A 72,089-nucleotide genomic window follows, 5' to 3' on the forward strand; every position below is an offset into this window, starting at 1 on the left:
TGACCTGCATCTCTGCATTCCTATGCATCACTTGATCTTGCCCAACACAACTCTAGTTTCACTTTCGATTTGGACAGAATGGTGTTAATTCGGTTTTACTTTCACTCCCCCACCCTTTAGCCTCCCCCAGTCACCCATTTCTTTGCCCCCATCACAGTTGATCCCTACCCACCCCCACCAATCCTGCAGCATCACATTCCACCTCCCCTCCGTTACCTACCAGCCCCAACCCTTTTCCTTTGGGGATGTCCAGGTGAATGTGCATGTTCACCTCCTTCCCAAAAATCCCACCCACATCCACATTTACACCCCCCAGCATCTTCTTTCCCACCCCAGAGCCCGTATCTGCTTCCAGGTTCCCACCAACCGCCTTGCTACCGATACGGTCACATCCTCACCCTCCCACCCTACAGACTCACACTGCCCTCGGTCATTCTCACCTTTCCTCCATACCACGCCCACCCTCAATTCGGTCCCCAGGAGGCAGATATGGACCCATCTGACGCTTCCCATGCACATTCACCTGGACATTCCCCCTCTTCGCACTCCTTGCCCCACCTCACACCCCTTCCCCTACTTCGTACCCATTCCCCTCCTTCACAAACCTTCCCTCCTCCCACTGAAAACCCTTTCCCCCGTAAGTCCTCCCACCCGACTCCCCACTGGATTCCCCCCTCTTAGTCCCTCCCCACTCCTGACTTCTTCCTCTACCCTTACCTCTCCATCACCCTTAGTCCCTCCCCACTCCCAACTCCTTCCTTCAGCCTTATCTCTTCCTCCAGACTCACTTCTTCCTCCAGCCTTACTCCCTCTCCTCTCCACACCCCTTCCTCCCCCCGGACACACTCCCCGCTCCACAGCCCTTCCTCTCCCTGGACCTTCCCCTCTCCGCACCCCTTCCTCTCCCTGGACAACCTCCCCTCTCAGCACTCCTTCCTCACCCAGGTCACCCTCCCATCTCTGCAATCCTTCCCTTGCACCTTCCACCATTCCCCCTTACACCTATCTCCCCAGTTGCTGTCTTTCCTCCATTATCCCATTCTCCCCCATTCTCCCTCTCCCCCGACACCTTCATTCCCAACGTCCCTGCCAACACCTTCATTCCCCTCCCAACCTCACCCCTATTCTGACATCTTCATTCCCAACTTCCCTCCCTGCCACCTTCATTCCACCCAGCTCCCAACCTTAGCCTTCCTGACACTTTCATTCCCCAGCTCCCAACCTCACAAGCCTCCTGACAGCTCTTCCTCTCCCAACCCCTCAATCGTCATCTGTTGTGAGCATCAACGGTGACTATCCAACTTCCGTGAGCTGCTTCGTAGCAGACCCATGTCCATGAAAATCCACCCAGCATGCCATGGACATGCCTCCAGTGTGTTGTAGGTGTTGGGCTCCAGCACCTTCTGTTCCTCAGATGTCCTTGATGTGAGTAAAGCTCTAGCGGGTAAGTCCCAACTCCTGCATGTCACTGTTGTCCAGGCGTGTTCTATACTGGCGTGTTTTCCTGCCGCTGTGGGCGAATGATCTAGTGGGGAGGGGACGATTCCAGCAGGCAGGCCTAATAATGATATGCTGATGTATTGCAATGAGGTTCCCAACATCTGATGGTGGAGAAGGCGACTTGCCATCAGTGGGCTGAGCAGATGATTGCAAACTGATTACACACCATGTGAAATCGATCACGCTATATTGTCCGCTCATGTCACCGAACTTGCCCAACACCAGCGGGCACAGAAAATCCCGGCCTTAATCTTAGTAAATGAAGCTGGGCAAGTGGATGAAGTTACATTTTGGTGATAGTGACCATGGCCAGACTTTTTACCTCGTTGGGCGGGCTCAGTGAGGGCGGCTGGGAGCAGTTGGGAAACTGACCGCCACCCGTAATCAGGGCTGGACCGTGATTTCGCGTTGGCGAACCAATTAAGGCCTGCCCAGCATGATACGTGTGCTGCAGCGCTGCCTGTGTGGAGGGGCAGGAGGGCGAGCGGGGGATTCATGCATGCACACAAGTGCGCGCTAGGAAAGCTCCCTGAATCACAGAGCTGCTTCAGCAAGATGAAGATATGAAAAATTACAAATAAAGAATTTTAAGATGTTAAAAAACATATCTCCTCATATGACTCTGTCACATAAGTAAGGATATATTACAAATTAGTATGAAAATTTTTTTTAATGATGGATCGAAACCTCATCCCGCCCATGGGTGAGGTTTCGCAAAAAATGCAAAGCCCGCTCAGCCTTTTCACCTGCCCGCCAACCGTAAGGTTGAACAGGCAGCAAAAAATTTAATTCAATTAGATTGCTAATGGCCTTAATAGGCCTTTTAATTGTCGGCGGGTGTGCTGCCAACTCTCACGCGCGCCTGTCGACCAAAGTATCATGCTAGTGCGCGATGACTTCGGGATTCTCACCCAATGTCATCATGCGTCATTTTACGCTCATTTGGGTTGGGCGCTTGCCCGCCTGACAAGGTAAAAATTCTGGCCCGTAATACAGTTAGATTTAGCATCATTATGGAAAAGGACAAAGATAGAACAGGAGTAAAAGTTCTAAATTGGGGGAAGACAAATTTTACAAAGCTGTGAGGTGAACTGGCGAAAGTGGACTGGATACAGCTAATAGAAGGGAAAACAGTGTCAAATCAGTGGGAGGTATTCAAAAACGAGATCCAATGGCACACTATAGACATGTCCCCAAAAAGTAAAATGTGGTACTGCCACATCTAGAGCCCCCTGGTTATCCAGAAGCATACAAGGTAAGATAAAGCAGAAAAAGAGCGCTTATGACAGTCAGAAAGAGCATAAAACTGTGGAAATGCTAGAGGAGGAGGGAATACACAAAAGTGAAGTAAAATAGGAAATTAAGAAAGCCAAGAGAGGATGTGAAAATTATTGGCAGGTAAAATCAAAGAAAACCCAAAGATGCTTTACTAGTATATAAGAAGCAAGAGGAAATAAAGGTAATTGTTGATGGATGTTTGTGACTGGAAGGCTGTTTCTAGTAGGGTTCTGCAGGGCTCAGTACTAGGTCCCCTGCTTTTTGTCGTATATATTAATGAATTGGATGTAAATTTAGGGGGAATGATCAAGAAGTTTTAAGATGACACAAAAATTGGCCATGTGGTAGACAGCGAGAAGGAATGCTATAGTCTGCAGGAAGCTATCAATGGGCTGGTTCATTGGGCAGAAAAGTGGAAAATGGAATTCAACACAGAGGAGTGTGAGATGATGCATTTGGGGTGGTCAAATAAAACAAAGGATTATACAAAAAATGGGAGGATACTGAAAGGAGTAGAGGAAGTGGAGGACCTTGGATTGAATATCCACAGATACCTGAAGGTAACAGAAGAGGTTGATTAAGATGGCACATAGAATCTTTCAATGGCACACTATAGACATATAGAATCTTTCATTTATTAGTCAAGGCATAGAATATAAGAGCATGACAATATGCTGGAACTATATATATCATTAGTTAGGTCGCAATTTGAATCCTGTGTGCAGTTCTGGTCAGCTCATTACAGAAAGGATATAATTGCATTTGGCAGGGTACGGAGGAGAAATACGAGGGTGTTACCTGGACTGGAAGTTTGAATTTATGAGGAAAGATTGGATAGGCTGGGGTTGTTCTCCTTGGAACAGAGGATGCTGAGGACAGATTTGATTGAGATGTACAAAATTGTGAGCAGCTTGGATAAAGTGGATGCAAAGGGCCTATTTCTTTAGCAGAGAGGTCAGTGACTAGTGGGCATTGATTTAAAGTGATTGGTAGAAAGATTAGAGGGGGGATGAGGAAAAGGCTTTCATCCAGAGGGGTTGTAGGGGTCTGGAACTGATTTCCTGAAAGGGTAGTAAAGGCAGAAACCCTCAATTCATTTAAAAGGTGGCATAAATGTACGGTAACCTGCAGGGCTACGGAACAAATGCTGGAAAGAGGGATTAGGCTAAATGCCTCGTTTTTCAGCCAGCACAGACATGATGGGCGAAGTGGCCTCTTTCTACGCTGTAAACTTTTCCTGATTCCATGATCTTTTCCGATCCTAAAAAAAACTGTCTTAAGCTGCAGTTCCAAATAAAGTCACAGAGAGGCAGCAAGCATTCATGAAGCATTGACCAATAAGATGTTCATCAAGTAACACTGCCTTTACACAATTCTGCTTTTGTTTCTAAGGAATGGGGCAAAAGAAAGATTTTGTTTCTGATTTAGTAAAATTAAATATATTAATCCATAAAATTCCTAAGCATATTTCAGCTGATTATAAATACTTTTCAGATGGTTAATTTGTTTTAAGTTTTTTTAAAAATTGTGTTGTATAACATACAACAATAATCACTGTCATAAAATAACTCAATATTTTAAAATTGTGTGATCATGTACTGAATGGAAGATGCTGCATGAGTGTAATTATATTGACAACCATAGCACGTTATTCACACAAGCAAAAACCAGCTGTAATATGTCTGTCCTTGAAAGGATCAAATGTTCTTTCAGGCATCAGTTGAAGTGAAAGACAAAGCTGGTCTTTTATCATTGTAGAAGTTTAAGAATTAAACTAATACCATGCTGAAAAATGTTGCTTAATTAATTTATAAGTGCCTGTTTATACTTGCACTGATAACACCAACTCTACCTCTTCACCAACTTTTTCAAGTTTTTCACTACATCTAGACTGTCGCACATCTAGTTTTGCATGAACAGCACTGTCCTCCAGCTAAACATTTAGAAGACCAGAGCCATCTTGGGTGGCTTCCCTTCAAATGCCACCCAACCCCCCAAAACCCCACACACCATCCCTCACCGCCCCCCGCCCACCCCACCCCCTACACGGCCATTGTCTCAGAATGAAGCAGACCGTTTGCAACCTCAGCATCCTAGCATCCTAGCTGACTCTGAGTGTACCTCCTGACCTGATATCATTTCCATCACAAAGACTCCTCATTTCTACCTTTAACATTTCCCTCCCCACCCTTGATCGCATCTCACCTGCTGCAGAAGCTCTGACCCAGACCTCTGTCACATCCAGATTCAACTATTCCAATGCTTTCCTGGCCGGCCTCCCATTCTCTATCCACTATCTGCTTCTGATCATTCAAAGCTCTGCTGCCTATATCCTACTCACATCATATCCTGCTTACCCATTATCCTGTTCACAATTAACTACATTAGCACCAAGTCCACGCATGCCTTAAATCTGAATCTCTCATCCTTGGTTTCAAATCTTCATATGACTTTTCCCCTCCTGGGCTATAAACAATTCCCCAGTGCAACAGTCCCTCCTCTAAACTCTCCAATAACTAACTCTGGCCTTTTTAGCATACCCCTCCCTTCACCTCACTCCAGTAGCCACCTAGGACCAATGCTCTAGAATTTCCCCCTTAATTCTGCTGTCTTTCCACTTCTAAGATCCTCCTTATAAAGCCACCACTTTGATCACACCTTTTGACATCTTTTTCTTTGACTAGATATCCATCTCTTTGACTTTGCATCTGTGAAGAATGGTGGGATATTTCTCTTTCTTCATTGTTTCTCATACTTTAAAGGGACAAAAGCTGCAGAAAGCAGATTTAAAGTGAGAACAGCTTGCAAGAGGCCAGAAGGTCCAAAGATATGACTGATGGTCTGTAACTCTTTGCTATGGGCATGTGAAGCAATGGTAATGTTGAGGGCTGAGTTGGTGAGAGAGAGTGCGTGGAAGACAGCTTGAATGCATGCCAGGGTAGAGGAACATTGGAAGAAGAGTTCGAAAACCTGGACGTGAACCCTTGCAGATGTTGTCTGAGAGAAAGCATTGGTTTGGGAAAAAATTTCAAAGTGGGTTCCTGGGGATTGGAAACCCTTGTGTGAAAGATGGAGTTCGATGAGACTGGTTGGCTCACAGTATGACAAGCGTCTGGGGGGGTAGAGGAGTTGAGGAAAGATCCATAGCATCTGGTTGGGGTGGCATCTGCCACTTGGGGTAAAATCTTTAGCTTGGTGGGTGCATGCCGCACACGCTCGAGCTTGAAATGACGCGCATTGACGTCGGCATGCTCAGCCGATGTCAACGCGCAGTCGCGTGATAGATCGGTCGGCAGCATGCCCACTGACAATTAAAAGGCCTGTTAAGGCCATTAAAGAATTAACTTAAATTTTTCGCTGCCCGTTCAACCTTATGGTTGACGAGCAGGCGAAAAGGTCAAGTGGCTTTTGCATTTTTTTTGGCAACCTCATCCACAGGCGGGATGAGGATTCCAAAAGCAAATAAAAATAAAAAAGAAGTTTTAAAATTTAATTAATAACATGTCTCTGTTCATGTGACAGAGTCACATGAGTAGACATGTTTCGTTACATTATTGTTTTCTTTATTTTTTTTAACATCTCATCATCTCCCTGAGGTAGCTCTGTGGCCTCATGGAGATTATGAAGTGCTCATTCACGTGCATGCCCGAAGTTTGCACTCATCCCGATTGTACTCCCCCCCACCAAATAGGCAGCGCTGCATGCTGTCGCTTATGTTTCACACCGGACGGTGGCTCACCAGCATGAAATCACGGTCTGGCCCCAGTTGCAGGATCCAGTCAGCTTCCCGACTGGCCCCGCCCACCCCTGCCGAGCCTGCCCGACATGGGCTAAATTCTGTCCTTGGTTTCAGAGTGTGGTGTTTCTGATCACAGGATGCCTCATGTTTCACATAGACCGTGTACTTACTGTGAACATTAGAGTATAAGATAGTTTTTGTAACTAGCGTTATTCTTACAAATCTGTATATATTTGTAAAGGTATAGTTGTGGGTCAAGGAGCATTGTAATGTAGGTAATCTTTTCTTGTTAAATAAATGTTTTACTCTTTTGTTAAACGTTCATTAGCTGACTCCAGTGATGCTGTTCAGTAGCCACTCTCCAGGTATCTAAACAGTTAAAAATGAAAAGTTAGGATCTATCCATCTGGGTTCCACTCTGGGATCATTCTTGTCCAGGGGTAACCTCAGCTGGGATCATAACAAATGAAACGTAGAGAAAAACATTCTTGAGATATAATAAAGGAACAGTCAACACAGTTGTCAGCAGCATATTTTCCATCCAGTTGGCCAGCTTCTCTTGTCCCTGTTGACACAAGGGCTGGGAAACCAGCCAAGTGGGTTTCATCTGTAATTACCCCATAATAAATCCAACGCACTGCTTCTGCACATGCACTTAAACATTGTAAATGTGCATTATGAGGTGAATTGAAAAGGTGGACATGTGCTCCAGTGCAGGTTGAAATTGGGCAACTGTCCTTAGTGCTTGATACACTGCAATCATATCACATTGCTACAATTGAATCTTTACCTTATTTTTTCCTTGTCGTTCATAGTTTTCAATAGTGGTTTCCAGGTAGCAAACTCCTAACCTGTTGAAGCACACAATTATTTCTCACATCATCAATTTACAGCACCTCAGCAACATATTCCTGTGGGAATGACAGTTCAATATAATGCACGTAACTCAATGTCCTGGGCTGTCTGTGGGAGCTGCACATAATGTGCTGAATTCTCATTGCAGGGTAGGGACCATTTCTGGGTCCCGATCCTGTTCCATGGGCAGAATTATCCCAGATTTGCACAAAGTGCAGTAGCGGGTGGGTATCCCATCATTTTACCTGCCAGCCCCGATGGCGGGTTTTCACACCATATCGTTCCAAACCTGCCACTTTATTTATGCATTCCTGGGAAACATGCCGTTTCCATGGCAGGAGGGCTCTGATTCACCTGCCATGCTGTCACCTCGCTGCTTCGTCATGCCAGGCACCACATTTAAAGTGCAGCTGCACTCAGTGCTTCCAGCCCAGGACTGCAGCAAACATGATATGGCCTTGAAAGGCAAGAGGACTGCAACCCTTGAGCGTCCTTTGGACAGCGTGGAGGCTCACTGTGATGTCCTCTATCCGCACTCTGGCCGCAAGAGAAGCAGCAACATTACCACTACGGCTTGGTAGACAATGGCAGTGGTAATCAATGCCAATGCTGCACAACAGGTTGGACATCCAACGCAGATAGAGGATGAATGATCTCATCCCATGCAGCCAGGGTATGGAAACCACCTCAGCACTCTAAATTCACACACAAGCCATCACACATTCGCTGGCTTCTCACTCACTGCCAGCTTAAGGGACATCACCATCCATTCTCACACACACACCCTTACATGTCCATCTGGCCTCATCTCCTCTGGAGACTGCCTTCTCAATCCTCACCACCTTGAGGCCACTTGCACAGATCAACATGTGCTCCCACATACACCATAAAACTATAAGACGTAGGAGCAGAAGTAGGCCATTTGGCCCATCGAGTCTGCTCCGCCATTCAATGAGATCATGGCTGATCTGATAATCCTCAACTCCACTTTCCTGCCTTTTCCCCATAATTCTTGATTCTTTTACTGCTTAAAAATGTGTCTATCTCCATCTTGAATATACTTAACAACTCACACTCTACAGCCCTCTGCAGTAAAGTTTTCCACAGATTGACTACCCTCTGAGAGAAGAAATTCCTCCTCATCTCTGTTTTAAATGGGCACCCACTTACTCTGATATCTGATATGGTCCTAAACACTCTCACAAGGGGAAACAACCTCTCAGCATCTAGCCCCCGAAGCATCTTATATGTTTCAGCAAGGCCACCTCTTGTTCTTCTAAACTCCAATGAGTACAGACCCAATTTACTCAACCTCTCCACATAAGAAAATCCATCCATACACAGGATCAACCAAGTGAACCTTCTCAGTACTGCCTCCAATGCCAGCATATCTTTCCTTAGATAAAGGACCAAAATTGTTCACAGTATTCTAAATGTGGTCTAACTAGAGTCTTGTATAGTTTTAGAAAGACTTCCCTATTTTTATACTCATTCCCTGTGAAATAAAGGGCAACATTATATTTGCCTTCCCTATTACCTGTTGAACTTGTATGTTAGCTTTTTGGGATTCATGCACAAGAACTCCCAGCCTTCTGCAGTCTTTCTCCATTTAAATAATATTCAGCTCCTCTATTCCCTGCCAAAGTGCATAACCTCACATTTTCCCACATTATATTCCATTTTGCCCACTCACTTAACCTGTCTATATCCCTCTGTAGACTCCTTGGGTCATCCTCACCACTTGCCTTCCCACCTAATTTTGTGTCATCTGCAAATTTGGCGATAGTACATTCACTTTCCTCATCTAAATCATCAATATATATTGTAAGTAACTGAGACCCCAGCACTGATTCCTGTGGCACTCCACTAGTTACAGGTTGCCATCTCAAAAATGCCCCCCTTATCCCAACTCTCTGTCTTCTATTAGTTTGCCAATCTTCTATCTATGCTATACACTATCTCCAACATCATGATCTCTTACCTTATTAAGTAGTCTTATGTGCAGTACCTTACTGCATGCCTTTTGGAAATCCAAATACATTACATCTACTGATTCCCCTTTATCTATCCTGCTTGTTATCTCCTCAAAGAATTCTAATAAATTTGTTAGGCATGATTTCTCCTTCATGAAGGCATGCTGACTCTGCTTGATTAGATTATGTATTTCTAAATGTTCTGCTATTATATCCTTTATAATAAACTCCAGCATTTTCCCAATGACAGATGTTAAGCTAACTGGCCTACCTGGTTTTTGTCTCCCTCTCTTTTTGAATAAGGATGTTACATTGGCTGTTCTCCAATCCTCTGGGACTTTTCCAGAATCTAAGGATTATTGGAAGATTACTACCAGTGTATCCACTATCTCTATAGATACTTCCTTTAATATCTTATGATGCAACCCATCATCTCCAGGGGACTTATTGGCCTTTAGCCCCATTAGTTTCCCTGGTACTTTTTCTGTTGTGATAGTTATTCTATTTATTTCCTCCCCCGAACTTTTTGCCCCTTGATTATTTAGTATTTTTGGAATGTTATTAGTATTTTCTCCCATGACGACTGAAGAAAAGTATTTATTCAACTCTTCTGCTGTTTCTCCTATTTCCTGTTTCCCCATTATTATCGCCCCAGCCTCATTCTCGAAGGGGCCTATATTCACTTTGGCCTCTCTCTTCCTTTCTGTATATTTAAAAGAGCTCTTACTGTCCATTTTCTGTTACTTGCTGTTTTACCCTCACCCTGAGTTACCCTTCTTCACCAATATAGCCCTCATCCTGCAGCCTCTTCACTTGCCAGAGGTCACTTTTCCCTGTTTGGCAAGCATGCCCTAGCCCTGCAGCCATTGAAAAGCCACCCACATATGGCAAATCTGGTAGGTAGAGACCTGCCGTGAGCCCCCCCTAAAAGTGAAGGGTGCTGTCTGCGAAGCCTGGCACTGATGACTGCGAGTGCTGACTGAAACAAGGTGGGCAAACAAACCTTGAATCCACGGTGAAGTGCAGCCTGCCAGGCGCACTTATGTGCTGTTGTGAAATACATCGGTGTGTTTTCCCACTGACGTGGGCAGACGATCTAGTGGGGGGGATCGATTCAGGCAAACAGCCCTAATAATAATATGCTTATGTATTACAATGTGGTTCCTGACGTCCGATGGTGGAGAACATGGCCCACCATTGGTGGGCTGGGTGGACGATCGTGAACTGGTTTCATGCCGCCGTGAGACTGATCAAGCCATATCGTCCATTCACACCACTAAACACGTCCGACACCGGGGGCCGCATGGAAAATCCCGGCCCATGTCACTGCCAAATATCTAATACTATTTTGAAATAGCTGGTAGCCCAGAGGAGTGTCCTGTTTCCAGAAAGTGGCCCAAGGAAGCCAGGCAATCAGAGAAAATTGGCATGGCTAGAAGTAGCTCAGGGGGTGAGCAGCTGCACTTTTTAGCAGGACACATGTGCAGTGCAGGAAGTGGTGTCAATGACCTTCTGAGGTCTAACAGGCTGAATGCAATGCTACACCTAGATGACAGGCCTCCGGGCTGGAGTCACCATGAGGTGAGCAGTTTGAGAGCACATACTGCTCAGAAATAGTTAGCTTATATGTGCCCAAGTACACTCCTGAGCCGTGAGCAGCACTCACACCACAAGCGCTTTTTGAGGAGGTGACCTTATAGCCATGGACATCACATGTAAGTGAGCTGCTGAATGTGAGGGAGAGAACCATGGTCTTAACTCTTTCTTACTTGATTTTGCAGGAAAAAAAGCACACAACATATTGCTGTACTGACATCCATGGAGGAGGCCTTTGACATTGGCAGGGTGGCATGAAGTCAGTGAGGCCAAGATAGGTGCCCATCAATGCAGGATGAAAAGATAAGACTATTTCCATGCGACAGAGAGGGATCTCCATCCTTGTTTGTTTACTCCATGCCAATGTACAAGCTCTAATGGATTGCTGACAGAAGTGAGCTTTCCTAAACAAAATCCTATGTCTATTGCAGGGCCAGTTATGGAGGGGCAACCTTAGCATTGCATTGTGCTGTCAGCAGCAACTTAAGAGCATGGATCCAAGGCACTACTGTCAAAGCAGTCAAATACACTTTCCATCAGTGCAGAAACACTCACCTCAGTAGGATCTCATGCAAATTTAGAATGGGTGGCAAATAGTGATGGATGCAGAGGAAGCTATGGGCAGCCCCCTTGGAGGATGGAAGACAGGCACAGCCAAGCTTAGCTGGGTGGAGATACAGGGTTTCAGGGATCACACACATGGCGGGTCTGTCTGGAACAGTAACAGGAGATGTTGGCATTCCTTGAGGCACTGTGGAGACTTGGACAGGAAATACAATCAGGGACACTGTGGCCAGTGCAAACATGTCTTCTAGACATTGTGGGGAAACAAGCTGACTTCACATCGCAGGCATTTTGAACGCTGAAACTAATGCTCTGAGTTCAATTCCCACCATGGCTAGTGGAATTTAAATCTAAATTTAATTAGGTTTAAATTTAATTAATAAATCTGGAATATAAAGCTAGTCTCAGTAATGGAGACCATGACAGCTAACATTCACCCACTGGTTCACAAATGAAGAAAATCTGCTACCCTTACCCAGTCTGGCCTACATGTGACTCCAGACCCACAGCAATTTGCCCACTGATATGGCCTAGCAAACCACTCAGTTCAAGGACAATTAGGGAGAGACATAAATGCTGGCCTTGCCAGTGGCGCCAACATCCCACAAAAGAATAAAGAAACACCTGGAAATTCTCATTGTTGTCACATATCAGCTGTTTTCATTGGAGCAGGGAAGACTGAGGGGTGACCTGATCGAGGTGCACAAGATTATGAGGGGCATGGACAGGGTGGATAGGGAGCAGCTGTCCCCCTTAGTTGAAGGGTCAGTCACAAGGGGGCATAAGTTCATGGTGAGGGGCAGGAGGTTCGGGGGATGTGAGGAAAAACCTTTTTACCCAGAGGGTGGTGACGGTCTGGAATGCACTGCCTGGGAGGGTGGTGGAGGCGGGTTGCCTCACATCCTTTAAAAAGTACCTGGATGAGCACTTGGCACGTCATAACATTCAAGGTTCTGGGCCAAGTGCTGGTAAATGGGATTAGGTAGGTAGGTCAGGTGTTTCTCACATGTCAGTACAGATTCGATGGGTTGAAGGGCCTCTTCTGCACTGTGATTCTGTGATTCTGTATGTTGAGGCAGTGGAATCCACACCTAATGATAAGTAATGCTGGATGCTCTGCTAGGACCTGATGCCCGCAGGATGCAGACAATCACACCCTGCACCTGAGGAAATACTGCCATGGTGAAAAAGTCCACAGCCCTCAGTGCCTGAGTAACCATAAGACCATAAGACCATAAGAAATAGGAGCAGAAATTAGGCCATTCGGCCCATCAAGTCTGCCCCACTATTCAATCATAGCTGATAAGATTCTCACCTCCATTCTCCCGCCTTCTCCCCGTAACCCTATTGATGTACTCCGATGCCCTCTCATAGAGGGCATTTGCCACCTGCATGATACTAATGATGGCTGCTTGTAAAATGCCACACCGGGTTCACTGTCACTCCTTGGAATGATCCAGAGGCAAAGGGTTCAAGGCCACTGTCACTTTCATGGCTAATGGCAGTACCTGCCCACATGACCAATGACGTCTGAGATCCTTCTCCATGAGGATACAAATCAGTAGCCACCTGGCTCAGCTGTCACAGCCTGCGATGGCACTGCTGCTTAGGTATGTCCAGGAAGCTGAGTCTTTGGCAGTATGCCCTCTGGTGACCATAACAACTCTGTATCACCTCCTGCCCACCCCCACCCACCCACCACCCCCCCCCACCCCCACGGCGCTCTTTGGACATCACTGCTCCATCAAGGGGTTGGGTTTGTTGTTGGCACTACTCATTGCCAACTCACAGTAGTTGAGCTCCATGTCCAGGGATGACCTCACTTGGCACCAGCTGCACAGGAACAGCTGCCTCCCCTGCTGTGCTCCACTGACCCTAGCAGGTGCAGTCCCATGCAATTGCCTCCACCCGAAACACTCATGCAATGGCCGCGGCTTGTCAATGGATGACCTCTTCTCAGCTCATTTCACCATTTATATAGTGTCAGGAATGGCTTCCACTCCTCTGAATGGCTCCCCACTCTGCAGCCACCTCATCACCTTGGACGTGTCTCTGAACCTGCATGTCTCCTGTGCCTCGCTTAGAAAATCTCACAGAGCACTGCAACAAGCTCTCAAGTGGCTCCTTAACTGCCTCAGTTGAGGACCCACCATTTCTGGGCAGATTGCCACGACTCCTGATATGACATGCTCACCAAAGTTGCTGTCTTGCGAAACCATGTCAGGAAACTGGCATACTGCATGGCAACACAGAACTGCCATCGCATCCACCTCTGAAACTGCCTCTGCCACAGGATTAAAATCCAGCCAGATGAGTTAAAACAGTTTCTGCTGAGCATTGTGTAGATAGTCTTAATGCAAGAATATCTTCTCAGATGAAGAGGTGATGGAATGTGTGAATTTCACTCACCCATGTCTGTACTGGTCTAGATAAATTAGTTTGGTAATCTGTGTTTATAGTAATAAAATGATAAGAAACCTTGGAGATTGATGGAGTAACATAATCATGGTAACAATATGATTAAAAGTGATTAAGAAGAGTTAAGTGCACTTTTATGGCTTCATGTTGTTATTTTGCTACTTGTATGTATTTTTGATGTACTACGATTAATTAGTATTATGCATAGAATGGAGTGATCACAGGTACAGCTAGTATTAGTGTGAAGGAGACTTTGTATGTAGTACTCATACTAAAATCATGAAGTGTAACGTACCTAAGCACATATAATGGATTGTGAAGTACGATGGGCTGAATTTTTACCACAGGGACTGGAAACAGGAACTGGGTCTATTTTTGGGTGAGAATCCTAACTCCAGTGGGAAACTGGTTAAAGTTCAGATTTTCAAGAGGGTGAGCCCTTAGCTGATATAGAAATTGGCTTCCTGTTCACTTAGATCTAATGGGGACAGGAAAGGACATGGGTCAATTGAACTGTCAGGCTGACTTAGACCCTCAAGGCAGCCATTGCTGAGGTTGTCCTGAGGGAGAAATACACTGATTTTGCCAAAGCCTCCACTGCATTAGAGGGAAGTGAGTTCTCTAAGGGGAGCCAGAGGACTGGCACCTGGAGCTTCATCAATGCCAACTTGGATCTAATGCTAGAAGCCTTGTGGGTGTGGAGGGAGGTCCACTTCCTGGAGAGTGGCTGAAGGAGGCCACCTCATTGTACAACAGGGGCATCCCTGCCCAGCATCATCACCTTCTGCCTCCGATTCTTCCTCTCTTACCTCCTGCTCCTACTCTGATGAACTGTTTCCTTCCAGGTCCAACCTTTCTGGAGAGCCAATTTACGGAAATACAGCAGACCACCACAAAGACTGAGGGTATTGGAGGGTGCCACCTGACCAGTCCAGGCACCAGTATCACATCAGAAGCCCAATGGCCTGCTCAGTGGTTGCCTTGCTGAGCAGGTTGCATTGATTATATCACTTCTGTGACTCTGTTTGCGGCTCCTGGAGAGGGGTCAGTAGCCATCCTTTGACCACCCTAGGATTCATCCATGTGTGTGTGTGTGTGTGTGTGTGTGTGTGCGTGTGTGTGTGTGGGTGGGTGTGGGTGGGTGTGGGGGTGTGTGTGTGTATGTGTGTGGATGTGGGTGTGTGTGGATGTGGGTGTGGGTGTATGGATGTGTGTGTGTTGGTGGATGTGCGTGTATGTGTGTGTGGATACATGTGGTTATGTGTGGATGCGGGTGTGTGTGTGGGTGTGGGTGTGGGTGTGTGTGGGTGTGGATGTGGATGTGTATGGGTGTGTGTGGATGTGGGTGTGTGTGTGGAAGTGGGTGTGGGTGTGGGTGTGGGTGTGTGTGGATGTGGATGTGTATGTGTGTGGATGTGGGTGTGTGTGTGGAAATGGGTGTGGCTGTGTGTGTGTGTGTGGTTGTGTGTGTGTATTCTGCAATGTTCAGTAAAATGAGTAAGAAAAGAGAGCAGTCCAGCAATTCTTATTGTGCCTAAGTTGCCCTTGGTTGAGTTTGATATTCATTAGTTTACTCTATTTTGTGCTATCAAAACTAATAGAGACTAATATTGGCTCCCAAGGGACACTAACTAGTATCTTTAATGACATGACAAATACCCATTATTCTTCTTTATTGTGAAAGAATTACAAAGCCCAGATCTCTGCTGGATACCCTCTTAGGTTCAGCATCACCAGTCTCTCCCACAAACAGATCAAGGTCAGGTGTTGAACTTTAATTGACCATTATCTAGTCCTACAATAGTGTGACTTGGGATTGTAACAATATTACGTAAATTGGATACTAAGTGATCTCACAAATGTTCCAATATCCATATCCTTATTTTCTTAAAGGCGTACTGCTGAACAATTTAGTGAAATGAGGTTGGCAATAAACTAAATGGGCTCATTTATTTAATAGGTAATACGAGAAAGAACGGAGTAATGTTCACAATGAATCCTAATCTATTTTGTAATTGTCCTCCTAACAGAAATAACGAAGCACTATTGTTCCTAACAGTGGGCTAAATACACTCTTCTGAACAGTAATTTTTCAGAAATTGGTTCACACAAAGCTTATAGAGAGAGATATCTCATTCTCACAGATGTTCTGGGGTAGAGTTTCCATTTTGGACGCAATTGGCAGATTGCACAAAAAAAAGCACTCAAATTGCACTGTTTGTGCACTGCAAAGCTACAGATCAACTTGCTGTCTAAAAGCACTTGCATAATCACAACGTAAAATCTTCCATAACCCAGCAAATATCAGGCAATGTAAGAAAATAGAATTTGTTTTTCCTCTTCTTGTCTTAAAAATATTTATTAATATATTTAGGAAGGATAACTTGGTGCAGTTTAATTAATAAGTAAAAATGGGCTTATCATAAAAATAAGCTTTTTTAAAAGATTATCTATTTCACCACTTGTGACCAACTCCATTATAAATCACCAAGAATGATTTAAAAAGAAAACAAAACCATTTACCAGTTTGATTGGTGTACACCGGCCAGTTTCTTAGTAAATATGTAGGGCAGAACTTTCCGTGCCCGTTGACATCGGGCGTGTTGGGAGGCGTCAACGGACAATTTGGCGAAAAGGCCAAATATCGGTTTCACGATGTTGTGAAGCCAGGTTTCCATCATCCACTCTGCTTGTCAATGGCAGGCCGCATTTCACACTGCCAGATGTTGGGAACCTCATTGTAATACATCTGCATATTATTATAAGGCCAGCCCGCTAGAAACATCGCCCCATGCTGGCTCGTCCGCGGGAAAACATGCTGTGCAGAACACGTATCATCAAGTATGACATGCAGAAATTGGGACCTACCGCCAGGGCCTTGCTCACATCGCGGACATCCGAGGAGCAGAAGATGCTGGAGCCTAACGGCAACAGCACACTGGAGGAACGTCCATGGCATGCTGGGTGGATTCTCATGGACATGGCTCCACTGCGAAGCACATCACAGAAGATGGAAAGTCACTGCTGAGGGTCTGCTCCCAATGAATGATGGTCAAGGAGATGGAGAGGAAAGTCCAGCTGTGTTTGGGAGAGGAAGATATACCAGAGAGTGGGAGAGGAAGGTCTAGGATCACCTAAGAGAGAAAGAGATAATGGGGTGGCGGTGAGGGGAGGTTGGGCGGAGGGGAACAAAGGTGTTGGGGTCATGAGGTTGGGAAGGGGGAAATGGAGGCGTCGGGGGGTGAGGTTGGGAAGGGGGGAACAAAGGTGTCAGGGTGTGGTGAGGTTGGGAGAGGGTAATGAAGTTGGTGAGGGGGTAAGGTTGGTAGGGGGAGAGACTACAGGGGGAGGAGGCGGTAACGGGGGAGGAAGGTGTAAGAGAAGGAGTTCGGAGGGGGGGAAGGAGTCCAGAGAGGGGAAGGAGTCTGGTGGAGGAAGGAGTCAGGGCAGAAGGAAGGAGTGCAGAGAGGGCAAGGAGTCTACGGTGGGGGGAGTGGGGAGAAGGAGTCTGGGAGGGTGGAAGGGCTGTGATCAGAAATTCTTCACTTTTGAACACGGGGGGAAGAAGGACATTTCACCTGCCGGCTGCATTGGCTGGTATCGCCCCAATTCTGCCTCATTAATCATGTGCTCCCAGGAAAAAGCTGGCGGGCAGCCTCCGATTTGGCCGCCATGCCATCACCTTGTTGCTTCCCCACATCGGGTGCTATATTTAAAGTGCAGCTGCGCACACACCTCTCAGTGCTTCCAGCCCAGGACTGTTGCACAGAAGACATGACCGTGAAAGGCAAGTAGACTGCGGCCCACCCCCACCACAATGCCCCCCCCGCCCCCACCCCCCACAGCCCCCCGTCCACCAATTCAGTAATGTATCCCTGGAATGCCTTCTGGACACCAGTGGAGCCCACTGCAACGTTCTCTACCCCAACTATGGCCCCAGGTGTCCTATCAGTGTCACCACTCTGGCTTGGGAGAAGGTGGCAGCAGTCATTAGTGCCAATGCTGCACAGAAGAAGTTTGGCATCCAGTACAGAAAGAGGATGAATTATCTCACCCGTGCCACCAGGCTAAGGCAACCATCTCATCACTCTAAACTCACACACTCACAAGGCCATCACACATTCGCTGGCATCTCACTCACTGTCAGCTCAAGGCACATCACCACCCATTCTCACACACACACCCTCACATCTCCATCTGGCCTCATCTCTTCTGTATACTGCCTCCTCAGCCCTCACCCTTTTGAGGCCACTTGCACAGATCAACACGTGCCCCCACACACACCCTGGGATACCCCCCTTCCCCAGTAATGCCCTTGCCCTGCAGCCTTTTCCCTTGCCTGAGGCTACTTTTCCCCCTGCCTTGAACAAGTCCTAGCTCTTCAGCTGTTAAAAAGCCACCCTCACCTTCTGGCTGGTCTGGTAAGTAGAGACGTGCCTGTGAGCCCCCCTAAAAGTGATGTCGTGCTGGCTGCAAAGTCTGGCGCTAATGAATGCTCGTGCTGCCTGAAGCAAGGTAGACAAACAAACCTCAAATTCCAGGGTCAGATGCAGCTCACCAAGTGCATGCTGTTCATGCACAGTTGTGAAACACGTCAGCATGCAATCATGCCGACGTGTCAGGATGATCCAGCTTGCGGGTTGATAAGACCATGAGACATAGGAGCAGAAGTAGGCCATTCAGCCCAGAGAGTCTGCTCCGCCATTCAATGAGATCATGGCTGATCTGACAATCCTCAACTCCACTTTCCTGCCTTTCCCTAAAACCCTTGATTCCCTTACTGATTAAAAATCTGCCCGTCTCAGTCTTGAATATAATTAATGACCTAATCTCTACAGCCCTCTGATGGAAAGAATTCCACAGGTTGACTAAGCTCTGAGAGAAGAAATTCCTCCTCATCTCTGTTTTAAATGGGCAACTCCTTACTCTGAGATTATGCCTTCTGGCCCTAGACTGTCCCACAAGGGGAAACAAACTCTCAGCATTTCCCTGTCAAGCTCCCTAAGAATCTTATGTTTCGACAAGGTCGCCTCTCATTCTTCTAAACTCCAATGAGTACCAAGGCCCAACCTACTCAACCTCTCCTCATAAAAAAAAATTGCTTCATATCCAGAATCAACCCAGTGACTGCCTCCAATGTCAATATATCTTTCCTTAGATAAGGAAACTAAAATTGTTCACAGTATTATAGGTGTGATCTAACTAGTGCCTTGTATAGTTTTAGCAAGACTTCCCTATTTTTATACTCCATTCCCTTTGAGATAAAGGCCAACATCCCATTTGCCTCCCCTATTACCTGTTGAACTTGTGTGTTAGCTCTTTGGGATTCATGCACAAAGAACTACAAATCCATCTGTGCTGCAGCATTTCTCCATTTAAATAATATTCAGCTCTTCTATTCTTCCTGCCAAAGTGCACAACCTCACATTTTTCCACTTTATATTCCATCTGCCACTTTTTTGCCCACTCACTTAACCTATCTAAATCCCTCTGTAGACTCCTTGTGTCATCCTCACCACTTTCCTTCCCAGCTATTTTAGTATCATCTGCAAATTTGGCGATAGTTCATCCACTTCCTTCATCTAAGTAATTCTAAATATTGTAAATAATTGACACCCTAGCACTGATCCCTCTGCCACTGCACTAGTTACAGCTTGCCATCCTGAAGTTACCACCCTTATACCAACTCTCTGTCTTCTATTAGTTAGTCAATCCTCTATCCATGCTAATATACTACTCAAACCCCATAAGCTGTTAGCTTATTAAGTAGCCTTACATGCAGTACCTTATTGAATGCCTTTTGGAAATCCAAATATATTACATCTACTGGTCCCCCTTTACCTATCCTGCTAGTTACCTCCTCAAAGAATTCTGATAAATTTGTGAGGCATGATTTCCCCTTCATGAAGCCATGCTGGCTCTGTAGAATCCATATGGGTGGAGGTAAGAAATAACAAGGAGAAGAAGTAGTAGTGGGAGTAGTCTATAGGCCCCTAAACCATAGCTGTACTGTAGGACAGAGAATAAATAAAAGGACAGGAGATAAGTAGGACATATAAAAAGGGCATGTGTGATTTTACTCTTCATGGAGATTGGGAAAATCAAATTGGCAGAGGTAGCCATGAGCAAGAATTCATAGAGTGTATTTGGGACAGTTTCCTAGAATAATGTTTTGTGGATCCAACCAGGGATCAGGCTATTTTGGATCTGGTAATGTGTAATGAGGCAAGTTTAATACATGATCTCAGAGTAAAAGATACCCTAGGGAATAGTGACCATAACATGGTAGAATTTAGCATTCAGTTTAAGAGTGAGAAACTTGTGTCAAAAACAACTGTGCTAAACATAAATAATGGTAATTACAAAGGAATGAGGTCAGGGTTAGCTGGAGTGGACTGGGATAGGATAGTGAAGCCCGTCCCACCGAAACAACTCCCTTCTACCCCAAAAGATTCCAGCAAGCTGGGCTTATAATGATATGCAGATGTATTAATATGACATTCTCAACACCCGGCAGCAGGAAACATGGCCCGCCATTGATGGGTGGAGCAGATGATAGCAAGTTGGTTTCATGATGACCTGAAACTGATATTTGGCCTTCCCACCATATTGTCTGCTCACGTCTGCCATAACACCCGATGTCAATGGGGCTGGAAATTTCTGCCCTATGATTCTAAAAGATGCTGAGGCTTTAGGGATTAACTAATGATTTATCTAATTTTTTCATGGTGTGCAGCCTATTCATTTTTATGTGTGACCATGCGCACTACCTTAGAGGAGTGACTTATGTGAGGTCGGTACTAAACCTCTAGGGGTGGTTGCACAATGCAAAGGGAATATTAGAATTACCTTTGAAATACTAAATCTGAATTCATATTAACGACAAATTAAATGACCTGAATTTTCCTCTGCTCTACAGGTTAGCAGTAGGGTGGAATTACTGACTCTCCATTTGACTCCATTGTTATTGGTTTCTCTACCCAGGTCATCATTAGTTATGCAGTGTGGATTTGGAGCATTAATACTACTCTTCAAAATTTTACTACTGCTTTACATGAGATAAATTTAGTGTTACCTCTTTTTAAAACGTTGGTCATGTAAAAGCACACCTGATTTTTGCACAGCATTGACAGAAGCAACTAACAATATCTGACAGAGCAGCAGCCTTGTGGTTTGTAGAAGCCTGAAGGGATAGTATATTTTCAGATGCATCTATGGAGGTCCTTTTGGCAGAAATAAACCTTTTCTCATCTTATCACCTATCATAAAAACAAAAAACTGTGGATGCTGGAAATCCAAAACAAAAACAGAATTACCTGGAAAAACTCAGCAGGTCTGGCAGCATCGGCGGAGAAGAAAAGAGTTGACGTTTCGAGTCCTTATGACCCTTCAACAGACTGAATGAATATTAAGAGAGGGGTGAAATATAAGCTGGTTTCACCTATCATGCTGTTTATCAGTCCCTGCATCTCAGGGAGATTCTTATAAGCAAATGGAAACCTCTACAAACACTCAATCACCATATTCACTCAAACCATATCCTGCCGATTCACTTGCTCATCCTGCTTTCTACCCTTAATGTTACCATTAGTACATCCTTTAGCTAATATCACTACCATCAACACCCCTTTGTCCGTTTGTTTATGACATATTTGGCAATCTCTCCTTTGCCTCCACCTATCACTAGCCCTCCATCTAGCTCCACCTGCCCACCCCCCCTTAAACAGCTTATATTTCACCACATTTCTTATTCCTCTTTAGTTCTGATGAAGAGGCATACGGACTGGAAATGTTAACTCTGTCTTCCTCTCCACAGATGCTGCCAGATCTGTTGAGTTTTTCCAGCAATTTTTGTCTTTGTTCCTGCCGATTCACGTTGGCGATCACAACTTGCTCTTCTAGATTTTAAGGGCACTCATGTAGAGACATTGCATCTGTACCTTTACATCAAGAAATGTGTCTGGATAAATGGGGAATCACCATGCTGCCAACATATCTTTTTTTTTCTCCCTCCAAATAAAAAATCCAACCTTAACCATTGCTAGAGAAATGTAACTGGGGCAAAACGTTTGCACTAAACATTCTGGGCTAGATATTGATTCACTGTTTTTTGGGCAGAGCAGAGGGATCATGAACCTGCCTGTACCCATAGACATGGAGGTAGGAATATGCAAATTTGGTGATTTCTCTTCTTGTTCCTGCACTGTTACTTCTGGTGTTCTCCAAGAATCTATTTTTGGTTCCCATCTATTTCTCATCTGCATGCTGTCCCTCCACAATATCATCCAAAAACATTTTTCACATGTACACTGATGACATACAGCTCCACATCACACCACCCCTCTTAACCCCTCCATTGTGTCTAAACCATCAAACTGCTTCTCTGACATGCTGTATTGGATGAGCAGAAATTTCCTCCAATTAACAATTGTGAGGTCAAAAGTCATTGTGTTTGAGCCTCCATTCCCTCGACACTGCCCACATCCCTCTCCTCGGCAACAGTCTGAGGATGCACCAGACTGTTTGCAACCTTGGTTTTTTGACCTCAAGACGAGCTTCCAATCATATAGCCACATCATCACTAAGATTTTCAAATTGCAGCTCTGAATCATCACCTGACCACTCCTGTCTCAGTTTATCTGCTGCTGAAACCCTGATGCATGCATTTGTTACCTTTGGACTTGACTATTCTAATGGGCTCTTGATGGTTTCCAACATTCTACCCTCCATGAACTTGAGATCATCAGAAACTCTGCTGCCCATGCTATTACTCGCACCAAGTTCTGTTCACCCATCACTCCCATCTTTGATGATCTGCGTTGGCTCATGGTTAAGCAACACCTCAATTTTAAAATTCTCATCCTTATTTTCAAATCCCTTCATGGCTTTGCCCCTCCTTCTATCTGTAATATTCTCCAATACTCAACCCTCTGACTTCTTTGTGCCTCTCTAATTCTGGCCTCTTAGGTCTCCTCAATTTTAATTGTTTCAACATTGGTGGCTGTGCCGACAGCTGCCTAGGCCCTAGGCTCTGGAACATCTCTGCCCCTCTACTTCTCTTTCCTCCTTTAAGACACTCTTTAAAACTTAGGTCTTTGACCAAGCTTTTGGCCATCTGCCCTAATATCACCTTATGTGGTTTGGTGTCAAATTTTTGCTTTATAATGCTTCTGTGAAGTGTCTTGGGACATTTTGTTATTTTAAAGGTGCAATATAGATACAAATTGTTGTTGTTGAATCTGCATGCAGAGGAAGTAATAGATAAAATAGGCAGACAGGAAGAGGAAGCTCTGAGGGACAACAAGGTTAAGAAATAGATGAAATAGGTACAGGAGTTTACCATATGCCCCCTTGAGCCTCTGCCATTCAATACAATAACTACTGATCTTCTGCCTCAACTCAACTTTGGCGGGAAGGTGGCAAAATAAAGTTGGTAAAGGCTGAGAAATGCTTATCATAGATAGTATGAGCTAAGTGCACTTTCCCTAACTACGGCAAGGCCTTCAATTCTGCCACTATTCCTTCAAAATAGGGGTGAGGTACAAGCTTTTCAGTTTTCACAACATAGAGGGTTGCCTTGGAGAAAGGGATTTGTCCACTCAGATCTGAATTTATTAGCATGCCCAAAGACACATCGTTATTCCATATTCACCAAATCCTCCATTGTTGCCCAGCTATCTAGTGCAGGCCAGGGACACCCACTTGAGAGGAAACAGTTAAAGAATTGGAAAGGTTTTCACTGGATAAAGCACAGAGCACGAGCATGAAGACCTATAGGATTATAAGAGAGAGAAAGGGGGAAGGGAGAGGGAGCCAGTCCTAAAGAGAGGTTTGTGAAATGACAGCACTTGACTGCAAAGCCTATCTCGGGGATTCAGATTTTAAAAGATCTGTGATTGCAGTGCATTGATCTCATGGAGAGGCATTGGAGATAGTTTCCATGCATATAATTAAGATGATGGACAAGTGGGAGGAGTCCACCACCCACATCTGCAACACACCACAAGGTATTTCTCACTACCTGCAGAATACCCTGGAGAGAATGACAGTCTGGAAGATTTCTGTGACATTAAGAGGCCAGGGAAAACTTAGTGACTTCCAGAGTGACTTTGAGTCCGCAAGGATAGTTCAGCTGATGGTTGCATGACGAAAGCTTAACGGCAGTTTCCTGTGTATCAGGCATTCACATGCAGAAAAAGGTGATTAGTATTGCACACTATTTCCACATTATCAGAATGAAAATTTATGAAACTGAGGGGATTGTCATTTTTGGCTTTGCCACATGCATTGTCACTTGCCATTTGCAGTTGTAGGAACCCTGCCCGTCTGCAGGAGGCAGTTTTGCTCCTGGTGTTAGAAACTTCAAGAATACTATTATTTAAAGGCAAGATCTGAAACTATTTCTGCTTCTTTGTAGTAGTGAGGGTTCTCTGAAAGGAAGCTTCTTTCTCAGGACCTTTTGATGAATCCTTTCTCAGGTTTTCTATTTAGGCTTTCTCTACTTTTCTACAATTGCTCCTCTGTTCTCATAACAATGATGACTCATATTATGCAATTTCATGCCAGAAGCTGTCCAGTATGTTGCCTGAATGGCTAACCTTTATGTGTGAATCTGGACAACGAATGTTGGGGGCAATTCCAATTCTATCTTTACATAAATCAACTTGTGTTCATATTCCAGTAAGTACCATTGAATAGTCAGCAAGCAAAGGACCTTTGGGTAATTTGTTTCCACTGAGCCGGGTAATGATACTGCTAATTGTAACACCACCACTAATGCTTCAATTGAATCTGTTACATATGCCATGTGTTGTATAGGTTTAGCTTTTTAGCTTTAGAAATTGAACTTTAAATCTAAGTTCGGTGAGAAAAAAAAAACATTGGTAAACAGCTAGAGGGTGGCAAAGCCACAGATTTAAGATAATTGCAATTCAAAAAGTAATTTGCGTTTACTGGATAAAGTCTGTAATAGATAATTGCTCAGTATGGTTCTTCAGGTCTGCCCATTGTGGATACTGGATAAATTGGCATAGGGCTGTAAGGGGCCATGGGGATGGGTGGTGGGCATAAGCTGGCACTAAGTTTGCATAGGGGCTGTAAGGGGCCATTGGAGTAAGTGGGGGGCATGAGTTGGCATAAGTTGGCATGAGGTGGGTAGGGAGACATGGGTTGGAATGAATTGACATTTATGGGCATGGGGCGTAGGGGTGTGAGTGGTGATTCTTAGAAGGCGTAATTTTTAAGAAAACAACTGGGACAAAATTCCAGAGAACTGAGACAGGTCTTTTAAACAGCCCACCTTGGCACTCAGCAGTGCTTGTGCCCGCCTCTGATCTACGTTTGGGGGTGGTGAGCCTGACTCCAACATGCAGCTGCCATCCCACCCCCAACCAGGAACAAAGCCCCCACCATTAAAGGCACATTTTCCAGAGGTAGGTTTGGCAAGCCAGGAAATCCCCCAGTTCTGTACACCCACCTTGGGAGCACAAATCTAGGCCATGACATTTACAGTTATTCCAGTGAAAGATATAAGTTATTCATGTGGTTTCCCGGAATGAAGGAAAGCTTTGGAATTAACAGGTAGTTCAGTTGCATTTAAGCCTGGGAAAGGCCGTGTGTGTCAACTGCCATGGAGATGGGTGGAGCTTTGTGAGATTTTTTTGTTTTTGATTTTATCTTTGTGAATTCAGTTAGGACATGGTTAGCAAGCAAGACTGGTTAACGTTTGGAAAAATAGTCTGCTGTGGGTATTATGTAGATTGTAGCTTCATGGAAGTTGAGAGATAAAGCCAGACCTACACCTGAAGTAGAGTAAATGCTAGATCTATCGTCCATAACACAGACTGTGATTGGGAGCTGGTATTCCATATAAGACAAAGATGGTAAGGGAAAGAACAATTGAAGATTTATTTAGCTGGAAGAAATCTCCAGTAATTCTTAGTAAAGGATAATTAATCCTCTCGCAGTTGGAGTTCTGGAAGTAATCAGCTTGGTTGCAGTTTGAAACCATAGCAGGGGGCTATTGGAAAGCAAGGGTGTTTTCTGATGTTTTAAGCCACTGCGCAGGAATCATAGGGAGGTCCTTGCTGGAGCTGTGGAATACAGAGTTGTGAGATTGGTAAAGAAATTGGAAGGTTGCTTAGCCAAAAGCTAACGGAAGGACTCCCCATGGTATCTTGTACCTTGGCGAATAGCTGGAACACTGAAGAGAAATCAAAATGAATTCCACAGAGCAGTGATAGACCGTTTGAGTTTTTCCCAGGAAAACTGAAGGAACCTTAAAGATTTTGGAAGATAAGGGATGGGTGGTAAAAACCAGAAGTGAGTTTATAGCGCAAGTGATTATAAACTATAGTGCTAATAGTGCTTACTTTGTTTAATTTCCCTTCTCTGTACAATAAAGTTCATTTTTGTTAAAAAACGTGAAACTTTGTGGCATAATTCTGTCAGCAAATTACTGAGTGATGGGATTTCTTCTTTAAACGTTAAAGGTCCCTAACAGGATTGTACCATCCCAGGTAATTCAACACTGACTAAACAGGGCTCAAACTCAGGATCTTTCTAGTCTGCATGGGTCACCAATGAACTACTTGGGTTATCGGGCAGCTTTAATTCTCAGGTTTTCTTGGAAGAAGGAAGATATTCAGAGCTGTTGTTTCCTGCTGAGAGCATTGTATTGGAAAACAAAAGAGCAGAGTTGCATTAGTCATCAAGAAAATTAGTCCTTTTACAATTTCTAACAGCATTAACCTTTCAGAGCTGAGCAGAAAATATATCCATAACAATAAGTGTTCTTTCGGCTCACTTGTGATCTTAATTATTGCTCAGTTTCAATTTAACGTAAAAGTATATACACTCTGGGTGTACATTATGAGAAAGCACACTCGAACAGTAAAATAAATCTTTAGGCAATCTGCTCCCAAAACATACATCTGTTGTATCATCTATTATGGTGTAGAACCAACACCATGGTAACATCTTAGATTTTTCCTAATTGCCACAGAAAATTAGTTTGAATTGCAAATTGCTCAATTTGTTGATGTATCATTTCACTCAGTGCTATTCATATCAGCTAATTTAGAACATGTTGACTGAATTTATGCAGTAAAAGCTTTGTTTGAACAGCAGCCATTTCCTTTCATGTGCTTCTATCCACGGAATGCTAGCCAGTGAGCATGAATAACTCAGCAGATCAACATTATAGGTGAATATCTGCGAGGCTCATTGCATTCATTACTTTGGCAGAAGAGCCACAGAACACCAACGAAAATTCATTCCTACCATCTTTAACAAATTATATTATTAGAGATTGCTTCAGTTAAGCATTAATATTGTATTCAAAGCTCCCAGATAGTACTGAGCCATAGCGATAAGCAAAGTTTTAGGTTGGATCCCTGGTCCGTATTGAGTAAAATCAGCAACAGGAGATTCAAAATGATCTCAGTGACCTTCAGCTACAGATTTGCTATCCTGCTGGATAAAACATGTATGACAATAAGAGGGACTGCTAATGGCTCATGTATGAAGGATCATCTGGGCTGGATAGTAGAAGGCTGTTAATAGTGTGGGTACAATAAGAAAGTCAAGAGAGGAGAAACCTTTTGTAAAAAATATGATTTTCTATGAAATATAAGTCCAAAGCTAAAAAAAAAGAAGTTCTAACACAAGTTACAAATGTGAGGTTTTATAAGATTATGTTTCAGGACTGTGTCTTTAATTTAGGGTAAAATGGAGGGGGTCATGTGACCTGTTCTGAATTCTGCTGACAGCAAGCTTGGGTGGTTTGTATTAAAGATTGAAGGGGCCCAAGTTGTTTTACTGGGATGAACATGCAAGGTGTTCACACCTATAAATGATGACCAAAGAATTTGTGCTAATGGTGGTCAGACTGTTAGTCTCCAAAGTCCCAGGACAGTGTTAGAAATGTCAGGTTTTGAAAACAGTTATGCTTTAGACTGTCTATTTAGTTTCAAGACAAAATGAAGTTGGGAGTTTAAAGGATAGCTAATTAGCATTTCTACCTGGATATAGTCACCTATGTGATTAATGTTTCCATGGAGATGGGCTTTTATAGGGGGAGAGTCCATAGGAAGCCATTGTAGGTTTGGCTTACAGGGTGTTTTCTTAAAATATCAGTGAACCTTACTGGCATTGCCAGTCTGCCAGAATCCAAAAGAGAGAGAGAGGCAAAAGATAGAGGAAGCAAATCTCTATGGTTCACCTGGCAGGAATGCATGTCGGAGCTTGAATCAGATTGAAGAGACTGAGTTTATGAGGATTTATACGAGACTGGAGGATTTGCCCAGCTTTGGCTAGAGGGAGGAATCTTCAGGGTAACCCTAACCATAAAACCCAGTTCGGGGATTTAATGTTATCTGGCTGGGAAAAGGAAAAGAAGAGAAGCAAGCCCTCGGTAGCTAAGAATCACTTTGGACTAGTTCTGAGAGAATAGAGTGTCTACTTAACATACAGAGTAAAGTATAACTGTGGGTGGAGATTTTTAGTTGTATTAAACCATTAACAAGTGAATTTTTCTGAAACGTAGAGTATAAGATACCTACAAAATGATGTTTAGTCAATGTTGCTTAAATCATAAGGCTTGAAATCTTGCTCTTTTAATTTGGCCACTAGGAATTCAAATTTCTTTCTATAGGTTATTGGCCTCTACGGGGATTGTGCTTACGAGAGTAGCTAAAAAGTGTTTCAGAAATGAATATCAGTAAGGGTGGAATTGTCTCAGATTTGCAGTCAGTGCAGCAGCGGGTGGAAAAAAGAACCTTGTATCCGCCAGCTGCAGTGACGGTTTTTCACGCCACTTTGTCCCAAATCGGCCTCATTAATTCCGCATTCCCGGGAAACAAGCCGATTCGATGGCGGATGGCTTCAGATTTGCCAGGTGCCATATTTAAAGTGCAGCCGCTCACATACCTCTCAGTGCTTCAAGCCCAGGATTGCTGCACAGACGACATGGCCCCGAAAGGCAAGAAGACTGCAGCCCCCTGATTCAGTGACATGTCCCTGGAATGCCTTTTGGGCACCATGCAGGCCTGCCATGATGTCCTCTACCTGTCCTCCATGGACTGTATTGCAGGGCTCCACCAGGCACCAGAACCTCATTTTCAACATTCCGATGATTTGCTCCACCAAATTGCGAGTTGCAGAATAAGTCCCATTGTAGCTTCTCTCTGCTGCAGTCTGAGGTCACCACACAGGTGTCATCAGCCACATCCTCGTGTCCCTGAGGGGCCAACCCTGCAGCCTCTGTGCACCCTGGAAGATGTCAGGGATCTGAGATCTACTGAAAATGTAGGAGTCGTGGACACTCCCTGGAAACTGTGTGCAGACCTGCAGCATGCATTTGTGGTGGTCGCACATCAGCTGCATACTCAGCGAGTGGAAGCCCTGCGGTTGACATAGTTGACTGTTTGTTGCCTCGGAGATCTGAGTGCCATGTGAGTGCAGTCGATGGCACCCTGCACCTAGGGGAAACCTTGAGACCTGGGAAAATCCCAGCAGCCTTGCTTCCTGGCTTTCCTGAACCAGGGCGAAAGGCACAAAGTTGTGTGCCTTCATGAAGATGGCGTCTGTGACCTCATGGATGCATTTGTGTGTGGAGGCTTGTGATATCCCACAGGTCACCTGCGGAATCCTGAAAGGAGCCACTGATGTAAAAATTGAGTGCTGCAGTCACTTTCACAGCTGCTGGTAGTGGATGTCTTCCATGTCCCCATGATGCCAAATCCTGCAGCAGGTGGCAGATGTGACAACCAGTTCCCTGAACATGCACAGCCTTTGGTGCCACTGGTTCTGAGTCATCTCAGAAATAACAAGCGGTGCTATAGACCCTAGGTCTAGCTAGGCACCAACCAGTGACAGCTTACAGTTGCCCTTCAGTGGCGTGTGCGGGAGCCCCAGCTGCTCCTCCTTCCTGAGGCAGCTGCTCCTCCCTCTGCCCAGCCAGGCACCTCTGTAGCTCTCCACCCTCGTCTCCGCTCTCTGTAAGCCATGAGCCATACATCTAGTTCACCAGGCTCCATGCTCCTGATGTACTCCTTTTTTTTTCATTCATTCACTGGAAGTGGGCTTCGCTGGCTGGGCCAGCATTTATTGCCCATCTCTAGCTGCTCTTGAGAAGGTGGTGGTGAGCTGCCTTCTTGAACCGCTGCGTCCATGTGGTGTGGGTACACCCACAGTGCTGTTAGGGAGGGAGTTCCAGGATTTTGACCCAGTGACAGTGAGGGAACGGCGATATAATTTCCAAGTCAGGATGGTGAATGACTTGGAGAGGAACTTCCAGGTGGTGATGTTCCATTTAACTGCTGCCCTTCTCCTTCTAGATGGCAGTGGTTGGGACGGTGCTGTCTTAGGAGCCTTGGTGAATTCCTGCAGTGCATCTTGTAGATGGTACACACTGCTGCCACTGTGCGCCAGTGATGGAGGGAGTGAATGTTTGTGGATGTGGTACCAATCAAGCAGACTGCTTTGTCAAGGATGGTGTCCAGTTTCTTCAGTGTTGTAGGAGCTGCACTCATCCAGGCAAGTGGGGAGTATTCCATCACATTCCTGACTTGTGCCTTACAATGGTGGACAGACTTTGGGGAGTCAGGGAGTGAGTTACTCATCACACGATTCCTAGCCTCTGACCTCCTCTTCTAGCCTTAGTATTGATATGGCTAGTCCAGTTCAGTTTATGGCCAATGGTAACCTCCAGGATGCTGATAGTGGGGGATTCAGTGATGGTAATGCTGTTGAACATCAAAGGGTGATGGTTGGATTCTCTCTTGTTGAAGATAGTCATTGCCTGACACTTGTGTGACACGAATGTAACTTGCCACTTTTTAGCCAAAACCTGGATATTGTCCAGGTCTTGCTGCATTTGGACATGGACTGCTTCAGTATCTGAGGAGTCGCGAATGGTGCTGAACATTGTGCAATCATCAGCGGACATCCCCACTTCTGACCTTATGATGGGAGGAAAGACAGTGATGAAGTAGCTGAAGATAGTTGGGCCGAGGACATTACCCTGAGGAACTCCTGCAGTGATGTCCTGGAACTGAGATGACTGACCTCCAACAACCACAACCATCTTCCTTTGAGCTAGGTATGACTCCAACGAGAGGAGAGATTTCCCCCTGATTCCCATTGATTCCAGCTTTGCTAGGGTTCCTTGATGCCACACTCAGTCAAATGCCGCCTTGATGTCAAGGGCAGTCACTCTCACCTCACCTTGGGAGCTGAGCTCTTTTGTCCATGTTTGAACCAAGACTGCAATGAGGTCAGGAGCTGAGTGGCCCTGGCAGAACCCAAACTGGGCATCAGTGAGCAGGTTATTGCGAAGCAAGTGCTGCTCGATAGCACTGTTGATGACCCCTTCCATTACTTTACTGATGATCGAGAGTAGATTGCTGGGGCGGTAATTGGCTGGGTTGGATTTGTCCTGCTTTTTATGTATAGGACATACCTGGGCAATTTTCCAAGTAGCCGGGTAGATGCCTGTGTTGTAGCTGTACTGGAACTGCTTGGCTAGGGGCATGGCAAGTTCTGGAGCACAAGTCTTCAGTACTATTGCTGGAATATTGTCAGGGCCCATAGCCCAGTAGTATCCAGAAGTATCCAATGCCTTCAGCCGTTTCTTGATACCACGTGCAGTGAATCGAATTGGCTGAAGACTGGCATCTGTGATGCTGGGGACCTCTGGAGGAGGCCAAGATGGATCATCCATTCAGCACTTCTGGCTGAAGATTGTTGCGAATGCTTCAGCCTTATCTTTTGTATTGCTGTGCTGGACTCCTCCATCATTGAGGATGGGGATATTTGTGGAGCCGCCTCCTCCAGTGAGTTGTTTATTTGTCCACCACTATTGACGACTGGATCTGACAGGACCACAGAGCTTAGATCTGATCCATTGATTGTGGGATCACTTAGCTCTGTCTGTCACTTGCTTGAAACACTGTTTGGCATGCAAGTAGTCCTGTTTTATAGCTTCACCAGGTTGACACCTCATTTTTAGGTATGCCTGGTGCTGCTCCTGGCTTGCCCTCCTGCACTCTTCACTGAACCAGGCTTGATGGTAATGAGGGATATGCTGGGACATGAGGTTACAGATTGTGTTTAAGGACAATTCTGCTGCTGCTGATGCCCCACAGCACATCGTGGATGCCCAGCCTTGAGTTGCTAGATCTGTTCAAATTCTATCCCATTTAGCATGGTGGTAGTGCCACACAGCCAGATGGAGGGTATCCTCAATATGAAGGCGGGACTTAGTCTCCACAATGACTGTGCGGTGATCACTCCTACTGAATCTGTCATGGACAGATGCATCTGCAACAGGCAGGTTGGTGAGGATGAGGTCAAATATGTTTTTCCCTCTTGTTGGTTCCCTCACCACCTGCTGCAGACCCAGTCAGGCAGCTATGTCCTTTAGCACTCGGCCAGCTCGGTCAGTAATGGTGCTACCAAGCCACTCTCGGTAATGGACATTGAAGCCCCCCACCCAGAGTAAATTCTGTACCCTTGCCACCTTCAGTGCATCATCAGCTGAGGAAGGGCAGTACATGGCAATCAGCAGGAGGTTTCCTTGCCCATATTTGACCTGATGCCATGGGACTTCATGGGATCTGGAATCGATGTTGAGGACTCATAAGGCAACTCCCTCCCGACTGTATACCACAGTGCCACCACCTCTGCTAGGTCTGTCCTGCCGGTGGGACAGGACATACCTAGGGATGTCCTCCTTCATCCTCCTGCAGGATGAAAGAGAAAGATGCGTGGGTTAGCTTGGGTATACTAAGATCCTCATTTGGTCAAATCTGAAGGCCCTTTAATGCATCCCAGAGACTGCTGGTCAGCACTTGGATGGCCAGAGTTTAGTGTGCTTCATGGATGCCTGAAACCCCACCCATCTCCAGCCCCACTCCACAGACAGATTGGCAGCAACTTGACAACATTGCAAAGAGCTGTGAGTGCCTCCACCAGTGATTGCTCCACAGCCAGTTTTAGCAAGGAGATAGTACAACATGTCTAGTCATCGAATTGTTCTGCAGTCCACTAAAATGCTCATTAGTTTGCAGTCTGTGCCCAAGGGTCAAAAGCTTAGAAGCATTTAGTAGCACTTTCAGCACTCCACATTGCCTGAGTGGACAGATTACCTGGGGCCCGGCTCCAAACATGTCAATGCAGCTGCACCTGAACTGTCTCAGCTGTGGCGGAATGGTCACTTTATACAAGGTCCCCCTAGTGCGTGTCTGCTTCCCTCTACCCCCCCACAACCCAGCACATGCTCATGCACTACCATCTGCTGCAGCGCAGCCCTTGCACCCCACAACTTGCTTCAACCGTAGTGTAGCCCTTGCCTCAACACCACACTATCTGCCAGGTGGGAAAATGCGACTTGCCTGTGCCTTCACCGGAATGCCTCAACCTTGAGGTCCAACAGGTGACCCTCATGAGTGCTGCGCAATGTTACTATGCACTCACCTCCAATTTCTCCTCGGAGTACAGCTCATCAGGTGCACACCTTTTAAATGCTGTTGTGAAACATGCTGACGTGCTCGGATGATCCAGCATGAGTGGATGATTCCGGAAGCTGGGCTTATAATGATATGCAGATGTATTACAATGAAGTTCCTGACTTGTGGTGGTGGGAAACATGGCCAGCCATTGACAAGTGGAGTGGATGATTGCAAACTGATTTCATGACCTTGTGAATCGGATTTTTGGCCTTCCTGCTATATTGTCCGCTCACACATGCCATGACACCTTAGGTTAGTAGGCACGGAAAATTCCACCCTTAGACTCTAATGTCATGGTTCGGTGGGTAACATTTATGCTTTTGAGTCAGCAGGTTGTGAGTTCAAGTGCCAATTCAGGTCTTTTAACACAGAAATCTAGAGTGGCTCTCCAGTGCAGTTCTGAGAGAGTGCTGCACTGTCACAAGTGCCATCTTTTGAATGAAATGTTAAATCAAGGCTGTATCTTCCCTCTCAGATGGATGAAGAAGATCCCATAACACTATTTCAAAGAAGAGCAGGGATTATTCCTTATGTTCTGGCTAATATTTATCTTTCAGTCAACATCACAAAAAGCCGTCTGGTTGTTATCACATTGTTGTTTTTGAGAATTTGCTGTGCACAACTTGATTGCCATACCTTCTACATTACAACAGTGACTACACTTCAAAAGTACATCATTGCCCATAAGGCACTTTGGAATGCTCTGAGGTCATGAAAGGAGGTGTATGATCTTCTTATAATATTGGCCCAGATTTTGTGGTCAGCAGTGGAAAAACGATGCTCATCATTCACCTCACCGACAACTGCCCATTAAGTTTTCATGGACTTTTGAGCCGAGACTTGCTCTATTGGGACACCTGATCCAGTGCAGTGCCCTCTACAGGGTATTTGTGGTGTCTGTGAGGTGTGTAAGAAACTGTGAGGCTCTTCAAACAATCAGCTTGAAGAATGCTCACTGAGACATATGCTGGGGTGGGGGTTAAATTGAATACCAATTGTACTCAAGCCCTTTGACTGCAATGCAGGTAGGATGTCAAATCCATGCTGCCTGCAACTAATGTTTCCTGTGTTGTTCATGAGCCTAATATCATGAATTTCTGGAGCTATTTAAAACCAGCCTGCCCCTTTTAAAAGGTAGGTTCATTGTGATTGGTGCTGGTGAGAGCATATTCAACAATGCGCTGCGGAAGTTCCACCAATAGTTGACATGATAGAGAGGGGACAGCAGGGTTTACACACACTGCATTTGAGGTTTTGATCGAACAGGTGGAATGGGGAGATGTCCTGTATTCTCAGATGGAGCAGAAGGCCCTCCAGCTATATGCTCATGAGGCAGTGGAAAGAAATAGCAGCAGGGGTCAATACCAAAGGGGCTTTAACCTCTACGGAGGAAACGGTACTGATCAACCATCATGAGCAAGGGCATTGCTGAAGCTATGGTCACTGGCAGGGCTGAGGCGACTGTTCATGAGGGTATATGAATACATAATCCTCCTTCTCTCATCCTTCAATCTCTTCTGACATAGAAACTTAAAAGGGTGTAAACATGAACTCCTCACTTTCTTTCCTCTCACCACAATCTTGTCTCTTTTTTATTTCAGATGCTCAAGGACCGGAACCTGCAGGGAAGGAAAAGAAAAAAGTGAAGATGAACAGACACTGTCACTCAATCTTACACTCACAGCCACCAACACAGATGCTGACAATGAGCATATTTTAGAAGATAGGATAGAGGAAGGATATGCATTCACAAGACACTGGTCACTAGGCTGGAAGAGGCGGACAGCAAGGTTGCACATTAATTCTGCTGCAAGATGAGGACTTTGATGGAGCAGATTATGGAAGAAGGCAGATAGGTGTACACTACCAAATGCTTGGTGCAATGGAAACCTTGCCAGAAAGCCTGTGCTCAGTATCAGGGAGCACAAAAGAGTTCAGCGCCCATATGACACATGGCTTTGTGCTTTGAGCCATCTCTCCATGCGGGAGTGGTGGCAAACTCTAGACCACTTGCAGACCCACCGTGTGAATTGAATCTGTTGTCTCAGCTTCAATTGCAACACAAGCAGGTTTCAATGAAACTCTGGCTGCTTGAGCAGAAAGTATGATAGCATGGTGGTTATTGTAGTAGATTAGTAGTCCAGCAGCCAGGACTAATGATGCAGCGACATGGAGCAGAATTTTCTACTCTGAATGGCAGCCGAAATGGGACAGAGTCGGTGAGAAACAAGTTGGAATCTGTAGCTCGCTTTGTCGTGGCTCTTTACCTGAGCTTTAGCATTTGTATCCTGCATCTGTATTTCTGGCCAATCAGGGAGGATGAGTGGAATCATGTATCAAATGTGTCAAGGAAAGGATCTCTATTGAAAGGGACCCCAGCATGATTCAGAAAGGCTCAAGTGGACATGAATTCCTGAAGCTGCAATAACAGTAGAAATGGAGAGGAGAGCTGGGAAGACTGCTTCACACTTCTCTCAATTTTACCTGGATTCTGCTAAGGGACTGGAGGGACTGCAGCAAGGCCGTGAGATGATTTTTCCCAAGAATGGGAGAAATATATATCCCCTCAAACCAAGGAAGCATGAATGGAAACACTATGGAAGTGAGCAGCGAGAAAGTTGTTCCTTCAGCCTGGAGACAGTGCACTGAGAAGATCAGGACTTCAGAGGGCAGGAAAGGTGAGTGACAGAATATTTTCAGGTGCCAAGTCCCACACTCTTACCTACCCAGCATTTTCACAGGACTCTTTAGAACAACACACCTTACGGCTCCATCCATTCCTCTCTCTCCAGGCATCTCACATCTCCATCAGAACAGCCACCACTCTTCCTCATCCTATTACCCTCTCAAACCCATGCCTGACAAATGTTGTCCTTCCTTCTACTTCACACAAACCATTTCTAACACACAAAACTCTCTGCTTTCTTGCTTTGCAGGAGAAGCATAACTTAGGGAGAGGCAGTGATCCAAGGGTGTAGGAGGTGGCCATCCAGTGACAGCTACCTTGATGGTCACTGGCAATGTGTGCCCAACTGGTTCACTAGGGAGGATGTGTTGTCCCAGGAGGTTACAGATGTCAGCATCAACCTATTGTGAAAGCCTGAACCTCATAAGGCACTGGCATTCGGACATGTCGTGAGGGTGTATCCTCTGCTGATACGCCCTGTGCTGGCAGTCTCACCTCCTTCCAGCAAGGTTGCACATCTCCTCTGTCCTATGGAATGGCACGTGCTGCTGCTGAGGTTGCTGCTGCTGCTCCTGGTGGTGTTGCTGATCTTGCGGCCTTTGTCCTAATCAGAGGTCCATGTAGAGCTGCAAAGCTGTTCCCATGACATGGTGAGGGCTGACAGCAGGGAAGTGTAGCTCAAGGTGAATGAAGTGCAAAAAAAATGATCTGACTTCCAAGGAGTTGGCAATGACCTGTCAAGCAGTAATGGCACTCTCTGAGAGGAAGTGTTGTGAGCAGCAGCCTTTCAACTGGCAATGGCTGGAACTCTTTGGTTTCATCAAAGAAGCACTCACATTCACCTGCCGAGTTGCTGCCAGCCCAGTAAGTAGATGCATTGCTTGGTAAAGTCAGAATGTTAGTTAAAAACAGTAAGTAATGACCTATTTGAATATCATAATTACTTACCCGATAGCTCTAAAGAAGTTCCCTGCTCGCCTGCAAGACCTCCATATAACTCCCACATGTATACAAACCAACCTCCCCTAGCACCGCCCCCCCCCCATGAATTCAATCTCCACCACGACTGCTGGGGAACTTAATTTCAGTTAATTAAATAAATCGGGAATAAAAAGCTGGTATCAGTAATGGTAACCATGAAACTACCAGATTGTCGGAAAAATCCATCTCATTCACTAATGGCCTTTAAGGAAAGGAATCTGAAATCCTTACCTAGTCCGACCAATGTGATTCCAGATCCAAAGTAATATGATTGATTCTTAACAGCCTCTGAAATGGCTTATGAAGCCACTCAGTTGCATCAAAACAGTATGAAAAACTATAATAAAAATAAAATCAGACAGACAACTTGGCACTGACCTTGGCACCAGATTTATACATGTTCCAGCTGAGTTAACTCTGCAAAGCTGCCCTCACTGATGTTTCTGAAGAAGAGTCATATGGACTTGAAACATAAACTTCATTTCTCTCTCCACAGATGCTGCCAGACCTGCTGAGTCTTGCCAGCATTTTCTGTTTTTATTTCAGATTTCCAGCATCTGCAGTATAGTGCTTTTGTCTCACTGATGTTTGTATGTGCCAAAATTGGACAGTATTCCACAGAATAGTTATGCTCACAGAATATTCCCTGTAAACCAATGTCCCAACCCTTTCATCACCATGCCTGGCTATGTCCTGTCCCACCCACAGGTCAGATCCACCAGAAATGGCAGCACAGTGATATACAGTCAGGAGGGAGTGGCCCTGGGAATCCTTGATGTTGACTCTGGATCCAAGGAAATCTGAAGGGCAAAGAAAACTGCTGATTGTCACCTGACGCCCTCCATCAACTGATGATAATACTCCTCCATGTTAAACATCACTTGGAAGAAGTAGCAAGGAAACAGACTCTGGGATTGCATGACTACTGACTGAATCCTGAACGATATATCTGCCAGATTGGACCTATGGCAGGTGGTGAAAGAACCAAGAGGGAAAAACCTACTTAACCTTGTCCTCAACAATCACATCCATGGCAGTATTGGTAGGACACCCTGTGCTAGGGTCTTGCCTCCTTCAAGCTGGATCTCTCTTTCCATCCCCACTTCCCATGTGACTGAAGGGATGACAGCTGTTGCTGGCATTACTCCTGCTGCTCCTGGTGACGCTGGTGTTGGTGATCCTCTTATCAGAGGCCCCTTCACTCACAGGATGGTTACTTCTCTTCTTTAAGGATGACAATGCCATCTGTCAACACTGGAAAGAATATTTTCAGCAATTCCTCAACTGTGAATCCACAGTAGCAGCTGATACTTGCTGGGGAACTTAATTTCAGTTAATTAAATAAATCAGGAATATCTCCCCCATGTAGCCCATGGTAGAATCCACCAGTGGATTTTTGCTCACATCAAGATTCCATGCACTCATCCTACAGATTTGGGAGGTAAAACAACTCCCCTTTCCCCACAAACCCCCAACTTCAGGAATGTGACAATTGTAACCATCTTCAAGAAGGGAGATAAGTCATGCTGTGGAAACTATCAAGGTATCTCCCTCTTGTCCACAGCTGGGAAGTCCTGACACACATTCACCCGAATCAATAATTTCCTGTGGCTGAGGAAATCGTCGCAGATGCAGTGGCTTGGATTTTCACTCCTGAGGTGGATTTGTAGTAGGGAAACTTTCCGACTTGCTGAACCTGCCTTGGGAGAAACTACCCCGAATGGCCAGAATTTCACTCTGAAGAGGGCTGTGGGGTTGGGGGGGTGGTGGGTGGCGGTGGTGAGATAGAGCCCGGCCTGCTGTCTTTGGAAGCAGTAGTGATGCAGAGGCAGTTCCTGCGTGGGGAACACGTCTCGACTGCAGTTTAAAAGGCCAGTTTAAAAAGGAGTTCCTGCTGTGAGGTAGAAGGTGGATGAAAGTGCCTGGGAGCAGGCGCCAATCAAGAATCAAGTAACTGTAATAATTGTCCAACTGCTTTCTGACATTGGAAGAGATGGTCCATCATGAGCTTTCCATAAGAAAATGTAGAGATTGCTGATGTCTATTCACATTGTTATGAAGGAGCTCACTCCAAAGTTAAGGCTGGAAAAGTTTCACAAGACACAGCCATGGAGATGGCAGCATCTTAGCACCATCAGCTGCTCATGATATTCTGTATTGATTCTGATTGTTATGCTGCCTCAGGGAATCACTGCTAGACACCACATTCAGAACCTTTTCCTTTCCCTACTCCCATTCCACCCATCTCTCAGAATGCTGGCATGCAATTGAGCCATGCCCAGGACCCTCACAGATGCACGCTGTCATGGCCCAACAATGTGACTCAGAGAGAGCAGGCCAGCAGGGTAGTTTGTGTTTGGGAGCACAACCCGCCATGTGTGAGTGACAGGAACAGATGCCAAGCTACCCTGCATCCATGCAGCCCCATTTCCCCCCTCCCCCCAACATCAGGCATTGCTGAGCTAGAGAACATGATTCAAGTATATAAACAGACTTGTGTTCATTGTGAGACTATTTTAAGCTGAAAGCATTACACATTTATTTTTTTTTTAAATTGCCACACCAGAATGTTGCAAAAGAGGCCAAATTGGGAAGAAGCGGGGAGGGGCTGCATCAGGGACCAGGACCTCCAGATCCTGGTCAAGGAGGTCCAGAGATGCCATCGCAGTGTATCCGTGTGGCCAACAGAACCTGTTCAGAGTCACCTAGGGGGCATGGCAGGATATAGCCTCCATAATAAGTGCAGCAGGAGACCATGGCCAATCTTGGGTGCAATGCAGGAAGAGGTTCCATGACCTGCTGTGTTCTGGCAAGATGAGATTTGTTCATCAGAAGCACCCAGGGGTCAAAGTGATGGTTCACATCTGGATGCCTCACTTACGGTGGGAGACTGGACACTTATCTCTCCTATAGCATGGAGACTTGTATGTCCAAGCTGCTCCTGTAGGTGTGCACAGTAGAGATGTGATTGTCCACTGTGATGCACTGACACTTTTAAGTGTCAGCACTATGTATGAAGCTAACATCATTCTGTATGTTGTATTTGCAGGACAACAGGGAGATGTCCAGGACTGGGATGGGTCCGGGAGCCTATAGGTGATTAGAAATGTTGAGCAGACGGCCATGGGCTCAGCCAGGGTGCCTGCCCGGCTGGTTGTCGGGATGGAGAGTCACCCATGGCAGGTTCTAAAGGCGGTAGCAATGGCACCTTGGAACATGGTGGTAATGGTGGAGGTGATCGTCTTAGTTCACTGAGCTGATGGGGACACAGGTATGAGAGGGAGTCTGAAGGTTGGGTTGCATGAAAAGGGCACTGTAATTATCGTTAGAGGCTAAAGCAATGGCATGTATCAGAGTGTGCTCTCCCAATGTAAAGGGATAAATCTCATTACCTACTTCAGTGTCTCACACAGGTCCCTGCACCACTTGCTCACCCCTTTGGGCCATCTCATCCATCGGACATCAGGAGGAAGAGATATCCAAGGAGGCAATGTCACACCTGGCTAGTCCACACTCCACCAACACAGATACTAACACATCAGCAGGCTGTAGCACATGTTTAGAGTCAGTGGCACATGGTGAAGGGCACTGGACTGGAGTGCAGGAGGAGGTGTCTGAATCAGAGTCTTCTATCCTCCTCCTTGGAGGATGTAGGACAGTCAAGATGATGCTCCAGTAGGCATGGAGGTAGGGCCTCAGGAGTCACCTTTTGGTGCACAGTACTTGGAGCATAGCAGCAAAAGACTAAACATCTGGTGGAGTTCCCTGACGCAATGCGAGCTCATGCACTGCAAGTGGTGGAGTCTATCATCACGGTGATGAGCTCCACTTTGTTTCAAGGGCTCAATTGCATAAGCTCCAGCTATGAGAGGATAACCAATCTCATGGAGAGACATATAAAGCATCACTTGGATGGATGCAAGAGCAGTGTGACTCCTTGCAAAGGGTACAAGGATCACTCAGTAGCCTGGAGTAGTCTACTCAGAGTATAAGTGCTGATATCCATGGAATACATGAGGAGCTATGTTCCTTAACAGGACGTTTGCACTGGTGGCACAATGGTTGCTGGAATGCCACAGCAGCCAGCCCCACTTAACCCATTTGAATGCCAACCTAGGTCTGAGGTGTTAGTGAGGAGGGTGAAAGTCCTGACAGATTCTCAGCACCTTCCTATTCTTCTAACTCCCCAATCCCTCTGCTCTACTTTTCCCAGTGATAATGGTTACCCCTACGGAAATGCAGAGGCTGCTGTCTGAGGATGGTCCCCAATGGGTTCCTGTATGATGAGGCCAGCCACCATGCTCCACAATGCCACATGGCACAGAAGGTGAGCAGCCTGCCTCCACCTTCTCTGAGGCAACACAGGAGGACGTATGTAGGAGCATTCACATGCACAGGGTGCCATGTCACCTCAATCAATATTGGATTCATCGTAGTTTCATTTAATTATACTTCGTTAACACCACAATTAAGCACATTGTAAATACATATCACTACTGCCAAAACTGTTGTGGTCTGCTTCTGTACACCAACACCCTCAATGAGAATGTTTACATAATGGAGGTGGTTCTTATCAGTGGCACTGAAGGCTGCATTCTGAAGGTCATCTCTCATTGACGCCATCAAGAGTAAGGATGTGCCCATCCATGTTTAGCAGTGGAAGGCTGTTTCCTTCCATCTTCACATAAGACTGGAGTATGCCAAAGGTTGCAGATGCTTAATGCAGCAATTCTTGTCCATCAATGATTGTCTTTAAGGAAAGGATCAATGATCAGACTCAAAGATCAAATCCAGTTTATCAAGTGCACTTCAACCATGAGTGCTGTCCTACAGGCACTCATCCATGCGTGATTGTTACACAGTCACTTAAACGGATTTCCCTCATGTTGAGATGCCATGTATGCTCCAGGAAAGCATGATTGTATGGTTGCAGATGTTGCACTCCCTGAACCGGGACACCAGAGGTGTAGTCCAGAATCTCCTGTACTTGAGGGATGCCTGCTGATTCTGTAAACCCTATGGGCCTCTGAGTCTGAGACGCCACATCCATTGGGAAGTTTATGTGCTTCCCCCTCCACATCTGTAGCAGCCTTGATGCAACTGTGTGTGGCTGACTGTGAGATGCTGCAGAGGTCACCAGCTGATCACTGGAAAGAGCCAGTAGCGGAAAAATTCAGAGTCACTGTGACCTTCAGTGCCACTGGCAGGGTATGCGGATTGGCAGACTGTGGTGCCAGATCTTGTTGCATGGCACATATCTCTATTACCATTCCTCAGGTTAATTTCAGCCTTCGCCTGCACTGGTTTTCTGTCATGTCCAGATATGAGTTTCGGAGTCTGTATACCCTAACTTTTGGGTAAAACCCTGTGATGGTCCTCCTCCTCCTGCCTGCTGCCTCCATTGCCTCCAACTCATGATCTTATCTTTCCCTTCTGGCCACATGTTGCTTCTGCTGCTGTGCCTCTATGGCCTGAAATTGCGATAGTGCCATCTCCGTTTCAGCAGCTTCTTTGGCACAATGCACACTCGTCCCCTTATCTGGCAACTATCCTTCCTCCCAACTGGACGCCCAAGTTAGGAGGGCCAAAGAGATATGCCCTTCCAAGGCTATAGGCCCCACCCTCCAACTCTCTAGGGTATAAGCCACACAACTGTGTTTGGAATGACTGACCTACTGTGGCACTCATTGAAACTTTTTTGCTCTCTTACTGACCTTTCCAAAGACTTTCTGCTATCTTTAGGACTTTTGCACAAAGTTGTAAGTCACAAAATTCCAGTTCTGGAAATGTCAATGGCGAAAATTGCCTCTGCTTGCGGCCAGCTGCACTTTTAAATGTGCTGCCACTTCCACGAAACAAGCATGTGAAAAATCTATTCCATCCCTGTTTTCCCCCACCCCCAGGCCCGATATTGGGATGGGACTTCCTGATTTGGGCCCCAGTGCTATTTTTGATAAGGCGCAAAGTCACAACAACCCCGTGAAAATCCAGGCCTGTCTGTCTCAAGGAGCAAGATGAATCCAATCTGGCCAGTTACTGCCCTTCAGCCATCGTCAACAAAGTAATGGACAGGATTCTTAACAGTAATGCCAAGCAGCATTTACTCACTGATAATTGGTTCCGGCAGGGCCACTCAGCTGCAGACCTCATTACAACCATGGAGTTATTTGGTAAAGGAGGAGGCTATTTGGCCCATTGAGTTCATGCCAGCTCTCTGCAGAGCAATCCAGTCAGTCCCATTCTCCTGCTTTCTGTAGCCCTGCAATTTTATTTCCCTCATGTTCCTTTAATGTAAAAAAACATTCACCCACCACTTATAAATCCCAAAATGTTTATATGATTGTAACAGAATGATAGGTTTTTGAATTAAGGTAACTCCATAAATTATAGCAGACAATATGTGACAGTTTATACCTGAACATTTATCTTGCAGTGTGATGTTCAAATGGACTTAATAGTACCCATATTTAGCACACAAAAAAACTGCAACATGAGTAATTCTACTTTTTGGGGCTTTCAGCTCTTAACTTATTGGTTTAATTGCTGATTGTGTATTTCAATTGATATTTTTAACTATATAATCAAGAGGAATTAGCAATAATCAGAATAAAGTGAATTCTATAATAGTATTCAAACATTGCTCCATAAAGGGTGTTCCTCTGTAATGCAATGTCAGGAGAAATCAAAATACTATTTTTAAAAATAAAGCTGCACAATAAAAATGCTACACTTCTGAACATTGCATTTGTTATATTTCAAATTGCATTCAAGTTATCTGATTTCAAAGCTTTATGATCGGGCAAATCCAAGTTTCATTGCAAATTCTGCAAAAGATACAGGGTGATTCAGCCATTAAAAAGTGCCTATTATATTTCTTCTCAGTGGGCAATCAAGTGGAAAAGGGCATAATTTACTAAAGTCAGAGGTGAATAAAGACTGACAATTTCATTTAGTGGAACTGTCACAAGAATATATCCATGCTTCACATTGCCAGAAAATTGCCTTCAGGTTTGAGAAGGTGACTGTTCAAAATGGGGAAAAAAAACATACAGCCAGTAAACAAAGTATTCATTACTGCTTCCAACTGATTTTCCACTGGATGACAGAAATGATTTTAGGATTTTTGAGTTCAAAGGTGACATATATAGATTCATTATTTCAAGCAAGCAAACGGTTTTGAGATAAAGAGTAATTGTAGCATTTAAAATCTCACTCTGATAAGAATGAGAACCCAAGGTAATCAAATACGTTATTTTTCTCTTAAATTGTAAAATTAATGGTCAACCCTAAAAGTCATATATAACACAAATCATCTTGTCAAAAGCATGGCATGAAGAATAGTCAGCAATTATAGCCCTGTAAATAGCTTTTGATGTCATTTTAGGTTTCTGAGGTCTAACAATCAATAATGGTCAGTCAGAGAGACTTCTTAAAAAGATACAGTCCTGAGTCAGTTTTGAGGCTAAGCATCATATTTATGAGTAATGTACCATTTCAAAGCCACAAAGTTTACGTACCTTATTAGCTTATCAGAACTTGTTTCATTTTCTGTGAAATTAATATAGCTCCTCAAATTACATCTTTTTAACTTTCACATTTACATTTAAGTATCTTACATTTGGCATTGTCAAAAACAAATCTAACTGCTCAGTCACATTTAGCCTCAGAAAATATACTGTACAAGTTAAACATCAGAGGATATATAGTATGGGCCTTTTTCTATATATATATTTGTTCATGGGTGTGGGTGTTGCTGGAAAGGTCAGAATTTATTGCCCATTCCTAATTGCCCTTGACAAGGTGGTTGTGAGTCATCTTTCTGAACTCCTGCAACCCATGTTGTATAGGTAAATCCACAGTACTGTTAGGGAGCAAGTTCCAGATTTTTGACCCAGCAACAATGAAGGAATGGCAACATAGTTCCAGGTCAGGGTGGTGATTGACATGGAGGAGAACTTCAAGTGGTGATGTTCCCATGTGACTGCTGCCCTTGTTCTTCTAGGTGGTAGAAGTTGTGTGTTTGGAAGGTACAATTTAAGGAGCCTTGGTGGGTTGCTGCAATGCATCTTGTAGGTGGAGAGAATAAAAGTTTAAGATGGTGGGGATTATGTGCCAATCAAGCAGACTGCTTTGTCCAGGATGGTGTTGAGCTTCTTCAGAGTTGTTGGAGCTGCACTCATCCAGGCAAGTGGAGAGGATTCCATCACTTGTGCCTTGTAGATGGTGGACAGGCTTTGAGGAGTAAGGAGGTGAGTTACTTGCTGCAAAATTCCTAGCCTCAGACCTGTTCTTATAGCCACAGTATTTAGATGGCTGGTCCAGTTGAATTTCTGGTCAATGGTAACTCCAGGATGTTGATAGTGGGGTTTCAGAGATGGTATTACCATTGAATTTCAAGGGGAGACAGTTAGATTCTCTTGTGTCAGAGATGGTCATTGCCTGGCACATGTGTGGCATGGAAGTTATTTGCCACTTAGCAGCCTAGATGTTTCCAGGTCTTGCTGCATGCAAGCATGGACTGCTTCAGTATCTGGGGAGTCGCGAATGGTACTGAACGTTGCACAATCATCAGTAAACATCCCCACTTCTGACCTTATGATGGGGGAAGGTCATTAATAATACAGATAAAGATGGTTGGGCCTAGGACACTACCTTGAGGAATTCCTGCAGCAATGTCCTGTGGCTGAGATGATTGGCCTCCAACAACCACAACCATTTTCCTCTGAGATAGGAGTAACTCCAACCTGTGGAGAGTTTCCATCTGATTCTCATTGACTCAATTTTGCTAGGGCTCCTTGATGCCACACTCAGTCAAACGCTGTCTCCTGAAATCTGCTGGGAATGAGGGCCTCACGAACATGCCTGCCTTGTCTGGCCCATGCAATGGCCATTTACCTGCAACATCGAATTCCAAGACCTCATCACAATCAACCCCTTCAAGATCCTCCTCATCAGAGGAGACATACAGCTCCTTCATCTCGTCATCTGCCAAGTCCTTCCCCCTTTGTGGCGCCAGGTTGTGTAGCGCGCAACAAGCCACAATGATGCATGAGACCCTCTGGGAAGCATGCAGGAATGCTCCACCAGATCTGTCCAGGCATCGGAATCACATTTTCATCATTCCTATAGTATGTTCCACCAATGTCTGGGCTGCGGCATGAGACTCATTGTACCTTCTCTCTGCAGCAATCTGAGCCTGCCACATGGGTGTCATCAGCCACAACCTTTGTGGATAACCCTTGACCCTGAGGAGCCAACCCTACATCTTGTGTGGTCCCTCGAAGATGTCAGGAATCTGAGACCTACTCAGGATGTACAAGTTGTGGACACTACCTGGGAATCTGGCACACACCTTCAGTGAATGCAGTAGATTAAATTGAAAGAGGTGCAAATGAATCACTGCTTCACCTGGAAAGAGTGTTTCAGGCCTTGGACAGTGAGGAGGGAGGAGGTAAAGGGGCAGGTGTTACACCTCCTGCAATTGCATGGGAAGATGTCAGGTAATTGTGCTGGGGTGAGCGTGAAGTAGATCAGGTGTCACAGAGAGACCGGCCCTTATAGGATGCTGACAGAAAGTGATGTGTTTGGTGATGGCATCACGCTGGAGTTGGTGGAAATGGTGGAGGATAATCCTTTGAATACAAAGACTGGTGGGGTGGAAAGCAAAGACAAGGGAAACCCTATCATGTTTCTGGGAGAGAGGGGAAAGGGTGAGGGCAGAGGTGCGGGAAATGGATTAGACATATTTGAGGGGCCCTGTCAACCAAAGTGGGGGAAAAAAATTAAAATAGTAAGTTCTATCTCAATAATTTGAATCCATATCATTCAGGGTTATTTAGGTAATTAGATAAACAAATACTTTGTATCTGGTACAACAAGTTGTAAGGAGCATATACTTAATAATTTTCTCTATTTCTGTGGACTGTGGATTTAAAACTATAATGGTTGTAATTTGAAAGACATGCCTATTGGAACAGGATGAGAGATATATACAATGTTGCAATCCTGGAACAGAGTGTGCCATGAAAGACAGGATGGTGCCAGAAAGGAGTTCTGGACCAAGGGAGCTGCCTGACAACAGCATTTTAATTGACTCCTGACCAGGTGACCAGGATTTGTGTGAGAGCAGTCCAACAGAATAGCTCCTTACTGGCGGAGAGAAAACATCTAAAAATATATTTTTCTCATCTCTATAACCTCTCTCTGAGGAAACCCCATAAAAAGAAAAAGGGGAAAACCACAGTTGGAGACATTGAAAAGCAAGCTCTCAACCAGTGAACTAAAGACTGAAAGTGCTGGAAGACTACCTCATGTCATTAACAAGACTTTTGGAAAGGAATTTGGAAGACGTCAATCAAAATCAACCCATCGAATCCTGTACTCCAGATTGGTGCTATTGAACTGTTTTATCCCACCCTTAAAATTCATGTTTTGTATGTCATGTGTGGATAGGGATTTAAGAAAAGGGTAGAATTTAAGTTACTGTGTTAGAAGTTAGCAGTTCATATTTCTTTCTTTTGCCACTGGCTAAAGACATTTTGTTCAATAAACTGTTATTTACTTATTAAGTTTACAAACCTGGTGCTCATAATCTGTTAGCCTAAATTAAACAGTTAGGTAGAATTGGGGCAATCTGGTGATTTGGTCAAACTTTTCACATTTATCACGGCTCAGGGAGCAATGGGGCTTGATATACAGCGCACTATCCCCAGTGAGTCATGACTAAGTGGACTGTAAGTTAAACTAATACATACAAGTGACAGGGTTGTCAATTACCTTTAGTTTCCCTCCCAAAAAAATGTGGATGGCTGCGCTTTAATAGCACATACTCCGGAGGACATTCAGCTGCTTGTTGATCGCTTTGACCTAGCCTCAGAACACTTTGACCTGACAGTAAGTCTGAAGAAGACAGAGGTCTTGTATCAACTCACCTTGGCCACGTACTCCAAGACCACACAGGCAATATCAGTAATGCCATTCGGTACAGAAGTTTTTCTATCTTGGGTGTATCCTTTCCAATAACACTATGCTGGATGACAAAATCAGCCATCTGGCCTGGATAAAGCAAGCTCAGCATTTGGCAGGCTCACTCACAGGCTTTGGAAAGAGCATGGCGTATGTCTTAGAACAAAGATCAAAGTCTACCAGGCAGTGGTTCTTATATCATATCTTTATGGGTGTGAGACTTGTACAACCTACCAGTATCACAAAAAAAACAACTAGAAGCATTCCATCTTTGTCTGAGATCTATTTGCAACATCAGGTGGCAAGACAAAATCCCCAACACTGAGGTTCTTGCAAAGTGCTGCGTACCTGGCATAGAGATCATGTTCATCAGAGCTCAACTGCTTTGGGTCAGTTGTATGGTTCGCATGGAGGATTCCTGTGTACCAAAGGCAGTACTCTACAGCCAGCTGAGCACAGGAACCCACCTGCAACAGAGGACATCCCAAAGTTAAGGTATAAAGACAATCTGAAAGCCAACCTCAGAGCTTGTAAGCTGGATCCCAATACATGGAAGAAATAACCTTGGACAGACCCAAATGGAGAAATTTCTGTCATCAAATGGTTTCGATATTTGAGGAGAACAGATTCAAGTGCCTTCAGGACAAGGGAGTGTGGCACAAGGCCAGTGCCTCCATCCATTCCTCCAACAGTGACTTCATATGCAGTATTTGCAATTAGTTATGCAAATTGAAACTTGGCCTAATGATACTCTTGAGACAACAACTGCCTGGATTACAAACTAATCTTTTTTTAATCAGTGAACACTTATCCTTTGAATCGATGAGAGAATCCATCATTGTCCTCCTAAAATATGCAGGATTCACATTTTAGAGAGGCATGTAAATATAGGCCTGAATATTTCTGATGGTGATGTCTCGCTAAGACACATCTCCACTGACTCTGAGTGCCTTGCAGCCATTTCACACTCAAATGAACATTAAGTGGTCACAGGCGGGACTTCTGGCCTTCACTCGGGGGAAAGTCCCACCTTCGAGAGCTGCCTCTCCAGTGCCTGCAGCGACAAGAAATTCAGTGGACTGAAGAGGAATTGCATGAGGCCATCTGAGACTAAGGGCGGAATTTTCCGTACCTGCCTATGGCGGGCGTGATAGGTGGCATGAATGGACAATATGGCACGATTGGTTTCACGACAGTGGGAAGGCAGGTTGCGATTGTCCGCACAGCCCACCAGCGGAGGGCCGCGTTTCCCACCTCGGTCATCAGGAGCCTCGTAGTAATACATCAGCATATCATTGTCAGGCCATCCCGCCAGGCTCTTGCACCCCTGCCGGATCATCTGTCCATGTTGGCGGGAAAGCAAGCCGACATGTTTTACAATGGCACAGAGGTGATGTGCACTTTGGGTGAACTGGAGGTGAGTGCACAGCAACGTTCTGCAGAGCTCACCAGGGTTGCCTGTTGCTTTGCAGGTTTCAGGGTTGCCTGGGGTCTGGGTTAAATGCCGTCCTGCCTCGGAGACAGGTTGTGAGGGTGTGAGGGAGTGGGGGCAAGTGCTGCCCTGCCTTGGTGACTTTTGAGGGAGAGGGTGAGGGTGAGGGTGAGGGGGAGCAGGGGGCAGGTGCAGCCCTGCCTCTGAGGCAACTTTGAGGGTGAGAGTGAACATGGGAGAAGGGGAGAGGGGGGGAGAGGGAGAGAGGGAGAGAGGGGCAGAGGGCAAGAGGGGGCAAAAGGGGGCGAGCGGGTGAGAGGGGGCGAGAAGGCAAGATGGAGCGTGAAGGGGAGTGGGCAAGAGGGAGAGCAAATGAAGGGGGCAAGAGGAGGCGAGAGGATGAGAAGACGAGAGGGAAAGAGGGGGCGAGAGGGGGAGTGGGTGAGAGGAAGAGTGGGTGAGAGGAGCAGAGGGGGAGGGGGGCGGGAAGGGGAGAGGGATGGGGAGGGGGAGTAGAATGGGGAGGAGAGGCAGGCTCCCAGCTTATCTGCCCAATCAAGCAATGCAGAGGCAACAAAGTGGCACCAAGATCTCCACAGCACAGCTCCCAGGCTCCCCCAGCCCACCTTTCCCCACCACCAGCCCCAGCAACCACCCCCGGCCCCCCTCACCTGCTTGACTGCTGTGGGGACATGGAGGGCATTCACTGCCAGTGGCTGTGAAAGTGACTGCGGCACTCAATTTCTATGTCAGTGGCCCCTTTCAAGGCTCCACAGGTGACCCCTGTGGGATTTCACAATCTGCCACCCACAAATGCATCCATGAGGTCACAGATGCCATCTTCTCCATGGCACACGACTTTGTGCATTTCACCCAGGACCGGGACAGCCAGGATGCAAGAGCGATTGGATTCGCCCAGATCTCCGGATTCCCATAGGTTCAGGGTACGATTGACTGCACTACGTGGTGCTGAGATCTCCATCACAACACACAGTGACTACATCAACCACAAGGGCTTCCATTCACTGAATGTGCAGCTGGTGTGCAACCACCAGAACCTCATCCTGCAGGTATGCGCACGGACGCCTACAACCTCAGTTGGTCACAGATCCCTGGCATCTTCCAGGGTCCACATGATGAAACCCGTGCAGTGGCATCAGGCTGCAGCAGAGCAACACTATAATGAGGCTCTTGCAACAGCTCACAACTTGGTGAAGCAGACCATCAGGATGCTGAAGATACAGTTCCAGTGCCTGGACCGTTCTGGTGGAGCCCTGCAATATAGTCCGCAGAGGGTGTCACACATCGTCGTAATCCTCTGCTGCAACTTTTACAACCTGGCGCTCCAACAGGGAGACGAGCTGGCCGAGGAGGAGATGGAGGAGCTGCATGTCTCCTCCAATGAGGAGGACGGCAACGGAGAGGAGGTCCTCGGTGGTGACGATGATGGGGATGAAGTTCTTGCACTGGCTGGATGAGGCGGGAGCACTCGGGAGGGCCTCATAATTGCTAGATTTGTGAAGGATGATGACGACATGCAGTGAGGTGACCCCACAGCTCCTCACATCGCATCTGTGAACGTTTGTCTCCAGTCTGGCTTATGGCAGCGCCAATACCTTCTGTGATAATACTCCTGTCATGGAAACACAGTGGAGGCCCTAATAGTCACTCTATTGCAGGAGGAGGATGACGACATACATTGAGGGCACTCCGTAAATCTTCACATAGACTCTGAGAATGTTTGGCTCCTGTCTGGCCGAGGGCAGCTCACTTGCACTCTGTGTTAACAGGACGCCTGCTGGGCCACATGATAAGTGTGTCTGGCATGTGTGAGTAGTCCCATGGACGGGATGAGGATAATGAAGGTGAGTGTGAGAGAATGAGTGGTGATGTCCCTTGAACTGGCAGTGAGCGAGGGTCCTGGTGGATGTGTGCTGGGTTTGATGTGAGTGTGTGAGTTGAGAGTGATGAAAAGCGTGACTTAGCGTTGCGGAATGGAGGAGATCATTCATCCTCTTGTGACACTGAGTGGTTGTTCTCTTCTGAAGGGCGTTGGTGCTGACCACTGCCTCCCAAGCCAGATTGGTCATGTTGCTGCCCATCCTGCAGCCAGAGAGTGGGCACAGGGCATCTTGGTGGGCCTCCAGGGCATCCAGCATCACTCAAGGGACCCGTCATTACCCGGGGGACTGCTGCCTTTGAGGGTCACGTCTCCCGGGCAGCAGTGGTGAGCTGGAAGCAATGAACTTGCGGCTGGCCTTTAAACATGGCGCCCGGCGTGATGCAATGGCGGGGTCATGGTGGGCGGACGAACAAGGAGCCTGCCCACCGTGGAAACTGCATGTTTCCTGGGATTACATAAATAATGACATGGGTTCGTGATGATAAGGCATGAAAACCCATCGTAGCCGTCGGTGGGCAGCATACCATTTTACCCACCTGCTACCACACTTATTGCAAGTTTGGGAAATTCCGCCCTAAGTCCGGGCACCAAAGGCTGAGGTACGTTCAAGGGGTCCCATGTTGGGCAAGGTAGGAAAGGCCTGGGGGGTGGTCATCGGAGTCTCATAGGAGAGGGCGGGTGGGGGATTGCGGTCCAGAGGCTGCTGGACCTTAATGATGGGGCACCCAACTTCAGAAGGGGGCTTCTGATGGAGGCACCCTTTCACCTTCCCGCTCGAGATCTAAGTCTGTTGATTTTCGGGCTTCCCTCACACAAGGTCAGTCCTACCGCCAGCCTAAAAGCTTAAGGGTCTCAGTTGGGGCAAGGACAGGCTTCCCATCTGAGGCTTTGCCTGTCCCAGCGTAAAATCGCTGTGCGGTCAGAGTGGGCAGGAACCCGAAGGGAATCAATTTCAAGCTCCCCCCGACCACCTAAAAATCCGCTGATGGGGGGTGGGGGGCGCATATAATTCATGCAATAGGACTTTCTGGCAAAGAAGGACACACTTCAACCCACTGTACCTCTGGCAGCTTTTTTGCAAGAGTGATCTGAAACCAATCTCCATGCCCTGTGCTCCTACCATAGTCTTTGCAGCTTCTTCTGCTTGAAATATTTATCCAATTTTCCCTTGAGAATTGCATTGCTCCCTGCATCAACAATTCTCTAGTAAAACTTTCAATGCTCCAATAACCTTCTGGATAAAGAAATTTCTCCTTTCATTCTTATCTTGCAGCCCCTTTCCTAAAGGTAATTGACTCTGTTCTCTTCAAATGTTGAAATCGTTTGAAGACGGAGACTTCTCCAATTGGGTCTGTCAAAGGGTATTTTTTTTCCCATGTAATGGGATTCACTTTTCAAGATTGTAAACCCTTTTTCATTAACTCCACAGCCAGAGTGAATTCTCTTTCCCTATCCACTCTGTTAAACTCTTCCTAAATGAAAAGGAACTGCAATAATTTCACTCAGCCTTCAGTGCTCTAAAGAAGGAAATAAAATCCTTGCATTTAAATAGTGTCTTTCATGACCACAGATTATCTCAAAGTACTTTCTAGCTAATTAAGTTTATTTGAAGTATTTAATACAGGAAATGTGGCAGCCAATTTGTGCATAGCAAATCCTACAAATTGCATTGTGCCAATGACCAGATAGTCTTTTTGTGATGTTGATCAAGAGCTAAATATTGGCCAGGCCAATAGCACATCTACTATTGTTCGAAGTAGGCTGAGGGATCTTTTATGCCCACCTGAGAGGGCAGAAGGAGCCTTGGTTTATCATCTCACCCAACAATGGCACTTATGACTATGCAGCAAACCCTCAGTGCAACACTGGAGTGCCAGCCTTATTTTTTGTGCTCAATTAAGTCCTGGTGTTGAACCCACAATCCTTCGACTCAGCCAGTATCTCAAGTGTCTCTTAATAATTATAGCTTTGCAGCCCTGGCATCAGCTGACGCATCCTCATTGTAAGCTCTCTATGACTTTGATGTCCTTTCTAAAATGGGATTTCTAAATTGTCCATAGTATTCTAATTGTGGCCTAACCAATTGTTTTCATAAATTCATATTACTTCTATACTCTTGTACTTGGAGAGATAATAGAGAAAGGAATGCGGAGACCTAGGCAGTAAGGACCAGATTTTGTGTCAGAAAACTCGCAGAATGGAAACACAGAAAGAGGGAGAAAAGGGAGACGCACACTTAACAAAAAAATCATTAAAATAACACTAAAGCACACAAGATGTGCAGCACATTACTGCTCCTGTACACCATACTGAAAAGTGATGAATCCTGAATACTTTAGCTGGCGGGCTGGGGGGGGGAAATCACCTTTGTCACAAAACCTATTGATAGAGAAAACTTTTATGACTGTATTACACACAAAGCACAGATGAAATCTCATTCCCTAGGTTACATGTGTGCTCCTGTCTACAAGATCAAGATTTGTCAGCGTTGTAAAAATAAAACTAGAGAAATTATTTTTACTTCTCAATGTTGCACACTTTGCTTTCTACTCCTTAGGGATCCAAGTTATATATTATTAGAAGTTGCAATGAGAAACAATTCAGTGCCTCATTGATAATGTTTTGTTACCCCTGAGTTAGGGGCACCAGCCAATGCCACTGAGTCATGCATCATCTCAAACTCCCAATCACTTCTCCCGCTAGTTATGTCATGACTGATAACACTGAATGAACACAAACTATGCATGGAGCTCAAATAGGATCATCTATAAGTATCTTTGTAAAATAAAATGGATTGTTTATGGTTTGGATGACATTATGGAGAAAGAAGTGCTTTAGTCACTAGGTGTTGTGAAATTAATGTATTCTTTTCAGATGTATTTATTATATAGTTACATGTAATAACCAGAGCAATTCCTACTGCCCTATCCTTCCTGCGGACCCCACCTCTCCACAAGCACCACACCACTTCTGTATTTGATATAACTATATTAAATTAATATTGCTTGACACACTGCATCTTGGGTATGGTTTTAAATGGCCAGGCCAATTGTGATGATACACAACATGCCCTTCAGATGACTGGTGATGCATGGACCATGGTAGTTTTGACCTGGTGTTCATCACAAGTAGAGTGTCAGGTTAAATGTGCCTAAACAAATTATCATGAATGTCTTTGACCATTGCCAAGTTATTTCCTTCTGGGATAAATTGAAATAACTCTTTGCCTTTCACCACTATTTTCATCTATTTTTGTAGCCTTGCCCTGAGGCCCATCCATTATTTTTTATTCTTTCAAGGGATGTGGGTGTCACTGGCAAGGCCAGCATTTGTTGCCCAAGCCTAATTGTCCTTGAAATAAGTGTCGTAAGGGCAGTTAAGAGTCAACCACATTGCTGTAGATCGGGAGTCACCTGCAGGCCAGATGAGATAAAGATGGCAGATTTCCTTCCCTAAAAAGACATTAGTGAACCAGATGGGTTTTTATGAAACTCAATAATTGTTTCATGATCACCATTACTGATAGAAGCTTTTTATATTCCAGACTTATTAATTTAATTTTAAATTTCACCAGCTACTATGGTGGGATTTAAACCATTCTCCCCAAATGTTACCACTATCCCAGCATCTCCCCAAGTATTGGCATATTGTAGAAAATGTCATATTTTGGAATTTTCTAGACACATGCAAGAAAAAGACAAACATCTGAAAGCCAATACTTTAATCTCTGGCCTCCAATCTCTACCAGGCAATATGATGAACCTTCTGTCAGCTGTGGTTCAAATGGTAGCATTCTTGCCTCTGAGGACCTCAGCACAAAAATCAAAGTGAAGAATCCAGTGCAGTACTTTTGAAGGTGCTGCCTTTTGGATCAGATATTAAACCAAGGCCCTATCTGCCTTTTCAGGTGGATGTGACTGTGCTTGACATCAAGGCAGCATTTGACTGAGTGTGGTACCAAGGACCCCTACCAAAACTGGAGTCAATGGGAATCAGGGGGCAAACTCCCTGCTGGTTAGAGTCATGCCTAGCACATAGGAAGATGGCTATGATTGTCAGAGGTCAATCATTTCAGTTCCAGGAGACCACTGCAGGAGTTCCTCAGGGTAGTGTCCTCAGCCCAACCATCTTCAGCTGCTTCATCAATGACCTTCCCTCCATCTTAAGGTCAGAAGTGGGGATGTTTGCTGATGATTGCACAATGTTCAGCACCATTCGCAACTCCTCAGACACTGAAGCAGTCCATGTCCAAATGCAGCAAGACCTGGACAATATCCAGGCTTGGGCTGACAAGTGGCAAGTAACATTCACAAGTGTCAGGCAATGACTATCTCCAGCAAGTGAAAATCTAACCATTGCCCCTTGACATTCAATGGCATTACCATCACTGAATCCTCCTCTATCAGCATCCTGGGGTTTACTATTGACCAGAAATTGAACTGGACTAGCCATATAAGTACTGTGGCTACAAAAGCAGGTCAGAGGCTACGAATCATGCGATGAGCAACTCACCTCCTGACTCCCCAAAACCTGTCCACCATCTACAAGGCACAAGTCAGGAGTGTGATGGAATACTCCCACTTGCCAGAATGAGAGCAGCTCCAACAATACTCAAGAAGCTTGACACCATTCAAAACAAAGCAGCCTGCTTGATTGGCACCCATTCCACAAACATTCACTTCATCCACCACTGACACAGAGTAGCAGCAGTGTGTACCATCTACAAGATGCAATGCAAGAACTCACCAAGGATCCTTAGGCAGCACCTTCCAAACCCACGACCACTACCATGTAGAAGGATAAGGGCAGTAGATGCATAACAGCAGCACCGCCTGGAAGATCCCACCCCCACCAAGCAACTCACCATCCTGACTTGGAAATATATCACCATTCTTTAACTGTCGCTGGGTCAAAATCCTGGAACTCATTTCCTAACAGCACTGTGGGTGTATCTATACCACGGGGACTGAAGTGGCTCAAGAAGGCAGCTCACCACCACCTTCTCAAGGGCAATTAGAGATGAGCAATAAATGCTGGCCTAGACAGCGAGGTTCACATGCCATATATGAATTATTAAAAAAATGTATAAGATCCCACTATAGAAGAGCAGGGGAGGTATCTCTGGTGCTCTGGCCAATATTTATCCCTAAATCAGCATTACAAAAAAAATCATCATTATCCAATTGTTGTTTGTGTGAGCTTGCTGTGTGCAAATTGGCTGCCGTGTTTCCTACATTACAACAGGCTTCAAAAGTACCTCATTGGCTGTAACACACTTTAGGTTGTCTGATGGTCATGAAAAGCACTATATAAATGTATATCCTGGTTTTATATTTAAAATTTTCATGCCTTATTCTTCATGCAATTTGAGTGTCAGTGGCAAGGCAACATTTGTTGCCTATCCCTAATTGCAGCCCTTGATCTGATTGGCTTGCTAGGCCGTTTCAGAGGGCAGTTTGAGTCAACCACATTGCTGTGGATCGGGAGACACATGTAGTCCGGATGGGGTAAGCATAGCACATTTTCTTCTCTAATTGAACTAATTGGGCTGTTGCAACAATTGATGATGGTTTAATGGGCAGCATTACTGACACAAGCTTCTGATTCCAAATTTATTAATTGAATTTAAATCATACCAGCTGTTGTGGTGAATTGGAATCCATCTCCCCAGAGTCCAGGTTGCTGGATTACTAGTCCAGTGAGATTACCATTATGCTACTGTCTCCCCAGTTTTTTATACCTATTACTATGGTGATTGCTTTTCTGATCTTTACTTTCATGTTCCTCCAAAATTGTAAGTGTATTGTGCTACAAATTCTTCTACATTATGTTGAAAGCAAGACTAGTTGCACCATTTCCTTTTGTCCTCCATCCTTGCCACTGCCTCTCCAAGGCCTTAAAAGCCATAAACTCAATGCCTGCCTTTATCTTTCCTTCTCTCTACAATCAACATGCTTTTGAAACTCAAAGTCAGGGTGTTACCTAACCAATGCTTGACTTATCTCATCTTCTACCCGCCATTTCTCAAACTTGATTCTATTGCTATGAGCCTTCACAATTCTCCTATGTTTTTCATTTTAAAAAAGTCTCTTTTTTTGATTACTTATTTAGGAGCCACTAGGAATTGCAATCAAGAGAGTATTAAGATGGATGCAGTACTGTAATGAGTCATTCTTTAATACCACAAACACGGTCTGCGACAAAAATTCTGAGTGAATTTTCTTTCCAATGAAAGAAAGAACTTGTAACTGTAAAGAAGTCATCTGTAACATTTGGCATTTTAAAAACAAACCTGGATCAATCTTAAGGCAACAAATTTAGTGCTGTTTAATTCCAAGATTTCCTTTGTTTTTTTCCTGTGAATCCTCAACAAATATTTTGATGTCCTTTGGAAATAATCTGAGATTTCCTATTCCCAAAGTGTGTAAGAGAATTATGTTAGCTGATTCATAGGCCAGGATCTTTAGTTCGGTGAGTGAGGGCAGGGCTCGCTCGCTGATGAGTAAAATGACGCAGGATGACATCAGGTGGAACTCCCGACGTCTCCCTGCGTCATTTCAATTTTCAGGCTGGTGGCGCAGCCAAATCAGCTGTGCGCCCACCAACCTGTCAACGGCCTACTGAGACCATTTAAAAAGTAATCAAAATAATTAATGGACCTGCCCGTCCAACCTTAATGTTAGCGGGCAGGCTGGGAGCCCTGGTGGGCTTCAGGTAAAGCATGAAACCTCATTCACGGGCGAGATGAGGTTTCATGAGAGTTTTTAAATATTTAATAAATGTTTGATTTAAAGTGGTGACATGTCCCAACTCATGTGACAGTGTCACATGAGGGGACATATCAGGGAAATTTTGTTTGTGCACCTTTACCATTTTTAAATTTGGCACCAATCTCCCTGAGGCAGCATTTAGCCTCAGGGAGATGAGTGTGCGCTTTTGCGCACATGCGCGAAAATGCACCATCTCAGCTGAGGGAATCCCGCCCCCCCAACCCGCCAGCACAGGGACCTCACTCCAATTTCCCTGATTTCTGATTTCCTGCTTTCAGACAACCTAGAACTGCTACCTGCCTGCCTAGTCACAGCACATCCATGAGGTGGACGGTGAGCAGCAGTATAGCATTGATGAAGAGGTCCCATCACTTGATCTGTCACCAGCAGTCACCAGCTCAGATAATGGCACTGTATGTACTTTAGAGGCAAGCAAAGAGTTGGGATCTGCAAGTGGTGAGTCACTGGATCACCAAGCTGCAGTTAGGCCAGGGGGAAAAGGATAGTTCATATGCTAACTCACTGTAAGGCAAGGTCACATACAAGTTCTGCTACAGGAGAATGAGATAAGGATCTCAATGGAAAGGAAATCAGAAAATACTGAGGAGTATTGTTATGACCAGTCCCAGGGCGAGGTCCCCCTAATTTGTAAACTTCCTGAATGGGACCCCAATTATGTTATGCATCCAGGTGAAGAGGAATGAGCTGGCTCCCCTTCTTTATTTGACCCTCTCAGTTGGTCACACCCTCTCAGTTGGTCGCAACAAGATTAATTTAAAAGGGATCCCTTCCCCTGTGGATATTTCTTCCCAGTGCAAATGTATTTTTTTAGGAGTCAATTTAACCAGGATTTCTTGAGTTAAAGAAAGACTAAGCTTATTAGTTACTAAACCCCCCCAAAAATATGAAAATGCAACACACATGCACAGAGATCAAAAATGAGAAGTTAAGAGTCCAAATAAAAGTTAAAAAAGATATACAAATCAATCTTTGGCTTGTCCATGAGGTGTAGATGGCGAAACATTGCAGCTATTAAGCTGGGTGATTCTAGTAGAGCTGACTTTTGCAGTTTCACAGTTGCTTTGGAGACACTTGGTTCTGCAGGATACCTGAAGAAGTTGTCTTATTTCCTTTTTGATTGTGGCTTCTGCTGACCCTTGCCTCCAGCAACAGGGAGAGAGGGAGGGAGAGATTTCACCTGCAAATGCAAGGGTGACTAGTTGCTCTTCTTCTTGCTGTCACCAGCACACACCAGCATTAGCTTTTCAACAGATTTTACTCTGTGTATTCTGGAAGGGAAAACTATGATTTGCGCCCACAGTCCATGTTCTTTTCATCACTTACACATTCTGAGTTATAAATCAACAAGATTTTAGGTGACTGCTGAGATGTGGTAACCAGCCTTTGTCTCTGCAACCACAGGAGATTAATTCTCAGTCTTTTGCATCTTTCCTATCTCCCTTTTAAGTTTCTCTGCTTGAGGAAGGCCATGACACCTTTTCAGGTGTGACATTCCACGCTTTCTTAGGACAGGTCTGTCAGTATAATCCACTTAGATATTTTCCAGGAAGTGATCGCTTTACAGTATCAGCCATCTTTTGCTCAGCATCCTTGCTTGCATTTATTTAAAAACACACAAGGCTTCTTTAAAAAATTCGATATGCCCATAAGCAATTTGTGGCAGGAATCAGCTTGACAGTGTGCACACCGAGATGCTGGCTGCCTGATTGCCTGCCAGACAGCCTCCTGTCACCATCAGGGAGCATAGAAAAGCCTGGCTCCAATTGGCAAAGGGCATTGTGCAGAGCTTGCCCTCTCCCTGTTATGCTGCAAAGACAGTGGCACTGCCACTCTAGCCCCTGATACCTGTTGTAACCTGTGTGTGGATTTCTGCCTATCCTGTGAGGAGTTCCAGAGTAACTTCGCAATAGCAAAAGTTATTCCAAATGACCTTACCTGCAAGTTGGGTGCTTGGTCCTTTAGGTAATGCTAGTGCTGGTCCCCTCTTGCAGCTCAACTGTTGTCCTTTGGTGAGTGAAAGCACTAAGTGAATGGAGCTGCATGGTCCAAGTTTGGAAATTGAGTGTCACATCAGCTGGTGGCATGACAGCACTAGATCAGATTCTTCTGGTGCACATAGAGGATGCCTGCATGAGTTCCTTACCTGCATGGATCGAACTCCACTCGGAGGACATTGAATTTCTGCAACACATCTGCAGTGAATTTAAACTCCAAGACTTTAGCACATAGGGGCTGAAAATCCCTAGGTTGGGGGAGCATGATATTTTGGGAGTGGATGCACTCATCTGGACCTTTGCCAAAATTAGTAAGGTCAGAAGGATGACTCTTACTTTAAATGGCAGTTAGCTGTTCCACAAGGGTGCCTCCTGTCTTATTTCAGGGGCCAAAGAATTGTTCTGCTGCTGATTTCTCCCTCTGTAAAGGAAGCTAAAGTGCTCTCATCTGCCTTCTTTATAAGGGACAGCATTTCCTTTTTCACTGGCAATTTTTATTCAGTGTTTCAGGCTAGGATCTAAGTGTTCCTGCATCTAGCAGTTGGCCTGGTACTACAGATGATCTGTTGGATTTCTGTTACGCTGTACTTAATTACTACTGGTATTGGCATGGCAAGTTCCCATTATTCCCGCATCAGCACTGTTTTCTGGTTGAGTGGATATTTTGGTGCCACATGGCCAGCTGGCAACTGTGAACAAAGCACCACAGCCTAATGGATGACCCTTCTGGTGCATTCCTACTAAAGTTAATGTGGGAATTTTATTTATCTGTTTTCATATAATTCACAGATTACACTAATGACCATGATCATGAACATTTACAACAATTGTGAGATTCAAATACATCAGTATATATTGATTGTTGTTCTAAGTTTATATGGTAGGGGTGGTTGCAAGCATTTGCTTGAAGGTTGACTTCCCTTAAGGGAGAGAAAGGGATGATGCGTGGGTTATAAAGTATCGATTTGAAAGAAAACTAGAAAGTTAAATCCTCATGTTATACACAGAGATAATTACAGTTAATTATCATACATGAGTTTGCACATTTACAAAGGGAAAGCACTGATTTAAAAAGAACAAAAAGGGCAAGTATTAAGACCAGTATTTGAGATTACTTTAGAGCATAAATGAAAAGTGAATAATATAAGAGATCAATGGTCAGAAATCTGGTGCTACATTATCACTAAGAATATCTATCAAGGAGAATTTTTTCACTTCAGACTTGAACAAAATTTTGTCAACATGGTCCATATGTCCAGGAGTATTGACTTCCACACATCTGGGCCAGTGTGTCTTATTCAGTTATGTGCTAAAGTAGTTTTTGGATTGACCAGATGTATATTAAAGGAATTTCTGGTAGGGGTAGTGGTGAATGACAGAATTCAACTCAAACATTTGTCGAACCAATATGGCAATTAGTTGGAATGAAATCAAAAAGGAAATTATTTTTTAATAATTTATATCTTCAATTTTCAAAGTCTTAAAGCAAATAAATAATGGGGCAGTGTTGCCAAAGTGGCCTATGCCTGCACATATTTGCATAATTTTCTTCCATAATAGAAGAATAAGATGGGTTTTTGATTTGTATTACGCCCACACATTGTTACAATAGGTTATATGTGGCAAAAGAATAGAATCATATACAGTGAATAATGTTTGAACCAGCAAATGCTCTATCAATTTACACAATATTCCCATGCCATGAGAAACATTTTGGCACTTTTGTTATTTGCTCATTCCAATTTAAAAACTCGTCAATCACAACACCAAGAAATGTTGTACTCTTCCTCAATAATTACTTCATCTATCTTAAATCCAAATTGAGAATCATTCATCGTGATTTTTTTTAGATTTGAATCAAATATAATTTGTCCTTTGTAAATTTTGGAATAACCTGTAACTATGAAACCATGTGGATGGCTCGGTAGCTCACAATTGAAAATGAAGGGAAGTTCCTCAATACTGGAATGGGAATAAAATATATTGGTGTCATCAGTGAAGAGAACGTAGCATTGGACAGAAGCATTTATTATGTTATTAATGTATATAGGAAATAAAATCAGACCAAGAGCCTGATGGTACTCCACACTTAATATATCAGGACAAGTTGAATCAAAACATATAAATTGCTTTCTGTCTGTAATGCAACCATGTATAAATAAAAACATCATTTTTTCCAATATTACTGTGGGATACAATGAAGCAGGCTTGTGGTGGCTGTGTGTATATGTTTGTGTGCGTGTGTGACTAATTTAATTAATCTGAAGACAGTCGGACTGCAAGGTTTGCATCATCAAAGGATTGGGTGTAAAAGCAGGCATTTTAAAGTGGAGATAAACAAACTAAAATGGGATACAGGTAAATACAACATGAATAGGAATTTGCATTAGGAGATAAATGAGAATTTGAATTTTTAACTGTTGAATGTCAAAGAGAAATAAAAGGAAGTTTTACAACTGGCAAAGTTCATAAATGAATAAAGCCAAGTTATTAAGTTTATTTTTCTCGAAAATAGTGGCCATAAATACAGCGTAAAAGATTTTTTTATATTCTGGGAAAGGTAACTTCCAAAGAAAGTTAAGGGCATTGGGTTTAAATATGAAAGAAACAAAACATATTTAAGAAAAGATTGAAAGCTGTATGAGAGTGTGACCATGTGATATCTTGAAAAGTGTGCTATGTGAAGCCAAACCTGTGAAGTAAGCAGCCCCAGAGAAGCATTTGTTTGTTCCAGAGAGCAGGTTTTGGTACAAGCCTTGGATTTCCATTGTCAAGTGAAAAAGAGAAAGAAGCCTGTGAAATACCTGCCCTGTAGCAACTGTGAGTGCCTTGCAGTAATATTACTGGATTTTTTTTATAGATTAAGCATTGATAGGGACTATTACCTGAAAAAGGATGCTTATTTGTGAGTCTAGTTAAGTAGAAATCTTTTGGGAAATGTCATAAGACTAAATTTAACTGTGTTACTGTAATCTTGTGTGTTTAATTTTTTGTTTTCTTTTGGTAATAAATGTTTCAATTTAATATTTAAAATCTCCAAATATGGGAATGGAATCTTTACTTCTGATTTCAGTACACATACCTTCCCGTAATAAAAATACAAGTTGCAAATTGTTGTGATAGCTTGACCAAGTTTCCCTTTGGGATTTGGTCGTCCAACAATTACCACCTGCCATATCATAACACATGTGACCATGGAAGAGCAATTCCTCTTAACTCTGTCAGATTATGGTTCAGAAAGTATAATAGACTGATCCAGCACATCAAAGGCTTTACTGAGCACCATGAGATCCTCTATCATGTCTTCTCCCTGTGCTAAGAAGTTCAATATCCTATCAAACATGTCAGTGAGTGCTAAGTCAATGGTACTGATTTGAGTTTAAGAGACTTTAACGTGACAGAAAGGAACATAGTGTATCATAAACAATGCGTTCTAATATTTTTGAAAAGCTCAACAGTTTGGAAATTGGATATGAAGTAGGACATGTCCTTTTTTATGAATTGGTGTAACTTTTGAAGTTTTCATGGATGTTGGAAAAATGCTGGATGGCAATTAGAGTTTTCATATATAAGTAAGAAGATCCACAATAATTAAGATAATCTTTTTCAATAGATTATTGCCATGACCAGAGGAATTACTTGTCTTAAGCAAATTAACAGCTTGCACTATCTTCAGTCTGTAGGAGTTAAAAACAATGAATCAGTACAAGAATTAGAATCTTCAAAATCTTTTCACTCTGTGGTATTTTGGAGACATTTTCACATCCAATGTTTATGAAATAACCATGAAAACAATTAGTAATATAATTAAAATTGTCAAAAACCATATCTTTGTGTACAAATTCACTGGAAGGGTTGAACATTTTCAGTTCCATAACATCAACCAGCTTAATAATCGAGAAATTGTTGTTTTGTTTGAGGTGTTGGGGTTATTTCTCGATGTTCCACTGAAATTACAAAGGGACATTAGGAAACACTTGTGTAAATTAGTGTTGATTGCCTTTTGTATAAAATGTTAATCTGAGGCACCGCTGCCTGTTCAGTGGACATTGAACAGAAGCTTTGGGATAATCAAAGAGCAAAGAGTTGCACTTTATCCTAACGAATATTTCTCCCTCAACCAAGATCATGCGTAGCCAGATTAAATAGTCATTCATGTCATTTGATGTTTGTGGGACCATGTTGTGCACAAATGGTTTCTGTTTTGCTTGCATAATAGTGACAACACTCCAAACTAATTCAACGGCTGTGAAACATTTTGGGATATCCTGAGGATGTGACACGGTGACATATAAATGTAAATTCAGTCTTTTTTAAAACCACAAAGTTTACTGGTTTTTAAGCAAACAAGAGGTCAGAGCTTAACTGTTTTTTTGTTAGAGCTTCATTAGAAACTGCTCACCAGTTTCAGACTGAAAGCCAGAATCACTCATTATTTTGATGCCGTTTTTTGAGATTGATTTGCATCTGTAGTGATGCGTGAAGTCTGCAATTATTTGTCATTCTATTTTTAAACAAAAACATGAACATAAAATATTGTCTTTAACATAATAAAGCTTTACAAATGTTCCTCAGCTGCAAAAGTTATCAGATCTGAGACACAGAGAGAAAAGGACTTGAAGCGGTGGTCAAATAAGCAAAATCAAAGAGATAGATTTTGAGCAAGTAGGGAGTGACTTAGCAAGGCTTAGAGAGGTTGTTCCATATTATAGGGTTAAAGCAACTAAAAACTTTCAAGTATGGCTGAGAAAAAGATGTAAATAACAGAACTTGAAGAGCAGATTAGGGAACTGCAGCTGAATGAAGCGGTAGAGGTAGGCAGGGGCAAAACCATGGAGACATCTGAAGATGAGAAGGATTTTAAATTTATGCAGGGGTAGAAAGAGAGCCACTAAAGATTAGTGAATATGACCGTAAAAGTAGGATTATAGCTAGCCAAGGTTTGGATGATTTGCAATTTGTGTAGGGCAGAAATTGGGATGGTGGCAATGGACCATTGGAATAATTGAATTGGAAGTTGACTCAATTGGATATAGATTTGGATAAAGAAATAGAATGTAGATATAGAAATAGATAGTCTTGGTATGAGTCAGGATTGGAGAGTGGTGTGAAGGCGAGCTCAGACTAAACAGGACACTGAGGTTGCATTCTACTGGGCTTATTCCACTGGAGCTAGCAGAAAGGGGGAGGGTGGAAAGTTTTAGGTTGGCATTGAACAGGGGTCTGCCTTTAGATTTGCTGATGTTAAACTAAAGGAGATTCTGCTCATCTAGCACTAGGTGTTGTCAGTGAGAAATATGGGGCAAGGGCACAAAGTAGGTCACTGATCAATCATAATGTTATTGAATTGTGGAACAGGCTGGAATGACTAAATGGCATACACCTGCTCCTTTGTTCCAATTGTTTCTCTACATTAACTTGCATTCTTTGAAAAAATGCAGCTTAATGATTTGCATCTTGCCTCAAGCATTTCTCAATCTACTTTCAAAATGATTGGCACACAACGGCATGTGCAGAAGACATGGGATTAGAATTTTTCAGAACTGCTCCTGCTCTGCTATTGTAGTTTCACCAGAAGCATGCTAGAAACGCAGGGCTGGATTTTCAATTGCCTCTGGGGGTGAGGTCAGGTACAAGAGTCGTTTGAAAATAGTGCTCTTGGATGGCATGTAAGTCTTTTGATGCCTCTACGACATGCTGCAATTTTCAAAGGGACGGTGGGTGCTGGAACCAGCAATCCACAAGTCTCTGATTAACTTGCTGCTAAGCTTGTTGAAGAACTTGTTAGTGACCTGGAGAGGGACAGGATCAAATTCTCAAAAGTAGGAACATGAAGTGCGAATGTTGCACAGTTGTCAGGAGCACAGTGGGGAGTCATTATTTATTGCAGTTGCTGATTTAAAATCTTGAAAAAAAAGAGAAAGTCAAATTGAGAATGGAGCAATAGTGTTTGGGCATTTGTTTGGACCATAAGGCTGCTGGCTATCTGTTCTCCTGGCTACTCCATTTGTCCAGGCAACAACAAGCCTAGTTAAAGTCATCTGCCTTGAAAAATCGTCCTTTAGAGCCAGTTGTCGCCTCTAGGCAGCGCCCTGTGCTACTAATTAGGTGCTGAACTTGTCTCTGGCTCAATTGAGGCCTTTGCACATCAAAATCACATTGTGTCACTGATGCAGCATGGGGTAGGAACACAGAAATAACCCGGGCATTGGGTTCTCGACCCTGGGTTGAAAATCAAACACAAGTGTTTATATACCTTTACCTGTCTTACACTTTTTTTTAAATGGGTCTTTTTGTTACACCCCTGTGTTACATTTTTATAAAGTTAGAAATTGGACTGAAGGGCACATTTCTGAATGTAGGATACTTCAATCATTTTTAGGACTGGCCACTGTTACTGGACCCAAAAGAATGTTTAAGGAAGTTGTAAACTTTTGTACCTACTCTTCACTTCTTCAGGCCCTTCCTATTGAATAAACACTGGAGAAATTTGGTCAGGCAGACATGATCAAGCTCACCTTTTGATTCTGCCCTGAAATTCAACCACTTTGAGAAGTAATTTTTTTAATGCCACAAGGAGAGTGACAAGCATTTTTCTGCCCTCAAGTCTACTCTCCTGTCTGTTAGGCCTGTCCCCAATGATGGCTCAGATGCATATATTGGCACAAATCTCATTGTTAGGGACACGAAGATGCAGCAGTCTGCTATGCTGAAACCCTTCTCTTCCTAACCCAAATAGTTAGATTAAGCACCTGCAATAAGATTAATGTACATTCCCCTCCTTGAAAACTCTACAAGTAGGGATCTTCTCACAAAGCCCACAACACTCTGCAGAGGCTGCACAAATTAATGCTGATGAGAAATCACATCACTATTGAATACCAGCTGTACTGTATTACCAGGATATGCTTTTTAAAGACACAATTTCCAATTTTTCTTTTTCTGGCTGGATTAAAAAAAAACTGGAATCCTCTAGAGACAATGATGAAACTGCTCAGCCTGCTACAAAACACACAATTTTGTATTCCACCAAGTGGGATGAAAGAGAAAATAGACACCCAATTCCCCAGGGAGCATGAAAGACCCTATCCCCTGTCAATCTACGCCATCCTGAGACTTTTCAAATGTTTCTAAGATGAGACATCAGAACACAATTACCTCTCCTGAAACAATATCTGCAGCAGACATGAGCTAATAGAATTTCTCTGGAATATACAGCCAGCAAGATACTTTAAGGACTGATAACCAATCAGGAGAGGGAGATCAAAGGACAAAGCTGTACTGAACACAGGCTGTTGAAGATACCTCCTCTCTTTCTTGGAAGTGCTGCCCGGTTTGCAAAGTAATCACCCTGAGAAATCTACTGTGAACAAGAGCACCGGGATTTGTGCAGATCTCTGGTTTTCCACGGGTGCAGGTGCACTTGTGTGGTGCTTAGATCTCTATGGCAACTAGCAGTCCAGTATGTGAATCACAATGGCTTCCACTCACTGAATATTCAGCTGGTGTGCAACCAGCACAAACACACCCTGCGAGTATCCATAACTCCTACATCCTCAGCAGGTCTCAGATCCCTGGCATCCTTCAGGGTCTAGAAAGGCTGCAGGGTTGGCTCCTTGGGCAGTCCAAAACTGTACTAAATGGTTAAAAGTGCTTACTCCTTATGTACACCTTTGGTCATGTACACATATTCTAATCTTGTCAGCTTACAATCACATGCTTCTCCAGTCTCAGGTACTTATTTCCCATGTGTACATACATCAAGCACAGTTCTCAGCCATGCAAGACCACCATATCTTGCTGATTGTGCAGGAGCCTGGACCTCCTTGATTACAACACACTCCCTGTCCTTGTCCTTTGTTCTACTAGCTTGTTTGTCTCATTCCTTATTCAGTCTAAAGCACATCTGCTATTCTCCAGTTCTGCTTATATTTTATTTTTACTAAAAGATACTTCTAACTAAAATCATTTAACCCTTTCAGTGGGCGTCCTCTGGAGGGCCCTGCCTGCTTTCAAGGTCCTGCTGTGTGCCAGTGGTACCCTCCTTGGCCTGCAGTGCTGGAGCTGCTGAGGTCACAGGAAGAGAGGATTTAGATCAGCCGGACATTCCCAAAGTCACCTGAGTGGATGGCTCCGGAGTGTCGAGCTGCTGGTCCTCCTCCCTATTGGTGAGTGAAAGCACCTACTGACCATTTGAGAAGAAGGGGAAGCTGGACTGAGATCGAGCTGCCCCACACCCCTCTCCCGTTGACACTGTTGGAGGCCAACTATGGTGTCAGCGATGGAGTTCATCCTGTGTAGCAGTGCAGCTCTGATGTCTTGGACCAAAGTCTCCATGGCAGCCACCATCCTGCCAGTTTTGACCTTGGTGCATTGGCATGATGGCACAAAAAGCTCGGACTGAAGGTGAACGGACTCCTTCATTGTCCCTTGCAATGACAAGTGCACCAGACATCCCTTCCTGATGTTCCCATGATTGTCTTTGCAGCTCCACCAACCAATTGAGGACCGAGTCCAGAGGCTCATCATCTGTCTTTGACTCAGCAGATTCCTTGCCTCCAGCAGTCCTCTGAGTGCTGGTGACCTCAGATGTCCAAGTCTCTCCCTGCTCTGGAACAGATTGTGCGCTGTGCTCACCAGATTGTGATCCCAAGGATACTCTACATCTAAATCCCACTGAGGTGTTTGTCGCTGCGCTGGTGGAGGGTGTGGGTGAGCACTGTGATAGGTCTTCAACAGTGCTGCCCTCAGGGTCCTCATCCGAGGTGCCTTCAGAATTGGAGTTGGAATCAAGGTTGCCTGAGAAGGACATGTCAGATGTGCCTAGGAGAGAAAGTGGAGATTATAAGTGCTTGACAGCTGCGTTACACACAGAACAGTGGACTCAGAGTAGCACTGACAGAGGGATGATCTGCTGCAGGATCCTCACATGGATGCTTGCCGCTGACAGCACTGTCACCGCAGGAACGATCCATGTTCTCTCTGGCCAGCTCCAAAGTGTGACTCTGGAATGGAGAGAGGACCTTGAAGTCCAGAACTCCGGCCCCCCGGGTCTCGGACCTCTCCCATTGATTGTGCACGATCTTGTCCTGCATAAAGACATATGGAGAGAGTGTGAGCAAGGCGCATGCAAGGCTACATGAGAAGGTTTGCGCATGTGCTGAGTGCAGCCATGGGAAGGATGAGGAGGTGATCTCCAAAGGAGATGAGGCCAGATAGAGATGTGAAGGTGTGTGTGAGAGAGTGAGTGGTGATGCTCCTTGAGTGAGTGAGATGCTAATAAATGTGTGATGGGCTTGTGAGTGGGTGAGTTGAGAGTGAACAGATGGTTGACTTAAAAACAAAAAAGTGCGGATGCTGGAAATCCAAAACAAAAACAGAACTACCTGGAAAAACTCAGCAGGTCTGGCAGCATTGGCGGGGAAGAAAAGAGTTGACGTTTCGAGTCCTCATGACCCTTCAGCAGGTAATTCTGTAGATGGTTGACTTACCCTGGTGGCACAGATGAAATTGTTTATCCATTTTCTGCACTGGATGACTGACCTCTTTTGTGCAGCATTGGCAGTGGCTGACGCTGCCACCACCTCCCAAGCCAGAGTGGTGAGACTGCTGGGCCTCCTGCAGCCAGAGTAGGGATAGAGGATATCATGGTGGGCCTCCATGGTGACCAAAAGGCGTCCCAGGAATGTGGACTACAATCTTCTTGGCTCGTGGGGCATTGTCTTTACTGGACAACTCTTGGGCCGCAAGTATTGAGAACTGTGTTTGCTGCAGCAGTTGAAATATGGCATCTGGAGCGAGGTAATGGTGCGGCGAGCAAATTGGAGACCGCCCACCAGCAAGACAGTGTGTTTCCCATGACTGTATAATTTATGAGATGGATAGGGGACGATATGTTGTGAAAACCCACAATTGTGGCAAGCGGGTAAATCATTGTTTTTCATGCCCACCACCATAGTTAGTGCAATTCTGGGACAATCCCACCCTCAGTTATTTCAAGATGTTCTAAAATTTGTGCTAAATCACATTGTGGAATAATTTAGAAAAATGAAAACTCACCATTACTAAAGCCTGAGGGATGACAATCTTTGTGATCTTCCAGAGGTAACTAGAGAATTAAACTCATGTCTTCTGAGAATTGATAATGCTTTACTGAGAATTGGAAGCACTTGTGCAGAGTAGTTGTGAATTTGGTTTAGTTAAAGTGATAGCTTGTGAAGAACTTCAGCTCAAACCCTAGATATTTCAGTGACTAAGTAAAACAACGTATTGTCATTTTAGAGAAATATGTCTACTACTATGTTACAAATCTTAGGTTCAGGATTTTTTGCATTTTAAGTAGTGGTCTCTCTAAATAGAAGTGGTGGTCAAAAAAAGTGTTGTCCTAAGCTTTTCAACAAGCTTAAAGGTATTTATGGAGGAACAAGACTGGGCCTTTGAGCCCCTCAGCCCCACTGAGACATTCAGTTAGATCATGGTTGGTTTGTGCCTCAATTCCATGTGTCCCATCCCTACTCCATTTCCTTTGATATTCTGACCCAATAAAAGTCCATCAGTTGCCCTGACATCCAAAGCCTTTGAGGAAGAGTTCCAGATTAGTAAAATTGCTCCCTGATTAGTTCCTGGATTAAAACCGGGAATATTATACGATTGTAGTTTTTGTTTTAGGATGGGGAGGTGGCAGGGGAGATGAGTGTCAGGAGTGGGTATGGAAACAGTTCAGGTTGGGTGACAGATCTGATCTCCAGAAAAAGCCACGAGGAAGGCAGATTGGGCTGAGCAAAAAGCCTGTTCACAGACCGGAGGTGAGTGGAGCTGCTGGAAATGGTGCCGCTAAAAACCGGAAGATATAAATCGAGAAAAGGACGAATTAGAGTTAGCTAAGAAATATAGAAAAGCACGACAAAAACCTGAAATTAGAAGATGTGACAATAAAGGTCGATGGGAACGTTTTGCAGTTAAAAATTTCTACATTTTTCAGGAAATAATTGCTCTACTTAGGATTTCTAACATTAAAGATCGGCAGAGAAATTAATAGTTCTATTAAGAAACGAGTGTTGCATTGTTCAGGGCGTAATCAGTCAGAACTTAATTGCTCTTCAAACCGCTGTCAGAGCACAGGGTAGAATGCCGGAGTCCGTTTTTCTCACATGTAATTACTACACTGGAGACTATTGAATCCCATTCAATAAGTTAGAGTTAAGCTGTCAGATAGATCTGTGTTGGGTGGAATATACAGAGTCTTTGTGGGACCACGGGAGTTTGATTCTCAATATTTTTTCTAGTTCTGCTCCAGCTGGTGGTTATAAAAGCTAACCTGCACTTTACTTAAACGTGGGGAAAAGAAAGATGCAATGCCCATTCCTGTTTGCATATTGCAAAAAAAAAAGAAATTTCTCAAAGCTGCTCACACTTCTCTGCCGTAACTTGGCTAGAAACATAGCCATGTAAGAGAGCTTTCTGACGTGCTTCCAGCGAATTTACAGTGGCGAAATGGGAAAAGTGCAGGAAAAGTTTAAAAATCATGAATCGTAAAATATTCACCATGATAATATCGCTTCTATTTTCATTCGGAGCTCACTCATTCACTAAAAATAACCTGTGGCTGTTTGAGAACCCTTCTCATTTTTCCATTCTGAAGTTTTTGCTATTTTTCTTCACTTCCTCTCCCTCTCATTTCATCACAGCATGTTTACCTGTCTCAAAAAAACAAGCTATCTGCTGTATTTCCTTCTCCTTGCTATCAGGTTCTAATCTCATTTTCAATGTACTGCTTCCTGACCACATTGACTGTAAGTAATGGGTTAGCTTTTATCTGTATGCTGATGCTCCCCACCCCACCAGCATTACCTCCCTTTCATCACCCTCAACTGCATGATTACTGCTGTGCTGTTCAGCTGCCC

Source organism: Carcharodon carcharias, chromosome 6 (assembly GCF_017639515.1).
Source record: "Carcharodon carcharias isolate sCarCar2 chromosome 6, sCarCar2.pri, whole genome shotgun sequence".
Taxonomy (NCBI): Eukaryota; Metazoa; Chordata; class Chondrichthyes; order Lamniformes; family Lamnidae; genus Carcharodon; species Carcharodon carcharias.